The following is a 72,089-nucleotide window of genomic DNA, read 5'->3' as shown; positions in this document are numbered from 1 at the left end:
TTAGCCAAGCCTTGGCCAAGTGCAAGTGATTTGTAGGAATAATTAGGTATGTGAACTTGTTTTACAGTGGGAACCTCGAGCTATCAGAAGTTGAGTAGCCAGTTGATGGATAAACAGACTGGATCCGTCGATGATGATTCAGAATGGGTGGTCTGTCAGGGATTCAGCCAATCTCGAGACAACAGATTTCAGACGGAGTAGAATGTGATCATGTTGCGAGGAATTCGTTCATATGAGGATATTAGGGCTTTGCGAAGATTGGTCACAACTACCCTGGGAAGCCTAGGGTGTGCCCAGGATGGTGACCATGTTACTAGAAGTGGTTGGGTGTGGAAGGAATGGCAAGGAATGATTTCGAGGACGAAATCTAATTTAAGTGGGGGAGAGTTCTAACACCCGTTTATTTATTAGTTAAATAAATAGATTAGTGAACGAATGGTAGCCTAAAATAAATAATTATATGCAAGGTGCTGGGTTCGAGGAGTCAATTGCCACATTTTTAGAAGTCAGGGGTTAAAAGTGTGAGTTTGGGACTCGTTTTATAAATATTTATGAAGGAAGGGACTCCGTGGTAATTATTTGAATTTAATTTAAAAGGAAATGAGGTGGAAGGGTTGATAGTGTCATAATTAAGACATTGGGGGCTGTTTGATAGTTTATGGGACTTAATTTGTAAGGGTTTTCTGAAGGAGGGGTTAGAAATGTAAAATATGGATCTATTTCGAATTAAATTGGAGCTGGAGGGACCATTTTGGTCAGTATGGCAAAATAGTGTGAGGAGCCGGTATATAAGGGTTACAAAACCCTAACCCTAGCCTCATTTGTTCAGCCGCCAACTTCATCTACACCCTCCTTCACCCTCCTCGGCGTCGCACCACTCATCTCCACCGATTCTGTGGCCGCCAAAATCACCGTCGTCTCCAGTCGAAGCCGTTGCTGCCGGTGAGGGTTGTTAACCAACAAGCCGCCGCCATCCCTTCAAACTCGTTTCCCAACCGACGGAACTGTCCGCCGCTGCTGCTACAACTCGCTTCGCCGCTTCCTGCCGCCGTTATTTGTTGTTCCGATCAAGAGTGACCGGTGAGTTCCAGCTGACTGTCACCGCTGCTTTGCCATCTAGACGACACAACAATTGTTGGTGACGTCGTGGGCAGCCGATGGAGAGCCGTCGAAGATCGGGTATGGGATCATAGGTCGCCTCTGCTTCCGTTGAAGACGATGTTGTCTCCGGATGTCACAACTGTTCCTTCCGATGACGTCCTCCGATGGCTATATCGTCACCACACACACAACGTCCGAGGGCTCGTGTGACTCAAATTGAAATATCATCACAATGAATATACATGAAACATAACATAAACATCACCATGCATTAATACATTACATCTGACTTTGTTCACATCAAGTACATTGTCTAAATATTACATATCCATAGCATAATTTGTTCGAGAGTCACAAAACATAACATCCTAACACACTTGGTAATTTTCTTCAGCTTATCTGTTATGTAACACCCGCTTATTTACTAGTTAAATAAATAAATTAGACAATGAATGGTAGCCTAAAATAAATAATTATATGCAGGGTGTTGGGTTTGAGGAGTCAATTGCCACATTTTTAGAAGTCAGGGGTTAAAAGTGTGAGTTTAGGACTCGTTTTATAAATATTTATGAAGGCAGGGACTCCGTGGTAATTATTTGAATTTAATTTAAAAGGAAATGAGGTGGAAGGGCTGATTGTGTCATAATTAAGACATTGGGGGCTGTTTAATAGTTTATGGGACTTAATTTGTAAGGGTTTTCTGAAGGAGGGGTTAGAAATGTAAAATATGGATCTATTTCGAATTAAATTGGAGCTGGAGGGACCATTTTGGTCAGTATGGAAAAATAGTGTGAGGAGCCGGTATATAAGGGTTACGAAACCCTAACCCTAGCCTCATATGTTCAGCCGCCAACTTCATCTACATCCTCCTTCACCCTCCTCGGCGTCGTACCACACATCTCCACCGATTCTGTAGCCGCCAAAATCACCATCGTCTCCAGTCGAAGCCGTTGCCGCCGGAGAGAGCTGTTAACCAACCAGCCGCCGCCACCCCTTCAAACTCGTTTCCCGATCGACGAAACTGTCTGCTGCTGCTGCTACAACTCGCTTTGCCGCTTCCTGCCACCTTTATTTGTTGTTCCGATCAAGAGTGACCGACGAGTTCCAGCCGACTGTCACCGCTGCTTTGCCTTCTAGACGACACAACACTTGTTGGTGACGTCGTGGGCAGCCGATGGAGAGTCATCGAAGACCGGGTATGGGATCGTAGGTCGCTTCTACTTCCGTTGAATACAATGTTGTCGCCGAATGTCATGACTGTTCCTTCCGATGACGTCCTCCGATGGGTATATCGTCACCACACCCACAGCGGTCCCACCTCCATCTTCTTCTGCCGCCGTTTTGTACTTATACAGTTGCCAACCGCCACCAAGAGGGTGGTTGGACCCGTTTGCAAGCAAGAAAAGAGTGTGGGTGTGTTGTGTGTGATCTATTTTGGCCGGAAAGTCTAGGGCCGCCACTGCCACCACCGTGAGGTGGTGGCTGCCCCCATACACCACCGTGTTTGTGTGTATGTGTTAGTAGGTGTGTGTGTTTATTTCAGATTTAGCATTGTAAAGTGTATTTACAAATTTGAATAATGGAAAGAAATTGAAAACCTCCACCTTAGGGTGGTGGCTACCGCCTCCTGCCGTCATCGTCCGCCGTGTCGGGTGGCGGTGTGCTTTGTTGTGCTGGGATTGCTAGTTTGGGGATGTTTGGTCAAGGGACTCAAACCCTAATGGGCCTTGAAACCCTAATGGGCCCAATGAGGCTTAATAGGCATAAAAGCCCAACCATGTGTCTAATGGGCTTAATGGACCCTAATGGATCCAAGGACTTAACTACTGGGTCTATTGGGCTAAGATGGGTTGGAAACCCTAATTAGGGTTTAGAAAACCCTAATATTGGATTTATGGGCTTGGACTTATTGAGACCCACTTGTGGGCCACTGGAATAATGGAATTGTATGATTAAGCCCAATCATACCATATGACTTATTTAGAAGAATGATGGACTTAATGGATTAAGTGCTTAATGGGTTAAGTGAGAAACACTTAACCCTAATCATCATTTCATGTGAAACCCTAATTTAACATGGGTGTATTATTGGGCCTTCTATTGGTCCTTAATGATTGGGTTGTTAAATGGGCCATCCAAGATCAAGCAAATGGTCTAGAATGATTTAATGGGCCTAGGGTAAGGCCTATGTAAGGGATTTAGGCCCAATTTGGAAAATTGCGCCGTAGATGGGCCATAGTTTGGGACTTGATGATTATGTAGTGGAACCCAATTATTAATTAGGTGTTGTTTTGATGTTGATAGTTCGGGAATCTGTCATCCAACAGCTGGGGTTGAGTTTGCGGGACTTCAGCAGTGTGGGGATTGAGTCTACGGGACTTCAGCAGTGTGAGGTGAGTTACCTTCCAGTAGGGGTGGGTCTAAGGCACCAATGCTGGCCCACCAGTAGGTGATTATGTTTGAGATGATTGTCTTTGTGATAATTATCTAGTTGCCATTAGTTGATATGCTTATTGTGCTGGGATGCTATGAGATATGTGTAAGTAGTAGTAGTAGTAGGGGTGCAATAGTCCCCAATTACCGGTTGAAAGATACCAAAGACGATTACCGGTTGAAAGATACCGAAGGGGTGGGCAGAACCCATGCATGCCTAGTAGTATGTTTATGATATGATATTATGTGACCAGTATGGTTATGATATGTTATTATGTGACCTGTATGGTTATGATATGCCACTATGTGAGCAATATGTTTATGATATGATATTATGTGACCAGTATGGTTATGATTGTTGGATAAGGTGTCTAAGTCCATAACTATTTCTGGTATGTACTTGACTCGACCCGACATGGTCCATTTGGGTTGCATGGCACCATGCAATTGGATAGACTAAATGAGAGAAATAACACTAGTGGTTATTAATATATTATAAGTTCTAATATATTAATAATATTATTTAATTAGTTTGATCAAGAATTAATTTCAGAATTAATTAAGTGATCAGTTTTTATAGAAATAAATACCTTATACCCTCATAAAACCGATAATTATCAATTTACACCCAATCTTTGTTATTTTTGCAAAAATTACACTTGTGAAGTTCTTTGGCTTTGATTTTCACTTATTAACTTAAGGACCCTTAGATCTATGATGTATGTTGTTTATTATGTTTTTGTTTATGATTCTTTCACCGTTTTGTCTATAGATCTCGAAATATCTCAAGTATTACATATTATCACAACCAAAAACTAAAGAAATCACACATAACATGCAAACACACATAGATCATCACATAATACTTGTATTCTACCCCAAAACAAGTAAAAACCGAAAACACGGGGGTATGAACTCACCTATCTTAGTTGTTTCGGTTTTGAAGAAGATGTGAAGAAGATTTTTGGTCCTAGCAACACCTTGATGTGGATCTCGAGCTTATGGAGCTTCTAAGGCGTGATCATGGAATAAAACTATGTAAGAAGGAGTTCTTGGTGTTAAAATGAAAGAAGATGTTGGTTTTTGATATTAAATTACCTATAATAGAGATTGTGATGAAAAATCCCCTTGGAAACACTCTAAATGTCGAAATTTTGAGGAAATGAAGGAGTTGTTCTTGAAAACTTGAGTGAGAGTTTGAAGGAAGTGTGAAGGTGTGTGTGTTTTCCTGTTGCTCTCGGCCGAAGAAGAAAAAGACAGGGGAGAGGAAATAAAGAACTAAAGTAATGGATGCATGGGAATGTGAGATTGTATGGATACATGGTGTGTAATCTCCTAATTATCCCTTAAAAGAAATGAGGTGTCAAGGCGTTGTAATCCCCATTATTCTTTCTTTTTTATATGTGTGTTAAATGAGAGAAGTGGTTTGGGCCTTTAGTGCTTGAGTCCAATAATATGAAGCCCAAATTGATGATTTTCGGCTCTTTGGACCCTTATGAGGGTTTACGGCCCAATCTTGCATAAAAGAATGGATTTGTGGCCCATTAAGATTAATTAGCTTTGTTATGGCCCAACAATGCCCATTAAGGTAAACCTATTCATTTGGGGTCCATTATGGCCCAAAATGTTAAGTTTCATGAAAGTGGGTTCAATAAGGGCCCATTTGAGGGTCCTAAGCTGAAAATAGTCAAATTGGAAGCTTATTGATCCATTAGGCCCAATAAGGAAATCCTAGTCCATAATGGACTTAAACCGGGATTTTTAGGGTTTCCAATCTTTTGTTGACCATTTGAAGTGTTCGTATAGAGTGTTTGATGGAATTTTGTTATCATTGAATAAACATCATGCATACTTTCAAGTTTTAGCCACAAATGTTACCCTTGTTAATGTTTACAAAAACCTTAGAATTCCTAGTTGTGACATCATCCCCCCCCCCCCCCCCCCCCCGTTAGAGGGAATTTCGTCCCGAAATTCTTTTTGAAGCTAGATTTGAGAATGCGAGAATAGGTTAGGGTACTTTGGCTTCATGTGGTCTTCGCGTTCCCATGTGAATTCCGGTCCACGTTTTGCGTTCCACCGAACTTTCACAATCGGAATGTGACATTGCTTAGTACGCTTCACTTCCCTGTCCATGATTTCAAATGGTTCCTCAATGAACAAGAGATTCTCATTGATTTTGATTTCTTCCAATGGGATGACAAGAGTTTCATCGGATAAGCACTTCTTCGAATTTCAAACATGGAACACGGAGTGTACACTGATGAGCTCGGCATGTAGCTGCAGTCTATAAGCCACTGGACCGATTCGAGCAAGAATCTCGAATGCTCCAATGTACCGTGGGTTTAGTTTTCCCCGTTTCCCGAAACTAATCACTCCTTTACAGGGAGAGACTTTTAACAACACCCGATCCCCGACTTGAAATTCCAAGGGCGTTCACCGTTTATCAGCATAGCTCTTCTGTCGGTCTCGTGATGCTCTGATTTGAACTATCTTCTCTGTCGTTTCATGTATGATTTCTGGGCCGGTCAAAGCATTTTTCAGTGCTTACCCTTTTGCTAGCTGAGTGTCACCTACCTCAGCCCAGCACAACGGTGATCTACATTTATGAACGTATAACGATTCAAAAGGAGCAACTTTGATGCTTGTGTGATAACTGTTGTAGTACGAAAACTCAATTAAAGGCAAGTGGGTATCCCACGACCTTCTAAAGTCTATCACACATGCTCGAAGCATATCTTCAAGCATTTGAATGGTTCACTCACTTTAATCATCCGTTTGTGGGTAGTAGGCAGTGCTCATGTCAAGTTGTGTTCCCATAGCTTTCTGAAGAGATTGCCAAAAGCGTGAGGTGAATCTACCATCTCGATCTGAGATGATAGACACTGGTACTCCATGGAGTCTCACAATTTCCTTGATGTAGATTCTCGTCAATCGTTCCATCTTGTATGATTCCTTTATTGGCAGGAAATGAGTGGATTTTGTCAACCTATCCACTATTACCCATATGGCATCCAATCCATCAGTTGTCTTTGGTAATTTGGTCACAAAGTCCATGGTAATCCTTTTCCATTTCCACTCAGGTATTACCAGTTGTTGTAATATTCCTGAGGGCTTCTGATATTCTACCTTCACTTTAGCCCAAGTCAGGCACTTGCTCTCATAAGTGGCAATTTTTGCCTTCATGTTAGGCCACCAATAATGTTGCTTGATATCCAGGTACATTTTATCTGAACCCGGATGGATGGAGTATCATGTCTTATGGCCCTCATTCATGACTACCTCTCTGAATCCCCCAAGTTTAGGAACCCAAATTCGGTTCATGAAACAATAGGTTCCATCTTCCTTGACTTCGAAGTTCTTTTCCATTCCATGTAACACTTCGCTTGTTCTGTTTTCTGTCTTCATGGCATCGAACTGGGTTGCTTTGATTTGCGAGGACGGATGGGATTGAATGGTTATTGAAAGAGTCTTCACACGACGATTTGAGTATTCTTTCCGACTCAAGGCATCAGCTACCACGTTAGCCTTGTCTGGGTGGTACTTGATTTCGCACTCATAATCGTTTAGCAGCTCAACCCATCTTCGCTGCCTCATGTTTAACTCCTTTTGATTTAAAATGTGTTGGAGGCTCTTGTGGTCAGTGAAAATGGTGCACTTTGTACCATAAAGGTAGTGCCTCCAAATTTTCAAGGCAAAGACCACCACTCCCAATTTGAGATCATGGTGGTATAATTCACCTCATGTGTCTTTAGTTGTCGGGATGCATAAGCTATCACCTTCCCACGCTGCATGACTACACAGCCTAAAACCTGATTCGAAACATCGCAGTAAACTACGAAGTCCTTAGTTCCCTCTGGTAATGATAGTACTGGTGCACTATAGAGAGCTCGTTTCGGAGTTTGGAAGGCAACCTCCTGCTTTTCTGTCCATTCAAATGGTACGCCCTTTTGTGTAAGCATGGTAAGTGGCTTGGCTGTTCTGGAGATGTTCTAAATAAATCTCCTGTAATAGCCTGCAAGACCCAAAAATTGACGAATTTCTGTAGGTGTCATTGGGACTGCCAATCCTTCCATGGCTTTGATATTAGAAGGGTCCACATGTATCCCTTCTTGACTGACAACATGACCTAAAAAGTTTACGCTACGGAGCCAGAACTCACACTTAGAGAGTTTTGCCTATAACTTTTCGGTTCGTAGGGTTTCCAAGATTTTCTGGAGATGTCAAATATGCTCCTCTTCGCTTCAAGAATAGACCAGGATATCGTCGATGAAAACGATGACAAAGTTGTCGAGGAATGGTCGGCAAACTCGATTCATCACGTCCATAAATACGGCAGGGGCATTCGTTAGACCGAAGGGCATTACAACAAATTCATAATGTCCATAGCGAGTCCGGAAAGCGGCCTTGGGGATATCCTCCTCCCGGACCTTGAGTTGATGATAGCCGAATCGCATATCTATCTTAGAGAACTAGTTCGCCCCTTGAAGCTGGTCGAATAGATCGTCGATTCGTGGAAGTGGGTAGCGATTCTTGATAGTGAGCTTATTCAGCTCTCTATAATCAATACACATCCTAAAGGATCCGTCCTTCTTTTTAACAAAAAGGACCGGAGCTTCCCAGGGTGAGAAGTTAGGTCGGATGAATCCTTTGCTCAAGAGTTCGTTGAGTTGGCTTGATAATTCTTGCATTTCCGCATGAGCCAACCTATAAGGCGATTTGGCAATGGGTGTAGCTCCCAGCGCAAGGTCAATTCGGAACTCGACTTGTCTTTCTGGGGTATCCCCGGAAGATCTTCAGGAAATACATCCGGGAAATCGCAAGACACTGGGATGTCTTGAATATTGACCTCTTCCTTGGAATTATCCACTATGTGAGCCAGAAACGCCAAGTCCTTCTTTTGTAGACACTTCTGTTCCTTAATGCACGAGATAAGACGAAGGTTCGTAATGGGTTTGTCTCCGTATATAATTAGGGTTTTGTGGTTAGGGAGATGAAGGCGAACGGCCTTCTCGCGGCACATAATTTCAGCATGATGGGGGCTTAACCAATCCATGCCGATAATCACATCAAAACTCCTAATAGTTACACGCATCAAGTTTATTTGAAAGGTGTGGTGATTTAAGGTTAGGGTACATCCTACATAGATTTCCCCAGTTGATTTTGTTTTCCCATTAGCCATTTCCAGCATAAAGGTTTCATTAAGCTTCTGGGGTTGTTGTTTTAGCAAATGTTTGAATTTATTACTCACAAAACTCCGCTCCGCTCCGGTATCAAACATGATGCATGCATATGTGTTGTTAAGGAGAAACGTACCAGTGACAACAGCGGGATCCTGAACCGCTTCTCCTTGACCCATGGTTAGCACTCTCCCTACTCCTCCATTCCCTTGGTTGTTGACATTGGGGCAGTTTTGACGGAAATGCCCAGTCCTTCCACATCCATAACAGGTGTGGCTATCCCCAGCGTTGTTGTCGTTGTTGTTATTGGTGTTGTTGTTGTTGTTGTTGAGGTTGTTGTTGTGGTTTCCCTGTTGCTGGTTCTAGGGAGTATAGGTCCTACAGTATCTTGCCATATGACCCTTTCGGTTGCAACTAGTACAATGCATCTCCCTGCATTCACCATTGTGATGGAGATTGCATTTGTTGCACTTTGGGAGATTTCCGGAATACTGCTTAGGGGCACTTGGGGTGGATGAGGCTGGAGCATGTGGTGTGGAGGGAACTTGGGTGGTTACAACATGAACTGTCACTATTTGTTGTTTCTTTGACGACTCTGAGCCTTGTCTTCCCTTCCTCTTGTTATTCTTTCCTTTCTTGTTGTCATTCTCCTTCTTGCTTTCAGTTTTTCCTGCTTTCTCGCCCTTCTTGTTGTTATGGTCATACAACTTTTTGGCTAACCTCTTGGCGCTGTCAAAGGTTTTGGGATTTGCAGCTATCATGTTTCCTTGAATTAGGGAGGTTAATCCCTAAATGAATCATTCGATCTTCTTTCCCTCTGAAGTACTCATTCCAGGGCACAACAGAGATGGCTCACTAAACCTTGATATGTAAGCATCGATTTTGGAGTTTCAGACAGTGAGATTCCATAACTATTGCTCCATTTTCTGAATCTCGCCACACGGGCAGTATTCAATCATCAGCATTTACTTCAATTCCGCCCATGGCATGGCATTAGCTACTAGAAGAGTCATAGCCTCCACATGTCCATTCCATTAGGTGAGAGATTGATGAACAAATGTACATGCTGAAAACTTTACCTTGACTTCTTCCGGACCTCCGCATATCTCGAACACTGATTCCACCTTTTCAATCCACCTCCTCAGGGTTATCACTCCCCCTGTGCCATTAAAGGTTCGTTGTTTGGTATTGGTGAAATCTTTGTAAGAGCGTGCCTTGGTGGGTCCTTGGTTCATCCCGTTGTTTGAACTTCCACCCCCCTATCTGTTGCATCCACCATTGTTCCCATTGTGGATCTGTGCCAGTGCTGCTGTGACTGCAGCAGATACAGCTGCTTGGAATGCAACTGAGTTGATTTCTGGTGGCGGTGGTGGTTGATTATTTCCGCGAGTGGGTCTTTGAGGCATCTTACTGTCATGGAACAAAAAATGTTGAGTACACATCGTGTTAAAGTTGGAAATTTCATGAATCGATTGTGCATCTAAGCGGTTCCACAGATTCACACCAAACAATAAGCATATAAAACACATAGCTGATAACAACATCAGGATAAAACACATAATATTTTTCACTAATAAAATCCGTACTTTGATACATGAAAATTTTCTCGAATGAGCATACATACTGGTACAAAGTTCGACAGCATATCGACTCTATGAGTAGTGTAACCACTTAAACATGGAGTCGGTAGTACATAACATGGTAAGCATAAGTGAACATAGCACTAGTAGGGGACCTACTAATCTGGAGTGCGATAAGATGTGTCGGGTGGTGGGGCTGATGACGTAGATACGCCCTGAAGACGAGCCACCTGTCGTTCTGTGGCTCGTAGTCGGTCCTCCCAAATTAATTGATGTACATGGAAGTTATGGATTACTTCCTGAGTTTCTCATTCTGCTCTTGCCATTACGGCTCACATCTGATTCAGTTGCTCGGCTGTGTCCTGGGCTAGGTCGCCAGTGTTCCGTAACCGTCTCACCATGACAGGGAGTGCTCAGTCAGCCGGTCCTCAATCCCTCAAGTCATAGAACTGACGAGCCATGCCAAACCGGGGTCGCTGTCCCTATTGTTTGTTCCATCTCCAAATGTCGATACCTCAAGGAGGGGTAGGGCCATTAGGGCCCATTTGATAAGCTAGCACCCTCACTGGGTATGGAGGGTTGATGAATACAGACTCGGTGTCCGAATCGTCGTTGCTGTCGTCACCAGACTCCTCTTCTTCAATGCCTGCCACAAGTTCTGCAGGTCCCTCTTCGATTTCCTCTTTCGGTTCCTCTCCTTCTATAGGGTCCTCTTCAGGCTCCTTTCCTTCCATGGGGTCCTCCTCAGGTTCCTCGTCGGATTCCTCTAGCCATCTGTTATTCCCCTGGTTAGGGAAATACGGATCTCCAGGAAGATGGAAGCCAGCCATACTGTCTGCAAGGGGGTATATGATTAAGCCATTATTATTCCTAAGACGTTTTAGTTGTTATTGTAATTGGTTTAATGCTCTCCTCTTGGTTAACAAAATGGGTATGCCTTAGGTTTACTTACCATCGCGATCGCCCCAGGGCATGTGATAGTTGTATTATGAAGAAATGTAGTTGTTCAGGCTACATTCATTCCTAATACAACTGTGAACAGTCCTGGCTTAACCGAGATGTCAGGTTTTCCCAATCATCTTATTTGAACTGTTATTATGTTCATTTTTCTAAGTCGCACAAGTAAGAGTGTTTATTATTATATTTTATTTGTTTTGTTCAGAGTTATTTGGTCCCTCTTTGGGTTTATAGTTGCATATCAATGTGTGGTTAGATATGTCAGTTCACTATAAACAGAGCTCTGATACCAACCTGTCACACCCCCGAACCAGACGGCGGAAACGTCCGAGGTCTCGTGTGACTCAAATTGAACTATCATCACAATGAATATACATGAAACATAACATAAACATCACCATGCATTAATACATTAAAACTAACCTTGTTCACATCAATTACATTGTCTAAATATTACATATCCATAGCATAATTTGTTCGAGAGTCACAAAACATAACATCCTAACACACTTGGTAATTTTCTTCAGCTTATCTGTTACCTGAGAATACAAGTTATTTTGAAAACGGTCAACATATATATAATGTTGGTGAGTTAATAAGCAGGTTTGATATGAAAATGTTCTGTATTGTTTGAAAAAGCCAGAAAATCCGATATTTTCTGAAACGGAAATTGTTTACGAAAAAGGTGTGATGATCCATAAGTATATGGTGAATGATTTCAAAATGTGTAAAAGTGATATGTTTCTAATAATAAATTCTTGTGTTGTAGTTATTGAAAGTAAAAGTGAATAATGTTGTTCCCCCGGAAATACCCGATGTTTTCCAATATAAATAACATGATCGTTTTGTATTATTGTATCGTCACAACGAATGAATATGATTCCCCATGATTACTTAGATGGTATCGGATCTCTATGTGAGTCGTTATAATCACGCATAATAATGACTAATTTGTCTGTCTTGGCATTCTTGTGAATGTCGGTATTGAATTAAGATTTTGTCACCCTAGACTGGCCGAGTCTAACTGTAACGAACAACTTAGGTGTGGGGGAGTCACTCCCGTATAGATCTATACACAAACTCTCGCTCTCCCTCCAGGAGACTTTGATTATAACTAAAGACTACGACCGACACATATTGGTGTCACCCGTTATTACTCACTAAATCCAAATGAAATTGAATAACATTGTTTTACAACCCGAATTATGTTTACTTGAATATAAGGTAAGCCTAACAGACGAAGAGAAGAGGACTACGGAGGCCCACTAATCACATATGTTATTGTAGATTGTCGACCATGCGGCGAACACGTTAGCCCATCACGCATATGATTGATTTGGACCTTACTAGCAATGCAAATGGGCCACTACGGCCCAATAGCATGTAAAAGCCATTGATGGTCCATTAGGCATGTAATTGGGTCACTTAAAGCACAATAAACATGTGTAATTATATTGGGCCCAATAATTATGATATTTGGCCACAAAGTCCCAATAACACGAATAGAAGGTTTTTGAGCCCAACCATTGAATCGCTTATGTTTTATCGAGTTTAAGTTTGTATTGTTGGTATTTGTTGTATGCTAAATCTTTATTCGCAATGTAAAAAAAATATATATCTTAACGTTTGATTTATAACGAAGTTTTCGTTACATACATATATATATATATATATATATATATATATATATATATATATATATATATATATATATATATATATATATATATATATATATATATATATATATATATTGGGGAGCGTTCAATCGAGAACATTTTTCCGACGAGAACATTTGAGAACAAATTTGGACCACACAATTTTTTAATTAAAATTATTAAATAATATTTATATAAATCAAAAAATAGTTGCAAACAATTAAAAAACTCACTAACTAACACCACTCACTTCCCAACCAACACCACCCACCACCACCACCACCAACCACCATCCACCACCTATCACTACCCACCACCAACACCACCACCACCGACCACCACCATCACCACCCACCACTATCACCACCTAACCACCACCACCTGCCACCACCACCCACCTCCACTACCCATCACCACTGTCTGCCACCACCACCAATAACCACTACCTACCACCCATAACTACCCACCACCACCAACCACTACCCACCATAACCACCACACACCACCACCAATCACCACCTGCCACCACCACTCATCACTACCCACCGCCACCCATACTACCCACCACCAACCACCACCCATACTACCCACCACCAACCACCACCCATACTACCCACCACCCACCACCATCACCACCACCACTACCACCCGCCACCACCATCACCACCCACTACAATCACCACCCAACCACCACCACCACCACCACCCACCTCCACCACCCATCACCACCGCCTACCACCACCCACAACCACTACCTACTACCCATTACCACCACCCACCACCACCATCCATCACTACCCACCACCACCAACCATTACTCACCACCACCACCTATCACTAACCACCAACACCAACCACCACCCACCACCACCACCACCAACAACCACCACCCGCCACCACCACCACCACCCACCATCCGCCGCCACCACCCACCTCCACCACTCATCACCACCTCTTGCCACCACCACCAACAACCACTACCTACCACCCACCACCACCAACCACCACCCGCCACCACCACTCATCACTACCCACCACCACCAACCACCACCCATACTACCCACCACCACCACCTACTACCCATAATTACCCACCACAACCAACCACTACCTACCACCCATCACTACCCACCAACACCCACCACTACCACTCATCACTATCCACCACCACCAACCACTACCCACCACCAACCACCAACCACTATCATCACCACCCACCTAGCACCACCCGCCAGCACCATCCACACCCACCCATCACTATAACCACCACTTGCAACAACCCACCCACCCACCACCACCCACCACCACACATCACCACCACGCATCACCACCACCCCGCCTCCACCACCCCATCCCCACCTACAAAGTTTGTTATTGTGTTTTTGATCCATTAGTTTTTCTCGTGTATATAATCACATATGATTATATGTATCGAGTCACATGTGATTATATGTATTGAATCCTATATGATTTATATGTTATTAAATACATATAATCACATGTGATTAAATACACGTGAAAAACTAGTGAATCAAGAATGCAAAAAAGAATATAACCATGTAAATCACATATAATTACACGTGGTTATATGTATTTAATAAAATATTATTTACATGGGCCGTATTTATTTTCATGTTTTCAATTTTATAATTGGCATCGTGTATTAAATCACATGTGATTATATGTATTTAATCATATATGATTTACATGGAAAATATTTGTTATCACGTGTTGATTCAATAGTTGTTCTTGTGTATTTAATCACATGTGATTATATTTATTTAATCACATATGATTCGTATGGAAAATATTTATTCTTGCATCGATTCAATAATTGTTCTAATATATTAAATCACATGTGATTATATGTATTTAGTCACATATGATTTATGTGGACAAGAATTATTTTTTCCTTCTCAATTCAATAGTTGTGCGCATGTACTTAATCACATACGATTATACATATAATCACACTTGATAAAATACACGAGAACAACTATTGAATCGACAAACCAAAAATGAATTATGTCCACATAGATCATATGTGATTAGATGTATATAATAACATGTGATTATATACGTTTAATCACATATGATATATGTGGACAATATTTATCTTTGTGTTCTCGATTCAATAGTTGTACTTGTGTATATAATCATATGTGATTATATGTATCTAATCACATATGATTTATATAGACATTATTATTTTTTGTTCGTATAAATCATATGTGACTAGATACATATAATAACATATGATTATATGTATTTAATCACATATGATTATAGTGGATAAGGAACAATTATGGAATCGAGAATGTGACACTGAATCTCATCCACATAAATCATATATGATTGGATACATATAATCACATGTGATCATATGTATTTAATCACATATGATTTATGCAGACAATATTTATTTTTGCGGTTTCGACTAAATAATTGCTTTTGTGTAATTAATCACATGTGATTATATATATGTATATAATCACATATGATTTGAGGTGGACAAGATTTATTTTTCCCTTTTTGATTCAATATTAATGCTCATGTACTTAATCACATATGATTATACATATAATCACATTTTATAAAATACATGACAACAACTACTGAATCGACAAAGCAAAAATGAATTATGTCCACATAAATCATATGTGATTAGATACATACATACATACATATATATATATATATATATATATATATATATATATATATATATATATATATGTATATATATAATCACATGTGATTATATACATTTAATCACATATGATATTTGCGGACAATATTTATCTTTGTGATCTCGATTCAATAGTTGTTCTCGTGTATATAATCATATGTGATTATATGTATCTAATCACTTATGATTTATATAGACATCATTATTTTTTGTCCATATAAATCATATGTGACTAGATAGATATAATTAAATATGATTATATGTATTTAATCACATATGATTACAGTGGAAAAAGAACAATTATTGAATCGAGAATGTGACAATGAATCACAAGTGATTATATGTATTTAATCACATATGATTTATGTAGATAATATTTATTTTTATGGTTTCAACTGAATAATTGCTTTTGTGTAATTAATCACATATGATTACATGTATACAATCACATATGATTTGAGGTGGACAAGATTTATTTTTTCCTTCTCGATTCAATAGTTGTGCTCATGTACTTAATCGCATATGATTATACATATAATCACATGTGATAATATCCATGAGAACAACTATTGAATCGACAAAGCAAAAATGAATTATGTCACATAAATCATATGTGATTATATATATATATATATATATATATATATATATATATATATATAATCACATATGATTATATGCATTTTATCACATATGATATATATATGGACAATATATATCTTTGTTTTCTCGATTCAATAGTTGTTCTTGTGTATATAATCATATGTGATTATATATATCTAATCACATATGATTTATATAGACATCATTATTTTTTTGTCTGTATAAATCATATGTGACTATATACATATAATCACATATGATTATATATGTATTTAATCACATATGATTAAAGTGGACAAAGAATAATTATTGAATCGAGAATGTGACAATGAATCTCATGCACATAAATCATATATGATTGGATACATATAATCACATGTGATTATATGTATTTAATCAGATATGATTTATGTAGACATCATTTATTTTTGTGGTTTCGACTGAATAATTGCTTTTGTGTAATTAATTAAATGTGATTATATATATGTATATAATCACATATGATTTTAGGTGGACAAGATTCATTTTTCCCTTCTCGATTCAATAGGTGTGCTCATGTACTTAATCACATATGATTATACATATAATCACATGTGATAAAATACATGAGAACAACTATTGACTCGACAAAGCAAAAATGAATTTTGTCCACATAAATCATATGTGATTAGATTCATATAATCACATGTGATGATATGTATTTAATCACATATGATTAATTTGGATAAACATTTGTTTTCGCGTTATAGGTTCAATATTTGTTATCGTGTATATAATTACATGTAATTGTATGTATCTAATCACATATGATTTAAATAGACTAGATTTTTTTTCAAATAAAATCATATGTGATTAGAAACATATAATCACATCTGATTAAATGTATTTAATCAAATATGATTAAAGTGGAAAAAACGATTATTGAATCGAGAACGCGAAAAGAATCTTAGCCACATAAATCATATGTGATTATATACATATAATCACATGTTATTAGGGTATCTATGAACAATAATATAAAACAAGTAATGCCTACATAATAGGAGAGTTAGTACTCACTTCCTTGATCTTGAAGATTCGCTAGCATGAGCAAGATGGATCATTTCCTTTCCGAGAACCTACACAAAAATTATAACATTATTTAGCTTGTGTTTGTTGTATTAATCTTATAAAACTTATGTACATATTTCCTTATTTTCTCTTTTATTGTAGTCCAACTTTTTGGGATATGTTTTCTTACCTTTCAACCCATTATTAAATTCTGAAAAAATTATATTGGTAAATTTCCCCCTTTTATCTTTTCAGAAATATAAATATCTCATTCTAATGATTTTTGGCTTATTTTATATTAAAATTTCCCCCTTTTATCTTTTCAGAAATATAAATATCTCATTCTAGTGATTTTTGGCTTATTTTATATTAAATTTACAAGTTGGTAACTTTTAGCTATCACTTTTTGGAACACTCAACACTATTAGAATAAACTGTATCAATCTACTAAGAATTAAATTAGTCCCTTTGAAATAAATATTTGGGCTATTATTATAAGTTATATTGAGTGTTATTTAACGCTTATTGTAACACTAGTCAAAATAGGTCAATAACAATCACATGTGATTATACCAATCATGTAATGTGATTTTGTTAAACTAGTAATGTAGTAAACTCACTATGTATTTCATTATAATTCTAATATAAATATGAACTTTCATACATACTTTATGGTATAAATCAAAGTATACGTCCATACGATTCCAAAAATATAGAGAACATCTAAATCTGACTTTGCATGAAGAAGTTATGATAAACCGAACACTATAAAATCTCTATAACATAAGGAATTTAAAATAGGATTAGAATTAGCTATTAGAGTCTAAAAGAGAGTTGTAGTACTCATAAATACCTACATGTGGATATAAAGAACGTCAAAAACGGAGTTCGTATGCAAAAGTTACGACCTTCCGAAGTTAAAACTGTCTGAGAGCATGACACATGTCAGAAACCCTAATCTGACTGGAATCATGACGTGAGCCTAGAAACTCACGATGTGAGGAGTCAAAATACCACATTTCGAAGCTAGAAGTCTATGGAATGATAACCCAAAAGCTCACGACGTGAGCAAGGTTTTCTCACCATGTGAGGACGCTGCAGGACACGAATCGGGGCTAGAAAACACGCGTTAAAGCTGCGGGATAACTCTTGGCATAGCTCACGATGTGAATCTATCATTCTCACGTCGTGAGAGGCCAAAAATCAGCCTATAAATAGCAAGTCCAGCCTCCTCTCTCCTTACACCATTTCTTTTCTCTCTCTCTCTCTCTCTCTCTCTCTCTCTCTCTCTCTCTCGTTTGCTGAAGCCGTTTCGCTTCCCGAGCCCTGACGACCTCGTACCGCTGACCGTTTCTGCTTAGATTACATAAAATCACGCTGCAAAGGTGAGTTTCACGGCCCCAGTTTCTAATATTTCAGGGGAAAATGCATGCTAATTAATATTATATATACGTTATTATTATGTCTATATGATAGTATCTTAGTATCATCGTAGATAGTTATAATAACCGGGATATAGTTATTTCATATCTGAAAGTATACAACTATCGTAAAGTTGTTAGCATGTTATTGTTATAGTAGTATACTAATTCAGATCTTGAGTTATACTTAGGATTCTATATATATGTTGTGTGCGATATAGTTCCAGAGTTATACTCGGAAGTTCTATATGTTAATTGATAAGTATGTTATTGTTATTGGTTTTATGTCAAGATAAAACCAGGTATGTTATATGTTCTTGTTATTGGTTTTCTGTCAAGATAAAACCTGGTATTAATTCTAATTATAATTGTTGTACTACCACAAGGTGTAATCCTTGTACTACCGTTAGGTGTAATCCTTGTACTACCTCAATGTGTAATCCTTGTACTACCGCAAGGTGTAATCCTTGTACTACCTCAAGGTGTAATCCTTGTACTACCGCTTTGTGTTATCCTTGTAATAATAATAAGAGGTATAAAACTAAGTCATACAGACGCAGTTACAGACTCATGGTAGCAACTTGTTAGAAACATTATACTTCGTCGCTATACAAGTATTAATGTTAAGTATAAGTTTCCCCTACTTATACCCTAGGTACTACTTGTATATTAAGTAGATAATTATACCTAGCACACATACTTGTATAGAATTGAAATAGATTTATACGTAGTGGTTTTACTCGTATAGAACTGAAATAAGATTTATACATAGCAACTTTCGTTTGTATGAAATTACAAACACTTGTATTCATAGTATACGAGACTTATAGGTATATACTTATTTTGTAAGTAAACTTTTATACCTAGGATATATATAGTAAACGTTGGAGAGTCAAAATTATACTTTCAAAACTATACTTTTGAAACTCGGAATATGTATTATTTTTATATGGAGTCAAAACCCGTGGACTCACCAACTTTATGTTGACGTATTTTAAATGCATGTGTTTTCAGGAAGTTGATAACTATGATACAAGAAATGACGTTACACTACCCGGTGTTTCCGCCGACGGCTGGGATGTGACACTTATATAATAGTAATAATAGCTAGACTATTAATTAGTCACGGTTAACGTCAGACTAAACCCTAGTCATATTGATACTAGGTTTTGTCGAGGAAAATTGTGTTAAGAGTAACGAAGTGTTGTCCAAGCGCCAAGTCACCACCTTCTCAGGTGAGTGCATGGCCCCTTTTATGTGCATATTATCTAAGTACTTGTTGTCTATGCTGGATGAACATTTTTATACATGTTTTAAATGATTTAAACTATGTACGTATTTTATATATACAAATATGTTGGGGATGACATGGGTAGATGAATGATGGGAGAGAAAAGATGATGTGAGTAAACATAAGCAGCTATAGACTTAGTGCCTAATAAATAACATTGGCAGCTATGGACTTAGTGCCTATTGGACAAACACTGGTAGCTATGGATTTAGTACCTGTTAGGAATTGGTAGATATGGACTTAGTAAATATTAGTTAAACACTGGTAGCTATGGACTTAGTACCTATTAGGAATTGGTAGCTATGGACTTAGTACTTGTTAGTTAAACACTGGTAGCTATGGACTTAGTACCTGTTAGGAATTGGTAGCTACGGACTTAGTACCTATTAGATAAACACCGGTAGCTATGGATTTAGTACCCAATGAATAAAATATAGCAGCTATGGAATTAGTGCTTTACGAACGAGCATTGGCAGCTATGGATTTAGTGCCAGTCCTATAACCCTGGAAGCAAGGCACTTCGGAATAAACGAATGCAGGATAGATGACTCTTAGGATAGATCCTTAACAGTAAAGAAGATAATGGGGATGGGTAATTGGGTTGATTGTTTGATTGTTTAAATATAATAATTATATTATTGTGGGTTGAAAACCCTATTTACTCACCAGGTTTCCCAACCTGACCCACTCAGTTTATTTATCACAGGTGTTGATATGAAGCCACATTACACTGAGAGATTAAGGACATATAAATCACTAGTGATACTGAATGTAAGTTCTGTTTATTCTTATGTTTCTGTATTGACGATGACATCCCAAATGTTTTAAATGAATAAAAATACTTTTCTTCAGAAATGCTTTGATAACGTATTTATCATGTTTTACTGGGAACAAATTCCGCAACATTTCTATTAAAAGAGGTACTCTGATTTTTATAAAGCATAAACAAAATCGGTCTTTTCTGGATGTGAAAATGGGGATGTTGCAGTTGGTATCAGAGCATTAGTTTAAGCGAACTAGGAATATGGATTTATTTCTAGAATTAAACTTAGAATGCTAAGCGATGATTGTGAGGTGTGAGCACTAGATTATTTTAGGGATTGTGCCTAAAATGCTTTTATGTGCTAAATGTTTGTGCCCGATATGCTGTTATTTGTTTAGATCTATTGTCTATTGCTGACCGGATCTGGAAACCTTATGTGTTTAGGATTCTAAGCGTTTAACTATGATATTAGAACTAGCATATAAATGTTTCAGAGTGATAAGGATGATTTAAAAATCAATCCTAAATAAAGATCTAGATTCACCTTATTCGGTGTATAGATAAAGATGGCAAGGACCCGTAGTGGAAACGTGAATGAAAATGGGAACCAAGATCAGCCCCCAGTGATTGAGAAAATACCGGTTGTGGTAGCCGATGCTGAGCCAATAACGATGGCCAGAGTGCAAGCAATGATCCAGGCGATGTTGGATCGTCAAATGGAGGAAACCAGAAATTTGCTCCAACAAAATCTAGAGGAAGCGACCATACAGATTGAACACCCGAGTTGAACGAAGGGCAGACTGAGGAGGGGAACTACAGTGGAACCGTTGGTCAATTCAACCCACCAATAGTTCGACAAAACAACCAAGATGACGGAGTCGAGAGGAATGGATGCAAGTACAAGGATTTTCTGACTTGCAAGCCATCGACTTTCACTGGAAAGGAAGATCCGATCGGGGTCATGGATTGGATCTCGGAGATGGAGTTAGCTTTCATGACGTGTGGTTGCAGAGGTAAACTGCAAACCATGTTTCCGGTACGCCAGTTCAGAGGAGGCGCGGTTCGTTGGTGGAACACTCTGAGGAAGACTCTAAGCCCCAATGAGCCCCTACAACTGACGTGGGCAGAGTTTTTGGTGCAGTTCAAATGTAAGTACTGCTCAGCTCAAAATCTGCTCAAGCTAGAAAACTAATTCCTAACCTTGAAGAAAGGAAGCATGGCCATCGATGAATACACCAACAACTTCACGGACAAGATGGAGTTTGCTTTGCACCTTGTCCTGGACGAGCTGACAAAAATTGACAAGTACGCAAAGGGACTTCCTTGGGAGTATGCGGTGCCAGTACGTCTGGCACCTACTTTGGAGGCAGCTATCTGGGCTGCCAAGTCGGTTGAGGAGATGATCAAGAGAAGGGCTGCCAACAAGACCGAGGTTGGCGAAAAGAGGAAGTTTGAGGGGTCTGCGAAGCCCAATGAGAGAAACAAGTCCAGTACAAGGAAGTTTAGAGGAGGAGGGAGTGAAGAAAGATGGTGCAAGAAGTGCAAAAAGAAACACTCTGGAAAATGCGGTGAGGAGGTGACTTGTTTCAAGTGTGGGAAGCATGGGCATTATGCCAACGAGTGTACATTCAACAAAAGGGTGTGTTACAGATGTAACGAGGAAGGGCACTTCAAGCAAGACTGCCCAAAGAGAGAGGGGGCTACAAAGCCAAATGTGTCGCCAAAGCCAAAGGCAAGAGCATTTCAAATGATCCTTGACGAAGCAGATAACAATGCAAGGATTCAGGAGTGAAGGCTTGACATCAAGAGAACGAGTTATGAAGTAGTCGTGTAGATAGTACCACGTGATGTAGCTTGTTTGAGGCATAGTCTAGGGTGAACTTGAACACCTATGTAACCATTTCAAGGAATAATATAAAACCTTCATTTTGATATTTGATGTGTTAAGTTGTTATGTGATTTTCTTGTATGGTGACTTGGGAAACTGCAGGACAATACTTGGGACGAGTATGAGTAGGTGTGAAAGGTAGTAGAGGCCTATACTACCGGAAGCACAGGACTCGCACTTGGATCAGGGAAGGTCACAAGGTTACCAAGAAACTAGTAATTGGTACCGTTTTATTCAAGAATATCATTACCATCGTTTCGATAATGACTAAGAAGGTGATTGTTATAACCCTAGCGGTCATATCAAATTGAATCCGACTATGATAAGTATGTTAAATAGTTCATAGAACCAAATCCGATGTAGTATTTGACTTAAGCTAAAAGCTTGAAGTAAAAGACAATCAAAGCGATCGATAGAGGTATTGCGATAGTTGCTTGTAGCTAGAAATGCTACCTTTTAAGATGAGATTAAAACATGAACGAAAGTATAGTCTGTTCTAGAAGACTCTAAAAGACCTAAGTCTAAGTGTTGCAATATGCGATGATAGGTCATTAGTGTTGGATAAGGTGTCTAAGTCCATAACTATTTCTGGTATGTACTTGACCCGACCCGACATGGTCCATTTTGGTTGCATGGCACCATGCAATTGGATAGACTAAATGAGAGAAATAACACTGGTGGTTATTAATATATTATAAGTTCTAATATATTAATAATATTATTTAATTAGTTTGATCAAGAATTAATTTTAGAATTAATTAAGTGATCAAAAGATAACTAATTAAATATATGGGTTGATTATGTAAATCATCCATAACTTATATAGTGGGCTAAGAGACTCCATGGATAATCAAGTTGGGTTAAACCCATTGGATGCTCCATGGAGGCTCCATGGGAGTTACAAACCCATGGGTCATGGAAATGAAGAGTCATGACACATTAGGGTTTACATGGTGTAACCCTAGATGTGTCAACACTATATAAAGCTCATGTATTCTCCCAAAATCGATTGGACATGAAACAAGAGGGCTAGAGCCGATTTTAGTGTGTTATACTTTCTCTCCAAGTTTACTCCATAGCATTTGGTGTTGTGTGAAGCATTTGAGGCATCACACTTGGGGTGCTAGGCTCACAAGGTTTAAAGGAACATAAGCAACAACAAGGTAAGTTATTCTATCTATTAATTAAGTTAAAATTGTTCTCCATGTATACTAGATAGGATCATAGCCTTGGAAATCAACTTTGCATGATAATTAGACAAAGATAGATCCAAGGTTATTAGGGTTGCATGTACACTTAGGAAGTGTTAGAATGCTCAAAACCCATCAGTGGTATCAGAGCCTAGGCTTGTTTGTTTGTTATTTGTGCTAAAAAGTTGAAACAAGTCAAAAATCTTGTTGTCTGCCTGATGAACTCGCCGAGTCCATGGGGGACTCGCCGAGTTCATGCGTATCTTCAACCTACTCGCCGAGTAGGTTCGTGCACTCAGCGAGTAGGAGCCACAGAATGCAGATTTTCGACTGTTGCTGCTGGAAATGGACTAGAAACATTACCCTAAACTGTTTTGGTGTCATAAAACTTGTTTTAGATGCTGTAATGTTTGTTCTAATCCATTTACAATGGCTAATATCAATTTTTCATGATTATATGTGTTCATATGGTCTTGAAACTTTGATATGGATATTCATGTTCTTGATCTTATGAATTTAGATGATCATAGGAATTACTTGTAACCTACTTGGTAGTTTAATTCTTGATCATAATGTGTTTTAATGGAGTCAATAACTTGTCCTCAAGTTATGGAAATCCAAGAGTCAAACTTGAATTAAAAACCATTAAAAGAACACAAGAGTTAGAAAAATGAAGGGTCTTCATTTTTAATACTCTAATTAACTCATAAGTTACAAGAAATGAAAAGTTTTGAAAGTTTACAAAACTTTCCCTCAAGTTTTGGAACTAGTAAAGTCTTGATTAAAACTTTAGTTCCAACCCTTAGATTTTTAAAAGTTAAAATTCTACCCTTATACTTATAGTATTCTGATTTAATAATTATATATATATATATATATATATATATATATATATATATATATATATATATATGTATAAGAACAAATTCGTCTTACCGCTAGTACGCCTCATTCACGAAGCCGGTCTATAAGGTGGGTATAAGGTTGTTGCCTATAAAATGGCAACTTAATGGGTGTCTACTCTCACCCACCGCTTACTTGACCGGTGGAGGGTCGTTAGCCGAACGGGTAAGACAAGGACTTATAAATTCTCATTAAAAGTATAATGATTATTATTAAGTAACTAAATGTTTTATAAATTCCCAATCTTAGTTACTTTAGGAAAATGTGAATAAGGTGCTAATCCATGAAATTACACTTTGCACCTTGTCTAAGTCGTTGGTGGAGCGTGTGTGGTTTACAGGCACACTAACATGGACATAACAAGGAAGGCAAAGGGTGACTTAAGTTTTTTCATGAGGTCGGAAGGAGCGCGTGTGGTTTACCGGCACAACGATTAAGTGAAAAACATTAAGGGTACCAAGTAATTTGCATGGTTACTTCACACCTTGTTTTGTGATCCTCGGTATCCCAGTCACAAAATATGAAGGGCACACTCGAGATTGAAACATGCCATCGAAAAGTTCAATGAATCTCAAAGAATCCAGGAATTTCTAAAAAGCCATATAAAAACCTAATAATTAATATTTTGTTTCATGGTGGAAATTGGTGAATCGTCATTCACCTACCTTTCAAATATGTTATAACTTGGATTACGACATCCCTCTTCTAGGTTATAATATATTGTGATTGGATCCTAGCCTTAATTCTACATTTGGGTGTTTTATTAAGGACTATCCCAATATCTAAACTAAACCTTTTCCTTCTTTTCAGATGTCTTCCAACAATGCTACTTCTGGCTCAAACCCTACTGGCTCCTTCTCTCTCATGAACCTTTGTGGGAGAGTCATCTTTGATGGATCTAATTTTACTGATTGGATCAGAAACATCAGGATGGTCACTCGTTACGAGAACAAGGAATATGTTCTTGACAAGGAGCTCAAGGTGCCTGAGCCAACTGCTACTCCTGAGGAGTTTGCTGAATATGAGGCACATGAAAGAGATGCTACCAAAGTGGCATGCATCATGATGGCCACCATGACAGTCGAGCTCCAAAAGTCCTATGATGACTACTATCCTTTTGAGATGCACCAGGATTTGATGGACCGCTACCATCAGAGTGCTCGTCAAGAGCGATATGAAATCATCTCCTCTATGATCACAACCCGAATGAAAGATGGTGAACCCATCACAAACCACATGCAGAAAATGCAAAGGTATGTGGATCGTTTGATGAAGTTGAATGTGAACTTCCCTGAGGAGTTAGCAATAGATATTATTTTGCACTCCTTACCTTCGTGTTATGATCAATTCCGCATGACATACCACATGAATAAGGAGGAAGTTACACTTAGCAAACTTCAGGGAATCCTAAAGACCGCAGAATCAGGTCTTAAAGGTAAGTCGGTTGTGACCACTCCTGCTACTACTCCAAACTCAGCACCTGTCCTGGAAATCGGGAAAGGTAGAGGGAAGAAGAGAAAGAACCCTTCGAAGGGTACCAAGGGTAAGACTCTTGATGGCTCATCTTCTAGCGGAACCAAGAAAGGTTTCGTTACACCTTCTTCTGATCCCAAAGAGGTTGAATGCTTCTACTTCCATGAAAAGGCGCACTGGAAGCGTAACTATCCAAAGTACCAGCAAGATTTGAAGGATGGGAAAGTTAACCCAACCATGCAGGTATTTACACTATCTCATATTCAAACTCTTGGGTCCTTGATACCGGTTGCGATATTCATATTTGTTCTGAAATACAGGGACTAAGAAGAAGTGAGAATGTGGAGCATGGAAAGATAAACTTAATCATGGGGAATAGGAAAGTTTCACCTGTCACCAAGATTGGAGTTTATACTTTGTTGCTTAGTAGTGGATTTACTTTAGATTTGAATAAATGTTGTTATTTTCCAGAAATGGCAAGAAATGTTATTTCCTTTCATGCTTTGTATAAACAAGGTTTTACCTTTTCCTTTGATAATGAAATTGGTGGAATAAATGCTTTCTTTAATAATGTGTTTTATTTTAAAGCATTACCTTGTGATGGTGTGTATGAAGTTGTGTCTGTTGTAGATAAATTAGGAAATAATGTAATGTGTATTGATTCTACTAATGATAATAACCTGGATAAAGCATCATTATGGCATTGTCGTCTTGGACATATAAGCAAGAAACGCATAGGCCAACATCAAAAAGATGGAGTCTTGGAGTCATTTTACCTAAAGTCAGATGATAGTTGCGAATCATGCTTACTTGGAAAAATGACAAAGTCACCCTTCACTGGTTCATGTGAGAGGGGTGAAGGTTTGCTGGATCTTGTACACACGGATGTGTGTGGACCCTTCAAACATGCCACAAGGGATGCAAATCGTTATTATGTGACTTTCATGGATGATTACAGTAGATATGGATATGTCTACTTAATCAAGCATAAGTCAGAGACTTTTGAAAGGTTTAAAGAGTTTAAACAGGAAGTCGAGAATCAATTGGGCAGGAACATTAAGATGCTTTGATCCGATCATGGTGGTGAGTATCTTAGTACTGAGTTCCTCGACTATCTAAGGGAATGTGGGATTGTCTCACATTTGACACCTCCCAGGACACCACAGTTGAATGGTGTAGCTGAGAGGCGTAATCGAACCTTGTTGGACATGGTTCGTTCCATGATGAGTCGAGCTACGCTACCAATCTCATTTTGGGGGTATGCCTTAGAGACTGCCACCCATATCCTTAATCTGGTCCCTATAAAGAAGGTTGCCAAAACACCTCACGAGATGTGGACTGGAAAAGTTCCTAGTCTAGCCCACATCAAAGTTTGGGGTTGAGAGGCTTTCGTGAGACGCGAGACTCACGATAAACTCGAACCTCGAAGCGAGAAGTGTATTTTCATCGGCTACCCACAAAAATCCTTTGGTTACCTCTTCTACAGACCTAGTGAGAATGTGGTCTTTGTAGCAAGGAGGGCTATCTTGAGAGAGAGAGAGAGAGAGAGAGAGAGAGAGAGAGAGTTCATAAGCCAAGGAGACAGTGGGAGGCAAATTGACCTTGAAGAACTTCAAGAGTCAAGTGGTGAAGGAACCTCAAAACCTAGCAGTCAACTTGATGAGGAACCTCCTGTTGATCCAATTATACCTCCAGTTGTACCTTTGAGGCGTTCCACAAGGGTTAGGAATGTACCTGAGCATTACTATGGTTTTCATATTACTGCAGAAGGTGAGACACTTATTAGTGATGAGACACTAGTAGGTCTAGATGAACCTAACAGCTATGCGGAAGCCATGGCAAGCCCTGAGTATGCAAAATAGAAAGAGGCAATGGAAAGCGAGATACAATCCAAGTATGACAATCAAGTTTGGAACTTGGTTGACAATGTTCCAGGTCGTAAGACAGTTGGGTGCAAATGGATCTTCAAGAAGAAGACTGACATGGATGGTAATGTACACACTTATAAGGCTAGACTGGTAGCAAAGCGCTTCTCTCAAACTCCTGGAGTGGATTATGATGAGACTTTTTCTCCAGTAGCCAAGATTAAGTCTATTAGGGTATTGTTAGCCATAGCTGCATTTCATGACTATGAAATATGGCAAATGGATGTCAAAACCGCTTTCCTTAATGGAAAGTTGGATGTGGATGTTTACATGAATCAGACAGAGGGTTTTGTCAGCACAGAGTACCCTAATAGAGTGTGTAAGCTTGAGAAATCTATCTATGGATTAAAGTAAGCACCTCGCAGATGGAATCTTTGCTTTGATGAGAAAGTCAAGGAATTTGGCTTTTCTAGGAGTGAAGATGAATCTTCTGTATATGTCAAGGCTAGTGGGAGTATAGTTAGCTTTTTGGTATTCTATGTGGATGACATACTACTCATAGGAAATAACATCCCAACTTTGCAGGAAGTTAAGTCCTGGCTTGGGAAATGTTTTGCTATGAAGGACCTAGGAGAAGCTGCCTATATCCTAGGGATAAGGATCTTGAGAAATCGGAGTAAAAGACTAATTAGACTTAGTCAAAGTACCTACTTGGACAAGGTGTTGAAGAGATTCAACATGAAAGATTCCAAGAAAGGAGAGTTACCAATCCAGAGTAACACTAGACTAAGTAAGACTCAGAGCCCGAGTACTGAGGTTGAGATAGCATAAATGAGTCGGATACCTTATGCTTCGGCAGTAGGCTCGATCATGTATGCTATGACTTGTACTCGTCCCGATGTAGCCTTTGCTTTAAGCATGGTTAGCAGGTATCAGGGGAACCCTGGTAAGGCTCACTGGACAGCAGTAAAGAACATTCTCAAGTGCTTGCGGAGGACTAAGGACTGGGTCCTTACCCTCGGTGGGAGTGATGACTTGAGAGTTGTAGGGTATAGTGATGCTAGCTTCCAGACTGATAGGGATAATTTCCGCTCTCAGTCAGGCTGTGTCTTTACCTTAAACGGAGGAGCAATCTCTTGGAAAACTTCCAAGCAGGAGACAGTGGCTGATTCAACTTGCGAATCAGAGTATATAGCGGCAAGCGAAGCGGAAAAAGAGGCTATGTGGCTAAAGAACTTCATTGGAGACCTTGGAGTTGTACCAGCTATATCGAAGCCTGTAGAGATTTTCTGTGACAGTGAAAGTGCAGTTGCCTTAGCAAAGGAACCAAGGGATCACGGGAGATCTAGGCACATCGACAGAAAATATCATTTTATCAAACATCGCATAGAAGAAGGAATCCTCATGGCAAAGAGGGTATCATCGTATGAGAACCCAACAGATCCCCTCACGAAGGGACTGGGTAGTGTTAAGCATCTCCAGCATGCTAGGAGCATAGGGCTGAAGGATGATATTAGTTTTAGTAGTTAGATAATTTTGAAATTTGTAAAATGTAATTGACATTTGATGATGAATAAAAGTTGTGTTTATTTATGAGTAAAGTGTTACTATCTTTTGTTAATCGTTTACTATTATTTCTTTTGCATGTGTTGACTTCCAGAATATTTATGTTGTTTTACATATTATTCAAATTATCCACAGTCAGTCATATGTTGGAAGTAGATATGAAGTAAGACTGTCATGAGTTGGTTGTAGAGGTCTAAGATGTTGGACATGGCCTCAACACTCATGAGTGCTCATAATTTCTGAGTATTGGATTCAACCCACACTCACTGGTATCACTTCATGGAATTTATCTCGAGTGATCGTGAGACGGTAATATCATATAAGTCTTCAAACCTAGAGATATGGCTTGTTAACTATGAGTTAGTTATGCGTTGAACGTGCGAAACCGCATTGGTAACTCAATGTTATAAAACGTGCGTTTGTGTGTAATTTAGCAAGTAGTAGAACAAGCATATGAGTCGAAGTTTATCTATTCCTTCTTGGTTTAGAAGCTGATATATGGGCCCCTCGATGATTTTGTTTTGACCCACGTACCTAGCCCGGTCAGAACTAAGTTGATGAGTTCAATTAAGTTCTTTGTCAAACAAATCGGAAATCGGGAAACAAACTGCTGGAAAATAAGTAAGACATTGTTCCATGTATTTGTCCGGCTGATATCTAGAACAGAGGATTATATGATCCCTTATCTGAAATGGCGTACCATCATCTTCTCAGTTCCGAGAAACCTTGAAAAGAGCTACGATTACCGATCAGTTCCTGAAGTCATGCTTGCAGTTATAGTTATTAGACTTATCCAAGTGGAAGACTGTTGGATAAGGTGTCTAAGTCCATAACTATTTCTGGTATGTACTTGACCCGACCTGGCATGGTCCATTTGGGTTGCACGGCACCATGCAATTGGATAGACTAAATGAGAGAAATAACACTGGTGGTTATTAATATATTATAAGTTCTAATATATTAATAATATTATTTAATTAGTTTGATCAAGAATTAATTTCAGAATTAATTAAGTGATCAAAAGATAACTAATTAAATATATGGGTTGATTATGTAAATCATCCATAACTTATATAGTGGGCTAAGAGGCTCCATGGATAATCAAGTTGGGTTAAACCCATTGGATGCTCCATGGAGGCTCCATGGGAGTTACAAACCCATGGGTCATGGAAATGAAGATTCATGACACATTAGGGTTTACATGGTGTAACCCTAGATGTGTCAACACTATATAAAGCTCATGTATTCTCCCAAAATCGGTTGGACATGAAACAAGAGGGCTAGAGCCGATTTTAGTGTGTTATACTTTCTCTCCAAGTTTACTCTATAGCATTTGGTGTTGTGTGAAGCATTTGAGGCATTACACTTGGGGTGCTAGGCTCACAAGGTTTCAAGGAACATAAGCAACAACAAGGTAAGTTATTATATCTTTTATTTAAGTTAAAATTGTTCCCCATGTATACTAGATAGGATCATAGCCTTGGAAATCAACTTTGCATGATAATTAGACAAACATAGATCCAAGGTTATTAGGGTTGCATGTACACTTAGGAAGTGTTAGAATGCTCAAAACCCATTAATTAGAATATGACACACCGTTCCCTTGTGGTAATAAAAGAACTTATGTTTAGTTCGTATCCAGTGAGGATCGAGATTGTGACTTGAAGGTCATAATTTTGAGTCTAACGTGAGATAGGGAGCAAGTGCAAGATCGAGCACCGCCTGCAGTCAAGGAGTCCAACAGTTAGATACTCATTCAAAGAAACATGAAAGTTACGTTTATTACTTAGGATGAAGAGATAGCGTATGGAGTCATCATGTGAGCCCTGTATTGTTGATGATTCCGGGACGTAATCATCCTAAGGGGGAGATAATTGTAACGTCCGTAGATCTGGGCTAGTCAATTTAGAGATAATAGGGGTCGAAAATGACTTTTCGACAAAATATTATTAAGAATAAATAATCTCAACCAATTTGTAGTATATGTTACAAGGTTTCCGTACATATAAAGAGTGTCGAAATCCGAGTTATAACGAAGAAGTTATGACCCGTCGAAGTTTCGCGACGAAACCGACACGATACCGGGAAGCGTAAATAGTGAATTTACGATAGAGCGAAATTTATCCTAAGCGATCTAAACGAATGTCGTAGAATACGTTAAACCGAGAGTGTCCACAGAAAGAACGCCCAAATCTGACTTCATATGAGGAAGTTATGATTTTTCGAAGTTTCGGCTTAGCAGTGTACAGCCCGAAATTCGAATATTAGAGCGAGCGGATTTTAGCCGACACGACCTAAACGAGAATCGAAGATCTCGTTAAGAGTAGCGTAACAAGAAAAATATGGGTGAAAACGGACGTCGGATGAAGAAGTTATGAATTTTTAACGGTCTAATCCTGTCTCGGCCTGTTAATAATATAACTTTTAAAATAATATCAAAATTAGCCGACGGAGTCTAAACAAAAGTTTTAGAGTACGTTCCTACCTTTGTGTGGATATAAAGAACGTCGAAAACGGAGCTCGTATGCAAAAGTTATGATTTTTAGAAACCGGGAAAGAAAAATGCAAAACTGCGAGGATGGTGATGATGTGGCGCATTCCCAACCCTCCATTGATGATCAGGGTACTCGCTTCGGATTCGGAAACCTGGCCCTTGGTTCGCGCAGCATCCGAGCTCGGAACGCACAGCGTATAGTTGTGCTCTGCAAACCCAAATGAGCCACGCACCACCATCCGAAGTATGACGCATGTTGTACGATGCGAGAGTATGCCCATCGTACCTCAGAATTATGCCCAGCGTACCCGAGGTTCCAGGGCTATAAAAGGGTGCGAGGTGCAGCCTTCTTTCCACACAAATTCAAGTCGTCTCTCTCTCTCTCTCTCTCTCTCTCTACACACTCTCTCTAGCTCCTTAAGCCCCATAAACCATAGATAAACCCCGTAGCACCCGAGGGAAGCCCCGAGGCTCCCGAAGTCCCGAGAAAAAGGGTCTTTCGGTTTCGGAAACGCTGCTCCGAGCAAAGCCCGATTTTCCCTAAAATCCGCTGTAAGTGAGCTACGCTTACGCAACTTTTAATATAGGTTTCAAATAATTATAGTAATGTTATTAGGTGCTTAAAATAATTATTTGGGTTATTATTATGAGTTATATTGAGTGTTATTGAACGCTTATATAATAGTAATAATAGCTAGACTATTAATTAGTCGCGGTTAACGTCAGACTAAACCCTAGTCATATTGATACTAGGTTTTGTCGAGGAAAATTGTGTTAAGAGTAACGAAGTGTTATCCAAGCGCCGAGTCACCACCTTCTTAGGTGAGTGCATGGTCCCTTTCATCTTACACATAGATATGAAGTATTTTATATAAACTACATGCTATGTGTGCATATTATCTGAGTACTTGCTGTCTATGATGGATGAACGTTTTTATACATGTTTTAAATGATTTAAACTGTATACGTATTTTATATATACAAATATATTGGGGATGACATGGGTAGATGAATGATGGGAGAGAAAAGATGATGTGAGTAAACATAAGCAGCTATAGACTTAGTGCCTAATAAATAACACTGGCAGCTATGCACTTAGTGCCTATTGGACAAACACTGGTAGCTATGGATTTAGTACCTGTTAGGAATTGGTAGATATGGACTTAGTACCTGTTAGTTAAACACTGGTAGCTATGGACTTAGTACCTGTTAGGAATTGGTAGCTATGGACTTAGTACCTATTAGTTAAACACTAGTAGCTATGCACTTAGTACCTGTTAGGAATTGGTAGCTATGGACTTAGTACCTATTAGATAAACAATGGTAGCTATGGATTTAGTACCCAATGAATAAACTATAGCACCTATGGAATTAGTGCTTTACGAACGAGCATTGGCAGCTATGGATTTAGTGCTACTCCTATAACCCTGGAAGCAAGACACTTCAGAATAAACAAATGCAGGATAGATGACTCTTACGATAGATCCTTAAGAGTCAAGAAGATAATAGGGATGGGTAATTGGGTTGAATGTTTGATTGTTTAAACATAATAATTATATTATTATGGGTTGAAAACTCTATATACTCACCAGGTTTCCCAACCTGACCCACTCAGTTTATTTATATCACAGGTGTTGATATGAAGTCACATTACACTGAGAGATTAAGGACATATAAATCACTAGTGATACTCAATGTAAGTTCTCTTTATGCTTATTTTTCTATATTGATGATGACATCCCAAATGTTTTAAATGGATAAAAATGCTTTTCTTCGGAAATGCTTTGATAACGTATTTATAATGTTTTACTAGGAACAAATTCCACAACGTTTTTATTAAAAGAGGTACTCTGATTTTTATAAAGCATAAACAAAATCGGTCTTTTCTGGCCGTGAAAATGGGGATGTCACATCCGTTGATAGTGACGGTGGTCTCAAAAGATATGTAGTGAGAGAATGATGAGATAGATATGTAGAGAGAGAAAGATAAGAAAGGGATGTAGAAAAGAGAAAGATAAGAAAGATATATACTGAGAGTCTAAAAAATGTTCTCAAATGTTCTCACGGGAGAAATGTTCTCATTGAAACATAACTCTCTCTCTCTCACTCTCTCTCTCTCTCTCTCTCTCTCTCTCTCTCTCTATATATATATATATATATATATATATATATATATATATATATATATATATATATAGCCATGCGTTATAAACTTGATATTTTTAACCCAAATATTTATAATTGTTTATTTGGCCCAAAAACATTTAGATTGACCATTTTGGCCCCTTTTTCTATAAAAATGGCATTTCTAGTCTCTTTTTATGCAAATTGACATTTTTGGTCCTTAAACCATTTTTCTTGACATTTTCCACCCAAACTTTATTTGAATAGTAATTACAGTCCAAAACTATTGCATTTGTCATTTCCAACCTTTATTTATAAAAACTTTACATTTTTAACCCAATTTCCGTAAGTTTTACAATTTTGACCCCAAAATCATGAACTTTGCATTTTTAGTCCAATTTGGTAATAAAATCATTTTCAACCCATGAAAAAGTTTATTTACGTTTTAGACTCATAGTTTGTTGATTTTTCCATTTAAGCCCCTCAAAACTTCATTTTTTTCGCAACCTTGGGCCCAAAAACTCGTGAGGCCCAATTTAAAGCCCAGTAAGCTAAAATTTATGTTTTTGACCCTTTGGAAAGTATTATTTTCCTAAAAATAAGCTCTTATACAAATAAATACCTTATACCCTCATAAAATCGATAATTATCAATTTACACCCAATCTTTGTTATTTTTGCAAAAATGACACTTGTGAAGTTCTTTGGCTTTGTTTTTCACTTATTAACTTAAGGACCCTTAGATCTATGATGTATGTTGTTTATTATGTTTTTGTTTATGATTCTTTCACCGTTTTTGCTATAGATCTCGAAATATCTCAAGTATTACATATTATCACAACCAAAAACTAAAGAAATCACACATAACATGCAAACACACATATATCATCACATAGTACTTGTATTCTAGCCCAAAAACAAGTAAAACCAAAAACACGGGGGTATGAACTCACCTTGCTTAGATGTTTCGATTTTGAAGAAGATGTGAAGAAGATTTTTGGTACTAGCAACACCTTGATGTGGATCTCGAGCTTATGGAGCTTCTAAGGTGCGATCATGGAATAAAACTATGTAAGAAGGAGTTCTTGCTATTAAAATGAAAGAAGATATTGGTGTTTGATATTAAGTTACCAATAACAGTGATTGTGGTGAAAAATCCCCTTGGAAACACTCTAAATCTCGAAATTTTGAGGAAATTAAGAAGGAGTTGTTCTTGAAAACTTAAGAGAGAGTTTGAAGGAAGTGTGAAGGTGTGTGTGTGTGTGTGTGTGTGTGTTTTCCTCTTGCTCTCGACCGAAGAAGAAAAATAAAGGGGAGAGGAGAGAAAGAAGTGAAGTGATGGATGCATGAGAATGTGAGATTGTATGGATACATGGTGTGTAATCTCCTAATTATCCCTTAAAAGAAATGAGGTGTCAAGGCATTATAATCCCCATTATTCTCTTTTTTTTATATGTGTGTTGGGCTGAGAGGGAGAAAGGAGAGAAGTGGTTTGGGCCTTTAGTGCATGAGTCCGATAATATGAAGCCCAAATTGATGATTTTCAGCTCTTTGGGCCCTTATGAGGGTTTACGGCCCAATCTTTCATACAAGAATGGATTTGTGACCCATTAAGATTAATTAGATATGTTATGGCCCAACAATGCCCATTAAGGTAAGCCAATTCATTTGGGGTCCATTATGGCCCAAAATGTTAAGTTTCATGAAAGTGGGTTCAATTAGGGCCCATTTAAGGGTCCTAAGCCCAAAATAGTCAAATTGGAAGCTTATTGATCCATTAGGCCCAATAAGGAAATCCTAGTCCATATTGGACTTAAACCGGGATTTTTAGGGTTTCCAATCTTTTGTTGACCATTTGAAGTGTTCTTATAGAGTGTTTGATGTAATTTTGTTGTCATTGAATAAACATCATGCATATTGCCAAGTTTTAGCCACAAATGTTACCCGTGTTAATGTTTACAAAAATCTTAGAATTCCCAGTTGTGACATCATCCCCCCGTTAGAGGGAATTTCATCCCGAAATTCTTTTTGAAGCTAGATTTGAGAATGCGAGAATAGGTGAGGGTACTTTGGCTTCATCTGGTCTTCGCGTTCCCATGTGAATTCCAGTCCACGCTTTGCATTCCACCGAACTTTCACAATCGGAATGCGAAATTGCTTAGTACGCTTCACTTCCTTGTCCATGATTTCAACTGGTTCCTCGATGAACAAGATATTCTCGTTGATTTCGATTTCTTCCAATGGGATGACAAGTGTTTCATCGGATAAGCACTTCTTCAAATTGCAAACATGGAACACAGTGTGTACACTGCTGAGCTCGGGATGTATCTGCAGTCTATAAGCCACTGGACCGATTCGGGCAAGAATCTAGAATGCTCCAATGTACCGTGGGTTTAGTTTTCCCCGTTTCCTGAAACGAATCACTCCTTTATAGGGAGAGACTTTCCAGGGAGTCACCCTTCAACTTGGCGAGTTCCCATAAATCACAGAATCGTGATATCGCGATCTAACTTGTCGACTTTTCCCCCAACTCGCCGAGTTCTTCCTTTTTCAACATAATCGGGACATTTCCAATCAACTCGTCAAGTTCCTCCTTGAACTCATCGAGTTCCTTAGTCTGTTAACCCCTTCTTAACTCATTAAGCCATTATTGTTCAGATCTAAGCCCTATACTTTAGATCTAGACTGGACATGCCTCTAGAAGGGTAAAGTTTCCAACTTTACCCATTGATACCCTTCCTAGAGAGATTAAGCTCAAACCTTAACTCCAAAAGGCTTAAATCTAAATCCAAAAGTCCTCAAAACTTCAAGATAGGGCATAAGAGCAGAGATCTGGACCTTAGAGAATTGAAGGACATGTAAAGTCTTAAACTTTATCCACATACATAACCATTTGGAGCTTGAAAGGTCAGAAAAAGTACTTAGAGGATGCATGGGGCTTCTAAGGCCACAAAGTTGGCACCTTTATGCCATGAGAACCCCTCATGACCCTAGATATGAAGTGTTTTCCGTAAGGGATGTCCAACCCATCAATAACCATCTCATTTGGATAAAACAAGCCAAAGAACCCAAAAATGGAGATCTAGATGACTAAAAGACAAGGTTTAAGCTTTATACCAGAAAAGTGTTGTGGATGAGGCAAGGATTTTGTACCTATATGCTCCTACTTGTGTCTCCAAGTTCTTCCTTCTCACGATAGCTTCAACACTCACCAAAAACACTCAAAATGACTCACAAACTCTCAAAATAGCTTTAGGGTTTCGAGATTCAGGGTTAGGAACTTGGAGGCTGGAAATGAGGCCAAACCCTAGGGATTATGTTTTTTAAATAGGGTGCAAAGTCCCGATTTTTAGGGTTTCCCAAACCTTGTCCAACTCGTCGAGTTGATCCTCCCCAACTCGTCGAGTTGGTCTTCCAAAAACATGCGGTCTGACTTTCCAACACGTCGAGTTTCTTGCCCAAACTCGACAAGTTGACCTTTAGAAATGAAGATTATCTTTCCTTAATTGGCCTTCTAGATTCCGAGCGTTACAACTCTCCCCCAATTAAACTAGATTTCTTCCTCTACCCCAAAAACAGCTCACGTGCTAGGCGTGCGGCTCCCACTATTTGTCATGACCCAACTGATGTTTCCCACGAGTACTGACAACAGCCATCCTGAGGGTACAACCATCACCCCACGCAATCAATGGCCTTCCCAAGGCAACTGAAACTTCTATCCTAGAATAACACCCGAACCTTCAACCCTTACAAGCCACTTCTACGTTCTGAGACTTGAAATCTATAATAACCTGACTTCCTAACAGCTCGCCTATACTGAAACAACTCTCTGTCAATATCTAAACTGATGGAAAACCAGTCATAACCCTTCCAACTCTGATTATGCAATGCCCTATCCCGATCTACTAAAACCGTCCTTAGAATAATTCTTCAAGCTCGGTGAAGAACGACTCCTCAATCTCTCAAATAAAACCAATCCTACTTCACATGGAATCCGAAACCTAAAGTCTCAGTGGTCTGACTCCCTGTTAGACCTCTCACACTGAACTGCCACCAATCAAACTGCTGCTAAAAAAAGGAAACAAAGTCACTGTCCATAAATAGGTATAGAACACTTATACTTGACAGAAGGCTCAGATAATCCTTCGAGTAGCAGATTCATTCCTTCAACGGTTAGACTCGGACGAGAGCTGCGCAACAGGGTCAAATCAACCACTCTGAGATTATTTAATCCCAATGCGAGTGCCTTAGCATTTCCCAATCAATCCGTTACTCCATCCATACATAAATTTCCAAAATACTATTACTGCCCGAAACACTAAAAAGGTCGAAATACTGAAACTGCTTGAAACAACATGTTGCCTCCTGGCTGTTTTCCAAAATCCATTAAGACCTCCCTTGTACCAATTCGTCTGCTAATAATCGGAGATATCGGGTTCCAACCCGGTTGCTGAGCTAAAAGACTCCCCCACCGTTGCCCCACACGACTTTCGGACGAAATCCTCATTTGTGGATAGTTGCCATTAGTTATCTTGCCACTATGGCTCTAACAACCTTCTAATACAACCGATCGAGTCCATACGTCGAATCCTGACGTCACCAAATCCAAGGCTAAAAGTGAATGCTACATGACCAAAAGTAGCCTTATGTCACAAACGACCTTATATGGTCCATCGCTTCCTGGATCTCATGACTGCAGTGGTGTTCCTTTGGTCTTATTAGTGGCTCATACAGGTCCAATTCATCTAGGGAAATACGTAAACCACTCCGTGGACTGGCCACACTCTTACTGCTGCACCAAAATTGGTGGGTGCTATTGTTCTTTCCGCGATCTAACAACACTCCCATGCTATCTACCAACCTAGTGAATGCTACGGCTACTCCCACAGTCTTACAACACTCTCACACTATCTGCCAACCTTGTGAATGCTACGGCTACACCCACAGTCTTACAACACTCTAGCACTATCTACTAACATTGTGAATGCTATGGCTACACCCGCAGTCTTACAACACTCTAGCACTATCTGCCAACCTAGTGAATGCTACCGCTACACCTACAGTCTCACAACACTCTAGAACTATCTACCACCCTTATGAATGCTAGGGCTACATCCACAGTCTTACAACACTCTAGCACTATCTGCCAACCTTGGTCCTACCACCAATCCAACTATACCTAGTCTGACTCGGACACACACCATACCATGCTCTCAATCAGGTGTTTGGGTTAGGTTTCGAACCCCAAAGCCTTTATCATACAAGAACAGGCAGCGAGGCTCTGACACAACCCTCGACTTGAATCCTTCCACAAAACTACTATGCCTTACACGAATGCGTCAACCAGCTGCTGGAAGTTTCCTAATCTCCCACTTAAACAACTGCAACCCTAACAACCACTTGGGTCGTCTCTCTTCCTGGCCAGGGTGTGGAACTTACCGTAGTTCCCCTTCTGATCCAACTCCCGGAATTTATGATCGGTTCACCACCACTTGGGTTAGACAAAGTTCTCTTTATCTTTCTCATCCCATCAATCTAATGGATCCCCGACCCAAAAATTCCTCATATAGCATGAACCACCCATGACTCGTGCTTAACTATACTAGCATTCCACTACTAGCCAATCTCAATGATTGCCCAACTCCTGGAATCCTGAGAAATACCCTTGAAGTCTTAACCTGTCTGATAATCCAAATCGCCTCCTATAATACTACACAAATTCCTTATGTTCTTATGCTGGGCTAAAACCATAGCCCTGCTCTAAACTGACGAATCTTTACAACACATAAGAATTGAAGGATTCCTAATCCCCTTTTTCTTTCCAACAATGATCTGATGTCCATCAGCGCTTACCAATGCTAGTTATCCATCCCTAGCCGATCCCCAAACGACCACACAACTTCTAAAGACCAAATGGATACTTCCTGAATCCCAATGAAACCGACAACCCTTGATGCTTGAAATGATATTGCACTCAAATGTTGAAGACCAAAAGATAGATTCTCCAACCAATACCTCAGCAACGAGCCACTTCCCTTGGCGCTTCCAACAATCACTCCATGAACAACTACTAAACCACCGAATCCTAATGGTGTTGAATAACCATCCTGCAGACCCTGACCACAGACCTTCCCATAATGCCCCTGACCGATCTCTACTACGAACCGAGAGAACACTAAGCACCCCGAACCAGCAAAAGGGAAACGACCTTACACTAACCAGTAATAATTCGTGGTATGCAACTGGCATATGACAATATTTGAAGATATAACCCAACATGAGCAAAGAAATCAACCAGGGATACACTTACCCAACCCGCTACAATATTCCAAACCAAAGCAAAATTCCCACAACAATGTGCAAATAAAACTGAAAGAAGGAAAAAGATATATACCCGCAACATCTCTTGCTGGAGTCCTGACTTCTCCTGTCTGACACCGTAAGGCTTGACTCCTATCTGCTGGGGCTCCTACCCCACCCTTTCAACCATCAAAGATTTGCAAAATAGCCAAATCAGGCACATTCACTGCTCCCCCCTCCTCGGATAGTCAGTCTTCTTGTAACTCACCTGATCGCAGTGAAAACATAATGGGATCTCCCTTGAGAACAATCTCTACTGACTTGACCAACCCTGCCACACTTGTAGTAGCACAAACCCCTGGAACGACAAACTCCATCATGCAGTTTTTCGCACATGGCGTACTGTCTCCGGCCCTGCTGGCCTCTCAAACGCTGGTCAGAAGTCTTGGGTCTCTTCCTGGGACCCTCCACTATACGCACCTGGTATGACCCTATCTCATCAAGGTTCTCCAAATGGATCTCCCGCCCTCGGACTCTGGAAGTCATATCCTTCAGCGTCTGACACGCTCACCAGCTCACTCGCCAACGACTGAACCGGGTCACAAACTCCTCCCAAGACATTTCCTCCAATTCAGAAAGCGCAATAAATCGCACAATCAATTCCCAACAGCTCATTGCCGCCCGATACAAGAGATCCAAGGTGAACCAAACCTTGGCTCCTATGGGGAAATGACTAGTGCGGAATACAACTTCCATTTCCTCAATCTAACGTGAACTCAGAACCCTGGCAGTCCTTCGACTAACTAGCTCACCACTCGAACCGGGACCACGCCCTGAACCTTCCTCATGCGTGCTCATCACTAATTTGAAAGGCAACTATACCCACGATAAAAAAATAACCAATAATTCTCCTCCTTTAAGCTTCTTAGATTCTCTAGGACTCTTACTGTTTCGAGTATGAATCCTGTGCTTTCGGTAGTACAGGCCCAATACTACCTTCCGCACATATCCATACTTTTCTCAACAATCCTCCAGAATCCTCTAAATCACTTTCTCAAACCGATGCACCTAAGACTCACTAAACCGCACTACTAACCAACTGAAGCATATCCTATGCTTTCCTAGGTTCCCGAACCCACCCAGTCCTCAGTTGCTGAAGGATTCCCATTAATGTCAACTAGCTACCTCATGAATATAGCCACATGCAATGGAGATCAGATAATCCTTCGAGTAAAAGACTCAATCGTAGAACGGTTGGACTCATACGAGAGCTACGTAATACGGTCAAGTCCATCACTCCAAGATTATCTAGCATGTGCCACATGTGACTTAGCATATTCACTTATTAGCTAGCTCACATTGCTGAGAGTCCCACATAGCACAAATCAAGCAGCATTTGGACAATTTAAAAACTAACCAACATTCTCCAATCAACCTATTCTATCCTGTTATTAGGCATCTGTACTAGCATGAAATTCTAAGGCTCATACAATCAGGCATAACCTAAACAGACCATCCTACCACTAGTTGGTCAGTTCTAGCATGCAAATCTACAAGCTCATACAAACATACAAAGGCATCTCTCCTAGATCCTTAACTCTAATCTAGCAAGCGAATCATATCATATAATCATAACAAACATGTGTGATATCTTGGGAAAACTTACTTGAGCTCGGCCGATTGCACGCATCACACTCATTGTTCTTTATCTAAACCCTTAATTTTAAATTTTAGAAAAATTATTTTTCTTTTAAAAACTTCTCAAACCCTCGATTTTAGTCTAGACACCCCCGAAAGTGCATCTGAATCCCTCAAACCAAGGCTAAGATACCAACTTGTAACATCCCAAAATTCATGACCAAAAATTTCATTTTTAATTACGTAATTATAAAAACCAGTAGTCTAAAACAACAGTAGTGTCATCCCATTTCATAAGCATAACCAATACGTCAACAACCAAAATATGTCATAAGAAAACAACATCAGAGTACAACTCCCAAAGATCTCATAACGTGGAAAATCATAGTGTAATGCGCTGCGATCATGTCGGCTCCTTTCCTTTCGAAGAAGAAGTACCTGAAACCAAAAATGAAAACCATAAGCACGAAGCTTAGTGAGTTCGCCCATCATACCACATAATCACATACTATCAGGCATATCTAGGTGCCCGACCTACCCTGTCAGGCATATATGGGTGCCCGACCTACCCGGATGAGCATACCTGGGTGCTCAAACTACCCATGTCAGGCATACCAGGGTGCCCAACCTACCCATGCCAAGGATATATGGGTGCTCAACCTACCCATGTCAGGCATACCTGTGTGTTCGACCTACCCATGCCAAGCATATATGGGTGCTCGACCTACCCTGTCAGCCATATCTTGGTGCCCAACCTACCCTCTGGTTTCTTTCAACCGGTTACGGGGTCCCTCTACCACTATCACAAAATAACATATCATAAACATACTGTCAGCCATATATGGGTGTCCGACCTACCCTCAGGTTTATTTCAACCGGTTACGGGGTCTATCTCACCCTCTTACCATTACCACATAATAACATAGCATACAAGCACATAAACCTCTACAGATAGTGCCATACCATACAATTATCACAAAGACAATCATCTCTACTATAAACAACTACTAGTGGGCCGACATTGATGCCTTCGACCCACTCATACCGAGAAGGTAACTCACCTCATACTGCTGAAGTTCCGTGCAAGAAATCCTTAGCTGCTGCCTTGGCAACTCCTTGAGCTATCAATACCATAATATCACCCAATTAGCAATTTGGTCACAACCCGAGATCCAAAATCCATAGTTGGGGTAAAATAACCATTTTACCCCTGTCCCAACAAGATTCATAGATGAGGCCCAAGCCCAAGACTAAAGAGGCCAATAACTATAAAATCCATAAAAGCCTTCTAATGGTCCGATTTTCCAAATTGGGCCCAATCTCATATGGGTCTTACCCTAAGCCCATACTTTCCTTGAACACACTTCATATTATCTCAAACACCCCCTTGGGACATGCTTGGTCAAAAGCAAGGTCAAGGTCAAAGTCGAAAGTCAACATTCCAAGTTGACTCAACTCATCGAGTTACGCTTCAACTCGGCGAGTTCCCATAAATCACAGAATCGTGATATCATGATCCAACTTGTCGAGTTTTCCCCCAACTCATAGAGTTCTTCCCATTTAACAGAATCATGACATTTTCCAATCAACTCGTTGAGTTCCTCCATGAACTCGTCGAGTTCCTTAGTTTATTAACACCTTCTTAACTTATTAAGCCATTACTCTTCAGATCTAAGCCCTATACTTCGAATCTAGACTGGAAATGCCTCTAGAAGGGTAAAGTTTCCAAGTTTACCCATTAATACCCATCTTAGAGAGATTAAGCTCAAACCTGAACTCCAAAAGGCTTAAATCTAAATCTAAAAGTCCTCAAAACTTCAAGATAGGGCATTGGAGCATAAATATGGACCTTAGAGACTTGAAGGACACATAAATTCTTAAAATTTATCCACATGCATGACCATTTGGAGCTTGAAAGGTCAAAACAAGAACTTAGAGGTTGCATGGGGCTTCTAAGGCCATAAAGTTGGCACATTTATGACATGAGAGCCCCTCAAGACCCTAGATCTGAAGTGTTTTCCGTAAGGGACGTCCAACCCATCAATGACCATCTCATTTGGACAAAACAATCCAAAGAACCCAAAAATGGAGATCTAGATGACTACAAGACATGGTTTATGCTTTATAACAGAAAAGTGTTGTGGATGAGGCAAGGATTCTGGATCTATATGCTCCTTCTTGTGTCTCCAAGTTCTTCCTTCTTCCAATTGCTTCAACACTCTCCAAAAACACTCAAAATGAATCACAAACTCTCAAAATAGCTTTAGGGTTTCGGGATTTAGGGTTAGGAACTTGGAGGCTGGAAATGTGGCCAACCCTTGGGCTTAAGTTGTTTAAATAGGGTGCAAAGTCCCGATTTTTGGGTTTCCCAAACCCCGTCCAACTCGTCGAGTTGATCGTCCCCAACTCGTCAAGTTGGTCTTCCAAAAATGCGCAGCCCAACTTTCCAAAACGTCAAGTTTCTTGCCCAAACTCGATGAATTGACCTTTAGAAATGAAGATTATCTTTCCTTAATTGGCCTTCTAGATTCTGGGTGTTACTTATAGTCTTTTACCCTTTGAACCACCCAAACACTTCATATTAATCCTTTGTCTTCAAAAAGTACACCTAGTTGTTCCTTGGGTAATCAACGATATAAGTCACAAAGTATTGACATCTACCATGAGACTTTATAGGAAAGGTGCCCCATAAATTTGACTGAATGTACTCAAGGATATCCTTGCTCGATCGTTGAACCAAATTGAGCTTCACCCTGCATTGTATCTCTTGAACATAAGCTTTACGAGGTTTAAAATTTTCAGTTGAATATCTACCAAACAACCCTTCTCGCTTATATTTCCTAACTTATGATGTCACAACTTTCTTTTATCATCATACTCATCCAAGGATTGGGATACAATCATCGTTCCCATAACCGGCCTTCCTTCCAGGATATAAATCCCATGAGGATTCATATTTCCCTTCATAACTACAAGAGAACCCTTGGAGACTCTTACTTAGTCACCCTCTCCATAATACTTCAATCCATCCTTTGCCAAAGTGCCAAGAGAGATCATGTTCTTTCGAAGATCTATGACAAACCAACAATCCAATTTCCTAACCATACCATCGTGCATCTTGGTCTGCACCATGCCACTGTCATTTACCCTGCTCATCCAATCATCACTCTTCTTAACTATTCCATTCACTCTTTAAAGTAGTCCAACCAGTTGTGATTGTACGTCATTCCATAGGATGCTCCAGTGTCTAAGATCCAATAATCAACATAAACTGGTAGTACATACAGTCACAATTTCACCACCATCCCCTTCATCATAATTTCCTTGAACCACAACAACATTGTTGTTTCTTAATTCAACACCATTATTTTCTTTTCTCAGCAATTGAAAATTTCTTCTGAAGTGCCCTTTTTCCTTGCCGTTATAACATTTGATGTTGGCTTTAGATTCAGAACTTGACTTCCTTTTGTTACATCCACCTCTATCTGATATTCTTCTTCTATATGTGAACAAACTGGGACTAGAAGTTCCTTCTCCAGCTGAAACTTTATTTTTAGTTCCTTGGACATCAAATAATCCTTCACATCATTGACATCGATCATTGTTCTACCATACAACATGGTATCAATTAAATTCTCATAAGAATTTGGTAGTGAATAGAAGATGATAAGAGCTTCATATTCATTTTCAATATTTTCATTCACACCTTGTAAATCCAAGATTATTATATTGAAATTATCCAGATGATCCTTCACTAAGGTGATTTCTAACATCCTAAGAGTATACAAACGTTGCTTCTGATACAATTTGTGTCGTCAAAGAAATGTTCTAATACATGGCACAAAATTTCTCCTAAAGCCTAGATGCACTTGTTTGATCCATGACTTATTATATTACTTCATCAGTGAAACTCAACAGAATAGTGCTATTTTCTCTTCCTAGAATATCCACCTTCCTTTTCAGCCGCCATATCCTTTGGCGGTTTTGATTCTCTTTCCAATTCCGTTGCACATCCTTATTGAAGCAGAAAAGCCTTCATCTTAACCTTCCAAATAGTAAAGTCATCGGTACCATTGAAAATTTCAAATCTAAATTGTGAGACTCCATCTTTAATCAATAGAAAACCAACCATAACGATGACACCACTTATTAGTAAGTAATGTGAAAAACAAGTAAAAATTAAAAACACACAAGACATAATATTGACGTGGTTTGGTCAAGGTGACCTACATCCACGGGTAGGAGGGGAGTATTATTTATTTATGATCTCTCAAACAAAGGTTAGAAGTATAACTCAACAGACATGTCACTCCAGAATACAAGACACTTTCAAATGACTAGCAAGCATCCATATTTATAGTGAATGGATCAGACCTAAAACCCCAATATACCAAGCCTATTTTCCTATAGGCCCATGAAAGGTGTCAACCAATCATATTCCCCCATGAAGCAGCTTCTAGAACATTTATCCTTGATATATATCGCATGAGTTGTAAAATTCTTCATCCAGGTAGTTTACAATTTTAATCCTTAGTATGAATTTTATTTGCAAAATTAATCCTATGGCTCTTTAAGTGGAAAAAAAATGTGTTTGCCTTATACGTTGGACGAACTCCTTGTACGTTGGGCGTACGTGGCCGGTGACCAAACCCTAATCAACCTCCACCCTCATTTCATCCATGGCAAACCCTAATCTTTTGTATGTGCATTTTAAGCTTGAAAGTGTGTGTTTTGGTGTCACTGAAGCAAGGAGAATACTAAAGAACCACCTTGGAAGATCAAGACCACTTAGATCTAGGAACACCTCACCCTCAAGCATCATTTAGAGGTATAAAGTTTGAATGTTGATAAGTTAGTTGCTTAGATCTTACTAGATATGAAGTTTTATGCTTTTTAGTCCCATATTCTTGGTCTAAGTGAGTATGGATTACTCCAGACCAAATGAGTTGTCCTTTTGGACGATTTAGAGTGTTTAAACTTATTAAAACATAATATTGGCCCTTTATTTCCTTCCATGCAAGAGTTGTAATGTCTAAATGGATCATGGAGTTAGGGTTTTAGTTTTTGGGCCTTGTCTAGTCATGGAAAGTCATAAAGGTGGAAACTTTATGACTCAGAACAATGTTTTGAGTCTAGATCTATGTTTGGGTGGAATGTATTAATGGTAATTGTTTGTCTATTAACTGATTATATGATTATCTGTTTGTTGGATATATGTTATTTGTTATGTATATGTTGACATTGTATGGTTGGGTTAAGGAAATGTTGCTTTGTGCGGAAGCCAACAAACCTAGGAGCAAGCCAGACGTAAGTTATGGGCCCGAAAATCAAGCTAGAATTATGTTGTGGGCTCGGGAGTAAGCCAAACATGAGTTGTCAGCTAGAAGGCAAGCCAGTCACATGTTGTGGACTCAGGGGTAATCTAGTATGTTAGATATGGATCAAGTATGCATGATATTATATGTTTGTGTGGTGGTACTTTGGGGGAACTCACTAAGCTTTGTCTTACAATTTCAATTTATTGTTTAGGGTACTTCAGATGATCGTGGCGAGGCAAATGCGTGATCGTACACATCCTTCAATGACATGTTTTTTGTAGATTTATGATACACTGATTTTGGGATATTTCTATTTGATACTTGGTGTTGATATGGGTTTTGTTTGAAAAAAACGATTTCTCTTGATTTAAAATGAAAAATTTTATCGTTATTCTGGAATGTTAGAAGTTGGTATCAGAGCCCTGATTTGATAGAATTGGATAAGCATTCGTGTAAATCCAGACTTAAACTAAGGATTTAAAAATGGTTTTCAAAATTAACCAAGGAATGACGAGATGTGTACGATTAGTCATAGCAAGCAAGTTTCCCCAAGTTACCGACACTGTTATTTTTTATTGATGATTATGATATAATTCCATGCTAGTGGTAGGCAAGGGGTATTCATGAATTTCCTAATAGAATTTCCTGATATATGATGCCTAATAGCCTACGAGGACTTCCTGTATGTTAGATGAAATTGACATCACTACTGTAGTTCCTTAGTGTGTGCATGATAATTGTATATAACTAAGATTCTATAGCTTGAGAATGTTTGATTTAGCCTTATTTCTTATTCCTTGTTTGGTTGTGGGCTTAGGGTAGAATAATGTATTCGACTTTCTATTGGATCCAGTGATATGTATGATTAGAATGCGTGAGCGCTTACATGTTTGGTTGAAGTTTCATGTGTGAGTACGTGGGCGTAGCAGGCCAGTTAAGGAATAATTAGCCACTCTTCAGAGAGTGAGGATAAGATATATGTGTATCGTAGTTCTAGGTTTGTTTTTGGGCAGTTTATGATGATCCATTAAGACAAATACGGGTAGGTGTGGAAAGTAGTATAGGCCAGTACTACTGGAAGCACAAGAACCGTACTTGTAGCAAGGAAGTCACAAACTCTGAGGGTTTAGTCTATCTGTGATGGTATGAATTGTGGCCATTCTAATATATTTTGGTTCATTTTGTAGTATGGCGTTCATGATAGGATCTGGTTCTGGATCTGGAGCAGGTGACTAGGATAGGTTGGGGTTGATAGAAGACCAGATACAAGAGATGATTGTTGTGAGCCATAAGCCAAGCCAAACACATGTTGTAGACTTAGGGGTAATCCAGTCTGTTAGTTGTGGACCGAGTATGTGTTCTATTATATGTTTGTGTAGTGGTACTTTAGGGGAACTTACTAAGCTTTGTCTTACAGTTTCAATTAATTGTTTTCGGTACTTCATGTGATCGTGGCAAGGCAAAGGCGTGATCGTACACATCCTTCGATGACATGTTTTTAGAGATTTATGATACACTGATCTTGGGATATTTGTATTTGATACTTGGTCTTGATATGAGTTTTGTTTGAAAAAATTGATTTCTCTAAATTTAAAAATGAAAAAAATTTATCGTGCTTTTTGGAATATTACATGAGCAGGAACAACACACATGATGGAGCATCAGGATCCATAGTAGCGCATCATGATCCCAGAGAGCCAGATCAAGACCACCATGGCTCATCAACCATCATGGTGGCGCATCAACCAATAGTTCTTAAGCATCCTTAAACAATCTTGAGCATCATAGGGAACTTCACAACATAAGTGGCTCATCAGGGATAACATGGCTCTTCAAGGAACACATGTGGCTCTCCAAGGATCACATGGATCTCCAAGGACGGCACATCCTTTTTCATGGCTCTCCAAGGAATGCATGCGGCTCTATAAGGATTACATGGCTCACCAAGGATGGTGCATCCTCCTTCATGGCTCTCCAAGAAATGCATGTGACTCTCCAAGGATGGCACATCCTCCTTCATGAATCTATAAGGAATGCATGTGGCTCTTTAAGGATAGCATATCTTGATTATAGATGGCACATCTATATACCAGGATGCTCCATATATTCCACTTCCAGATGCTTCATACCCCCTTATAGAATATCCATTCCCTTTTTCACTATATCCATTTATTTTTTAAGGGATCCATTCCTTTCTCATATAATTTGTTCCTTTATTACAAGCTTTATGAATCCTAAGTGCTCCATTGAGTTCCAAGTTCTCCATTGAACTCCCCTGTTCCATGTGAATGCTACAAATGCTCAAGTTGCATTTAAAAGATTCAAATGGAAGATTTTCTATTTAGTGGTAACTTTGGATGTTGCCTTGTGTTTTCAAAGAAAAAAAATCATTCTCAAAGGTTTTTGTTGATGCTGACTTGGGGAGTTATGTAGATTTTGTTAAAAATAACACATATTTTATTTATAATTTGAGGAACATTAACCAATTAAATGTTAATCCTAAAAAAGAGTGTTTTTCTCTCAAACACCAAGATGAGTGTATGATTATATTAGAATCTAACAATGAGCTTATTTAGTTGAAAAACTTCCTATCATATTTTGGATTGAATTAAGAACAATGTGTCCTACATTGTAATAATCAGATTGCAATACACCCGACAAAGAGTTTGGTGTTTCATAGTATGAAGAAACACATCAAGATGAGGCACATACTAGATAAGATTCGTGTTACATCTTGGATGGTATCAGATTATGATGATTATCCATCAAGTAGAAGATTGTTAGGATGTGGAATCTAAGTTCATATGAAAAATAATTCTAAAGGTTGAAGAATTTTATAAGGAAAAGTGTTCTAAAGGAGCACTGTCACGAATTCATCATTGAGTGTAGCATTCACTTCAGAATGTAATAAAGTCTAAGTAGAAGTGTTGTCTCGATCGGAAGTTTCGGAGCACCGTAACTACTTTGGTATTTTATAGGGTCATATTTATACATATATTTATGCATTATTTTAATACATTTGAGCTATATTTTGGCTAAATGCAAATATATTTGGTAATTATATAGTTTAAATTCTATTTTGTAGCTGAAATGGACATTCTCAAGGAAAATGGACTAAAACTAATGAAAGTTGGAAACTTGGAGGTTGGAGCATACATTAAGAGGAAGAAATAGAAGAAAATCAAGCATAATAAAGTTTCCTACGTCTTGGAAAATCACATTCCACGATGTGGTGATGAGAATCTTCTCGAACTCATGCATGAAGAGTTTCCCACGTTGTGGACGTATATTCCCCACGACATGTGACGCGTCCATTATAGTACATTCTCTAGACCTACATGAAATCCTTGGCATATACATATCAAAACCTTTTCCCATGACGTGGTGACCCTACAAGGTCACACCTTATGATGTGATGAGTCAACCACTCTATACGTTGACCACCAGCAACAACATCGCAAGACATTATCAATGTCAACGTGTAATTAAGTAATCTAATGTAATCTTTGTATATTATGTAATTATATAGATATGTATATAATAGATAGCAAATCTGATATCTTTGTGGTATGGATCAGTTCTTAGTATAAATTAGATACAATCCATTGATTGAAGGGGGTATACTAATATACTTTAATATACATTCAACATTAGGGTGAAACCCTAATGTAATTGTCTTGGTGACCATCTTTATGACAACATGTTTTCTTGGTGAAAACAAACCCTTTCTTGGTGAAAGACAACTTGGTGAATATGCGATCTGAAAAAGAAACTCACAAAAATTTGAATTTCAAATGAACAAAATGAGATTTTTGGAGAATTTCAACCATGAAAACATGATTTCGTTACCGTAAAGATGTTGTAGAAGTAAAACGGAAGAGATTGATACCTTATTTGTTTGATTAGGAAGAAAAATGAGCAATTTGGGTGTTTGTTGGTGAAAGAATTCGAAATATAGTGGATTTCAGAGAGAATTTTTGTAGTGTAGTGGTTACAAATGAGACTGCGATAGATATTTATAGCAAAAACACAACCTGTGACCGCAATGAGGGAACCTGCGATCGCATGTTTTAAAAAATTGACCGATGGGAACTTTTTTCGAGGCAAGCTAACGTCTAGATGATAAGATATCGATACATGCGATCGCATGTAGGGTGCCTGCGATCCCAGGTTTTACGAATTATGCTTCAATTGATCTACAGTTGTTCAAAAGTGTTCCAGGCATAAAAAAGTAATACATGTGATTGCATGTACCGGACCTGCGATCACATGTTTTTCTTTTTGGTGAAAAAATGTTCCAAAAAAAACTCAATGACGTGCTGCGACCACAAAATGTATAACCTGCAATCGCAAAGACTGGACTTGCGGTTGTAGGTTCCACCAAAACTGTATTTTTCAAGTTTTTTCTAATTCTCTCTGTTACTTCTTATTTTAAAAACACAATTCAGTTAAAAAGGGACGACCTAAGTACCTAAAAACACACAAAAATTAGAAAGAAGCTTCAAAATAAAACGAAACCAAAACAAACGCCCGAGTTGCCTCCCAGTAAGTTGCCCATTTTTACTGTCGTTGGCTCGACGTTGTGACTTGGGTTCCTCAATTGCGGTAAGTCGGGACCTCGACTACCTCCACTTCTTCATTTGTAACTTGAAACCCTTCGTAAAATGGGTTGAGACGGTTACCATTTACCTTAAAAATATTTCCTGTTTGTTCACTCTTAATTTCTATAGCACCATGATCAAACACGTTAGTAACAACAAAAGGTTCCACCCAACGAGACCTCAATTTACTGGAAATACGTTTGAAACAAGAGTGATATAAGAGTACCTTTTGACCGGTAGTGAATACCTTTTGCGAGATCATGTTGTCGTGAAAAGCTTTTGTCTTCTCCTTATAGATTGCTTCGTTCTCGTACGCATCGTTCCAGATTTCTTCTAACTCTTGGATATCCAATTTTCTTTTCTTGCCAGCTTTATCCGTGCTCATATTCAAATTTTTGACAGCCCAACATATGCTCGATGCTCCAGTTCAACCGGTAATCGACATGGTTTGCCAAAAACTATTCGATATGGTGACATACCAATAGAAGTATCGTATGCTATCCGGTGAGCCCATAACACATCATCCAATTGAATACTCTAATATTTCTTAATTGGATTGATGGTTTTCTCTATAATACCATTGATCTTTCTGTTTGAAGCTTCAGCCTGCCCGTTGGTTTGTGGGTGATATGCTGTGGATACTCGATGTGTTACACCATATTTCTTGAGTACTGCTTCGAGGGTGCGGTTGCATAAATGCGTACCCCGATCACTAATAATGTCTTTTGGTGTCCCAAACCTAGCAAATATATTTGTCTTGAAAAAATCAACTACAACCTTGGAATCGTTTGTTCGTGTAGCTTTAGCCTCGACCGATTTAGACACGTAATCCACAGCAAGTAAGATGTACAAAAACCTGAAAGAAGGCGGAAATGGACCCATGAAATCTATACCCCAAACGTCAAAGATTTCACATATTAAGATTGGAGTAAGTGGCATCTGATTACGAGATGTCAAATACCCAGTCATTTGACACCTTTCACAGGTTTTGCAAAATAGAAAAGAGTCACGAAAAATATGAGGCCAATAAAGACCGCTCTCCAAGACCTTGCGTGCGGTTCGTTGTGGACCATAATGCCCTCCACAAGCTTCTGAATGGCAGAAATTCAGAATTGACTTGACTTCATCTTAAGGCACACATCTTCTAATCACCTGATCAGCACAGTGTTTCCATAGATACGACTCGTCTCAAACATATCTTTTCGCCTCCTTCTTTATTTTATCTTTCTGGGCTCGGGTGAGATTTGAAGGGAGTTCTCTAGAAACCAAGTAGTTTACTATATCAGCAAACCAAGGAGGGTTCTGAACAGCGACTGGATGCTCGTCATGAAATGTTTCGCGAATCGGTGTTGGGTCTTCAGGTGGGGTGAGTCGACTCAAATGATCATCTACCAAATTTTCTCTCCCACTTTTGTCCCTAATCTCTATATCAAATTCATGTATCAGCAAAATCCATCTAATCAACCTTGGCTTTGAGTCCTTTTTGGCAAGAAGGTACCGAATGGCTAAGTGATCTGAAAAGATTATAACTTTTGTGCCCAACAAATGTTGTATGGATTTCTCCAATGCAACAGTTGACAGCAACTCTTTTTCTGTGGTTGAGTAATTTGCTTGGGCGCTGTCCAAAGTTTTTGATGCATAATATATAACGTGGGGAACCTAACCTTTTCTCTGTCGTAGAACAGCTCCAACAGCAGTGTTACTGGCATCACACGTTATCTCAAATGGTAGACTCCAATCTGGGGGCTGAATGATGGGGGCAGAAGTAAGAAGATTTTTCAGCACATCAAAAGCCTTCTTGCAATCTTCATTGAAGTCAAATTCAACGTCTTTTTGCAATAACTGGCACATGGGAACTGATATCTTTGAAAAATCTTTTATAAACCTCCTGTAAAACCCTGCATGACCAAGAAAGGAACGCACTTCCCGAACATTCTTCGGGTAGGGTAAGCTCTTTATAACATCTATTTTTGCTTTATCGACTTCCAAACCTCTTTTTGAAACAACATGTCCAAGAATCAGACCTTGGTCAACCATAAAGTCACATTTTTCAAAATTTAAGACCAGATCTGTTTCTATACATCTTTGTAAAATTTTTGTGAGGTTTCTCAAACAAATATCAAAGGAGTCTCCATAGACGATAAAATCATCCATGAAGACTTCTATGGTATTTTCGACATATCTAGAGAAAATACTAACAATACACCTTTGAAAGGTAGCGGGTCCGTTGTAGATTCCAAAGGGCATACGCCTATATGCGAATGTCCCGAAAGGGCAGGTGAAAGTCGTTTTCTCCTGGTCTTCGGGAGCAACTGGAATCTGATGGAAACCTAAAAATCTATCCAAGCAGCAGTAGTGGGATTTTCTAGCAAGTCTCTCAAGCATCTGATCTTGGGAGAGGAAAATGATCTTTCCGGGTGACTGCATTTAATTTTCTGAAGTCAATACAAACACGCCATCCGTTCTGAACCTGAGTTGGAACCAACTCTCCTTGTTTGTTCTCTACCACTGTCACTCCAGCCTTCTTGGGAACAACTTGAACTGGGATGACCCACTTACTGTCAGAAATTGGGTATATCATCCCAGCATCCAGTAACTTCATAACTTCTTTTTTAACCACCTCCATCATTGGTGGGTTTAATCTGCGTTGGGCTTCTCGCGATGGCTTATAATCTTCTTCCATCAAAATTTTGTGCATGAAAAGAGATGGTATGAGTCCTTTAATGTCTGCAATAGTCCACCCAATTGTGCTTTTATACTCCTTCAAAATTCTGATCAGCTCTAACTCTTCTTTTTCTGACAGCTTGTTGGATATGATAACCAGTAATATTTCTTTTTCTCCAAGATATGCATATTCCAGGTGTTCTGGAAGTGTCTTTAGCTCCAAGATGGGAGCTTGCACTACATAAGGAAAAAGCTTGGAGTTAGAATTTGGTAATTTAAGAGTTTGGGTACCATACCTCAACTTTCTCTGCTGGTCCATATGAGCTACCATCTCTTGAACTTCTCTATCAACCACATAATTTTCTGATATAACCTGAGCTGCATTAATAGACAAATTTATGTGGAGCACTAATGCTAGTAACTCACGGTTAGCAATCTTAAAATATTATGTAGTTAGTGGTTCAATTATATCAATAAAATTAAGGGCTGAAACATCATCAAGATAACGCATGACATCATAAATATTGAAGTTTATAAGTTCACCATCAAATTCCATTGAAAGGGTACCATCATAAACATCTATTTTGGTTCTGGCAGTTTTTAAAAATGGTCTCCCCAAAAGAATGGAACTTGAGTTTGGTGAGTCGTCATCTCCCATATCCAAAACATAGAAATCAGCTAGGAATATGAGTTCATTCACTTGAGCCAAAACATCTTCTAGCACACCTTTTGGGTGCACCAGAGAATGATCAGCTAACTAAATAATGACTCCTGTTCTTTTTAAAGGCCCTACCCCGATAGTTTTAAAAAGTGAATATGGCAAAACATTTATAGAAGCTCGTAAATCCAACATAGCTCGCGAAACTGAAAGGTTCCCCAACTTGCAAGGAACAGTAAATACTCCTGGATCCTTACACTTTGGGGGTAGCCTTTTCTGTAAAACAGCTAAAACATTCTCGCTTACTTTAACTATTTCGTTTCCTTTTAATTTTCTTTTTGAAGTACATAACTCTTTTAAAAATTTAGCATATCGGGGTAGTTGTTTAATTGCATCAAGAAGGGGAATATTTACCTCAACTTTTCTGAAGAAATCCATAATCTCTTTATCCTCCTTTTCTTTTTTCATGTTTTTCAGTCTTGAGGGAAAAGGAGGATGGGTAATTTTCACTTCAGCTTCAGCAGGTCTATCTTTTTTCTTCACCTCTTCAGTTGCCTTAGATTCTTGCTCAACCACAATCTCTTCTTCCTCATCTTCTTGTTGATCTGGTCCTTTGTAGTTTTTACCACTTCTAAGGGTGACAGCACACGAATTGTGCTTCGGATTCTTCTCAGTATGAGATGGGAATTTCCCTTGAGTTTGTGCTTTTAGTTTGCTCATGGAGTTTGTGAGTTGTGATACCTGCTGCTCTAGATTTTTGATGCTGGACTTTGTTTCATTCTGGAAAGCTTGGGTACTGGTAGCAAGACTTTTAACTATTTCTTCCAAAGACATGCTGGAACTACTAGCTTGTGACTGGACAGGTGGTTGCTGAAAATTGCTTTGGTGCAGATTTTGCTGAAAAGGTTGATGAAAGCCAGGTTGAGCTTGATATTGGTTTCTTTGCTGAAAGTTTTGTCGAGGTCTTGGCTGAAAATTGTTATTTTGAGGCCTTCCCCATGCTTGGTTGTTGCGATGTTGATCAAATGGCCTTTGCAGAAATCCTCCCATAGCTTGCACAAATTCATTATTTTCTTGAAGTAGTGGGCACATATCAGTTGGGTGCCTGGTTTTGCAGCAGATCCCACAAGGTTTGACCTTTGGCTCTATACCTTTTTCTTTTGCCAAAAAAAGTACAACTTTAGTCAATTCTGAAATCTGGGATTCCAAGTGGGCGTTGCTCATCTCCTTGACTCCTCTTGGATGGTTTGGGTACCACTCATCCTCAGTTGCTGAATGTTTTGATTCATTGGCCAGCTTCTCTATTAATGCCCTGATCACTGTTGGTGTCATGTCTTAAAGTGACCCTCCACTAGATGCATTTATTAGTCGCCTCTCCATAGGTATCAATCCTTCACAGAAACATTGATATAGATGATAATCATTAATGCCATGTTATGGGTATCAGACTAACAACTTCTTGAATCGCTCCTAATAAGTGTGGAGAGCTTCTCTTTTGCCTTGCTTTATATCCAAAATCTCTCTTCGTAGATTTGACACTTTCGCCTCGGGAAAATATTTTTCTAAGAAGAGTTTAGCGAGTTCATTCCAGTTTGTTATTGAACCAGATGGAAGGTCATATAACCACTCCTTTGCTGCATCTTGAACTGAGAAGGGAAACACCCTGAGTTTTATCTGGTCTTCAGTAACTCCATGGGTTTCATCCCAGAGCAGACAACATGGAATTCCTTGAGAAATTTATGAGGATCTTCATTCTCAAGGCCTCGAAATGAGGGCAGCAAATGGATTAAACCGGATTTGAGCTCAAAATTCCAAGCTTCTGGAAAGGTGATACACAATGGTTGTTGGGTAACCTCTTATGTTGCCCATTCACAGAGAGTCTTTTCAGCTTCGTCTCTGTTATCGCTCATGATGGATTATGTTTCAGTTATAGAAGAATCTGTGAGTTTGGGTTTGTCTGAAGATGATGAGGAGTAGGTTTTGAACGGGCTATTAACGGGTGAGGTAGGTGGTGCTTTTGGAAAAAGTTGAAATGAGTGTTCAGGTTCGTTCCACAAGGGAGTGCCTTGTGGTGTGGATGAGGTTAAGGTTCCTATTTGTTTCTTTCGAAGTTTTGCCTCCTTCTTTAGCTTCCTAGCAGTCTTGTCAATCCCTAGATCAAAAATTAGATTACCTGTACGTGAAGATCTTGGCATAAAACTATTAATGTTTTACTGTGTCCCCGACAACGGCGCCAATTTGTTAAGACCGTTGTCGTACACGATTTAAACAAATAAAAATATAAAATAAACTGCTTTATTGCACTAACAGGTAATACAGGTAAGCAGGGTCAGATCCTCAGGGAGACGTCCTAACGTTTACACCTCTTTGTGTAAAGTATGAACTAATTCTTGATGAATTCAATAAACATAAAGGGGGGGGGGGGTTTATTTCTGAAAATTAAACTAATAGAAATTGAAAATGACAAGAAAATGACTAAATTTAAAGTGATGAAAATTCAAATAAGAGAAACCAATTCCGGTTTCACGGTGACTCCCCTAATCGTATAATTAACCTTCAACACAATATTTGATTATGTACTTGTTTAAACTGGTACCGAGGTTCATTAACAAGCTCTAATGACCTCAATTACAAAAATCATTTAATCAAAATAAGTTCTTTGAATTAAATCTAACTTTTTACTAAATTAACCAAACAAGCTCTTGATTAACAAAGAAAAGTTGCATTAGACACAATGTAATTTCCCAGTAAAGTTCAATACCTCTCATAAGCTCGGAGGCGTTAAAACTTGTTTGATCAGTTCATATTAGACTTAACCCTAATCTCAGAATTAATCCAATATATGTCACTTTTTACTAATTAATCTAGAAAATTACGGATCTAAACAATTAGATGATTAGAATGATTCACAAACAATTTAAGTGGCCAACAGAAACTGAAATCAAAATCAAACACTCAATTTAACACATAATTAATCAAACTAAACGATAATCAGTGGCTAATTATTAATCATACGAAAAGGTTACGTCTTGCGAAACTGATGAATTTTTTGCTCAACAAAACCTCGAAGGCAACCTGCAACCAAACCTGCGATCGCAAAGGCATACCTGCGATCGCATGTGTGCAAGGTTCGATCGCATGTTACTTTTTTTGGCCCTTGTGATCGTCGTTCCTCATTCCAAGAAGTTCTTGATCATTTCCCGGCATCCTTCCTTGGTTTAGACTCCAATTAAGCTCCAAAGCATCTACAAACACATCCCGAACTTGCGCAATCATCCATGTGCTCCAAATGGCCCTGAAAAGACATAACAAACGTGAGCGATACGATCATTCTACAAAATAATCATGAAACACGAAATACATAAGAATAATCGGGGATTAGTTAGCTTTGTATAGTGAAATACGTAGGAAATTGTGCTAAAAGACGCATATAAAATGCATCTAACAATCATGCTAGACACATTCAACTTATTTAAAAAAATAGGCATCTTCTCAATTTAATATCAAAAGAATTATTAATGCTCAGATTCCGAAACAGTGTGAGAAAGTTCTTGGAGGTGATATAGAAGGTGTTGTTTCCTTAAAAAAAATTGTTGAGACTAAACAAACCTTCTATAACACTGATTCTTTAGAAAAAGACTTTAAGATTAGATTTGCAAGTAGACATTTTATAAATCTGATTTTAACGGATACTAATTACTCCGTTGACTCTAATGGTAACACCAAATATGTTTCTCAATTGTCTGCTCTTGATCCATTCCACCAACCTTCTCATCGTAAGTATATTTTACCATCTACTAAGATTTTGCAAAAATTTCCTATATCTAATGGTGAAGTTCATTCGGTAAACGAAATTCTTAGCATTTTTCCTTAGTGCTCCGTTAGTAGCTCTGAACCTGAAGATCTATCAAAGTCTTTTATTTCAGATGACTCTTTAATGTCTCATAAGCCTCATGACAAGGTATCATCTGAGCATACCATCCATGACATTCCTTGTTCTAGAACAAAAACAAGAACTCGTAAATCAAATAATCAAAGCTCTTCAAATTCAACAGCTGAAAAGATATCAAAATCTGATGTTAAAGGAAAGAATCCTAGAATCAAAGTTTGTTCTCGATGTGGTGATGCTTCTAAAAAAGTCAGCAGGTGCACTTTTGAAAAGAGCTTCATTCGCGCTGACAACATCATGAATCAAAGTGATAAGTGGATCAAAAGGGAAACTCTTTACATTGTCTCCCTAATGATTGTTAAAATATCTTTTCATAAGTGACCCATTGCAAGATCGGTCAGTGTGTGACATCCCCAAAATCTCGGCCAGAAAAGACCGATTTTCATTTATGCTTTTAAAATAATTTCAGAGTAAATCCTTGTGATTTGAAAGAGTTGCGGAATTTGTTCCCAAAAACAAAACGTGATAAAACAATGTTTACCAAAGCATTTCATAAAAGAAATGTATTTTCGTTATATAATCAAAACTCAGGATGTCATGTTCCGATACAGACCATAAAGCATAAACGATAACATTTCAAGTCATTAAACAAATATATACATATACAGACTTGTAAACAAAACAACTTGATGGTTCATCCATCTTATGCCCTTGCGCCACTTCCTGTAATACAAATAAAACTGAGTGGGTCAGGCTTGGGAGCCTGGTGAGCATATAGGGTTTTCAACCCACAATAAATAATTATATTTAATTCCACCAACCAACAATAACCCAATTACCCATTCTCGTTATTCTCACTTTACATCCCAAAGACAACTGACATAAGGGACCTAGTCTAAGAATATTTCATCGGGGCGACAACACATGCTTCGGGGATTCCTCAGCAATATAAGTCAAATAAGGCAACCATGAGGGGGATGGAGTACAGCGAATGAACACCCAAGTTCATTAACACCTACAGGTGGCGAACCTGCTAGTGTTCCACATGACTGTCTAGAAAAGTCTGTGGTCGTCATCTAAACTCCGCTAGATGACTGAATCAAAACAACAACGAGGCCTCTCATTTGTTTATTACACACCAACTATCTACCCATGTTCTACCCAACATATTAGTAGATAAAAATATACATTTTTATACATAGTTTAAAAACCTGTATAGCATGCTCTAATCAATACATATTCCACATAACAGATGAGGCACACACACATAACACGTATTTCATAGAAAACAAACCAGATCCATGAGATAGAAGAGTGTGAATATACATTCACACATATAACACAAAATATACACATAACACGTATTTCGTATAAAATACTTTATAATTATGCGTTAGAAGAAAGTAACCACACACTCACTTGATCAGAAGATGATCGGACAACACTACGGCTTATAGAAGTAGTAGTCTTTGGCAGATCTGGAAGATCTTCACAAAAAACCGGACTCCTCGCGGGAAGAGCTTCGGCTCAGGAATCGCACTTCTCGGGATCTTCGGGGCTTCGGGACTTGCTTCGGGGCTCGAGATTGATACCGGGGCTTCGGGATAATTCTTGCATGAAAAACTGAGCCGGCTGCCCTCGCATCCTATTTATAGGAGGCTGGAGCCTCGGAGTACGCTGGGCGTACAGCAGTACGCGGGGCGTACGCGTCCGAATCGTCATGGCATGCGTCATCCGAAGAACTCGAGTGTGAGGGACGTTACGCTTTGCTGTACGATGGGCGTACAACAGTACGTTGGGCGTACTTCGGATGAGTCCGATGACTCCCCTTCGGATAATACCGGATTTTATAATTAATTTTAAATATTAATTATTTAATAAACTTTGAAAATTCATATCTCCTTCATACGAACTCCGTTTTCGACGTTCTTTATATCCACGCGTAGGTGAGACTACGCTATACAACTTTCGTTTAGACTCCGTCGGCTAATTTTGACTTTATTTTTATTATTTATTTTTAGTAGGCCGGGACAGGAAAACTCCGTTATAAAATCATAACTTCTTCATCCGACGTCCGTTTTCGCCTATCTTTTTATCGTTTTACTCCTATTAACGAGATCTTCGATTCTCATTTAGATTGTTTCGGCTAAAAACCGCTCGATCTCAAATCGAGTATTCGGGCTGCATACCGCTAAGTCGAAACTTCATAAAATCATAACTTCTTCATACGAAGTCAGATTTGGGCGTTCTTTATATATTCGGAAACCTCGTTTCAACTACTACAACATTATCCAAAGATATCAAGTTTATTTTACACTTAAATTTTGACGCTCATTTTATTCTTAACTAATCAAATCACATAATTATGTAATTAAGCACAAAACACATAATACTCAAATAATATACTTCTATTATTTCAAAACGGGTTACAAAGGTTAACCTAGACTATTACATCAACGAAAATGCCTAGCTTGGAAACGCGGGCGTTACACAATGTAAAGTGTATATGTTAGTTTCAGGGAAAAGAACATATTTGGTATCTAGATAGCGGTTGCTTAAGACATATGACCAGATTCCAGTCTCTTCTAGAAGATTCATATAGAAGGATGGTCCTACTGTTACATATAGACATAATGGAAAGGGAGCTACAAAGGGATTTGGATCAATCAAGTGAAATTATGTTGTATTCAAGAATGCCTCTTATGTGAAAGGTCTTCAACATAATCTCATTTTGATAAGCCAATTATGTGATGATGGCTGTGAAGTTCTCTTCAGCAAGAGAGAATGAAAGGTTGTTGACAAAATGAATGTCACTGTTCTGACTACAAATCGACAGAATGGCATTTATGTTTTTGATATGTTTTTTACTGACAACTCTCTTCGTCGATGCTTCTTGTTTTGTGCTCAGTCACATCTAAATTGGTTGTGGCACAAGAGGTTATCTCATTTAAATTTCAAGAACATATAAAAGATTTTGGGGAATTAGTTTGTAAGAAGAATTCCTAAGATGCAATTTGTCAAAGATAAGCTATGCTCAAGATGTGAAAAGGGAAAGGAAACCAAGTCTTCCTTCAAGCTAAAGTCATGTTCTTCCATTATTAAACCACTTCGTCTCCTGTACATGGATCTTTTTGAACCAGTCTTGATTAAGTCAAGAGCTGGGGAGAATTACGCTTTTGTTATTATGGATGAATTTTCAATATTTACGTGGGTAGTCTTTTTAAGAAAGAAGAGTCATGTCGCTGATGAAATCATTTCTATCATTAAGAAATGGGAGGTTCTTTATGATAATAAAGTCAGGAAATTACGTAGTCATCATGGAACTGAATTTAGAAACTCCTCCTTGGAAGAATTTTGCTTAATCTTAGGAATTTCTCAAAAGTTCTATATTGCTATAACTCCGCAACAAAATGGCATAGCTGAAAGAAAAAAAACAGAACTCTTATTAAAGCTAGAAGAACTATGGTTGTTGAACCTGGTCTTCCTTTATCATTTTAGGCTGAAGCTACCAACACAACATGCCATACCTAAATTCGGTCCATCATTGTTAAGCGTCATGGTAAAACTGTCTATGAGCTGCTTAAGGAAAGGAAACCAGACATCTTTTACTTTCATGTGTTTGGGTGCATTTGTTACATTTGGAATCAAAGAGCTAAGCACTCTAAGTTTGAAGCTAAATCTAATGAAGGAGTGTTTCTAGGTTACTTTAGTGTATCCAAGGCTTTGTGGGTATTCAATCTTTCAAGGAAAACTGTTGAGGAAACCGCTCATGTCACGTTCAATGAAGACGCATTCATTTATGAACAGATTGATCATCCTTCATCAATTCTAAATGAACTTACCTACAGTCCTTCATACCATTTTCCTGATATCTAGCCAAATGACACTGACCCTGTTGTTCCCAATGTTGATCAAATTATCAGCTCCTAACCTATCTTTGAAGATTAGTCTGTCATCTTTGAAGAAGCTGAGCCATCTAATCAAGAAGATTCTTTTCCAAATAATATAAATGAATTTTATAATCCTAGAATTCTACGGGATCATCCAGAATCTAACATCATTATAGATGTAAATTCTGGGATTCTCATTCGTAGTAGAATCGATAACAACTTCTATATGTTTATGAACTTTGTCTCACTTATTGAACCAAAGAATGTTGCTAATGCCCTAAAAGAAGCTATTTTGATCAAGGCTATGCAGGACAAGCTAAATGAATTTGAATGTCACCGTATGTGAACTCTTGTTCCCAAGCCTCAAGGAAAAACTATCATTGATACTCGTTGGTTATTTAGAAACAAGCTGGATGAAGATGAGATTGTCATAAGAAACAAAGAAAGACTTGTGGCTCAAGGTTATTGTCAACTAGAAGGCTTAGACTATGACAAAACATTTCCTCTTGTCGCTTGACTTAAAGCAATTCGTCTGTTTCTTTCTTTTGCTTCATTCAAGAACTTCAAAGTATTTCAAATGGGCATTAAGATTGCCTTCTTATATGGAGATCTTAAAGAAGAAGTCTTTCTAAATTAACCTCCAGGGTTTGAAAGTGAAGAGTTTTTAGGTCATGTATATTGTCTTGATAAAGTTATCTATGCGTTAAAGCATGCACCTAGAGCATGGTATGTCACATTGGTGAGCTATCTTCTTGTAAGTGGATAAAAACAAGGAAAGATTGATAACACTTTGTTCAAAAAGCATTTAGGATCTCACATCATTATTGCTCAAGTGTATGTTGATGATATCATTTTCGGATCCACTGATGAGAAACCGAGTTTTGAATTCAGTGAGATCATGGCTAAAAAGTTTAAGACGAGCATGATGGGTGAACTAACTTTCTTTTTAGCTCTGCAAGTTAAACAACTAACTGATCGAATTTTTGTTTGTGAAGATAAATAGATTTCAGACATTCTGAAGAAGTTTGGTTTTTCTAACTGCAAGTTGGCAAAGACTCTAATATCCTAATCAATATCTATTGGCATTGATCCAACTGGCACTGATGTGAATGCAATTTCTGTATCGAGGAATGATAGCTTCACTGCTCTATCTTACTGCCCGTCATCCTGACATTATGCTTTCTACCATATTGTGGATCCGTTATCAAGCCAGTCCTAAGGAATCTCATATGCTCGCTGTAAAAAGATTTTTTTTCATTACTTAAAGCATACATCCAATCATGGGTTATGGTACCCTCTCGATTCCGAGTTCAAGCTGGTGGGATACCCTGATTTCAATCATGGTGGATGTGGTATTAATCGTAAAAGTACTTCAGGAGGGGCTCAAATGCTTGGAGATATATTGGTGAGATGGTCCAGTAAAAAGAAGACATAAGTGGCTTCCTCTACTGCTGAAGCTGAATATGTAGCCGCTGGAAGGTGTTATGTCCAGATTCTATGGATTTAAAATCAGATCTTAGATTATGGTCTAAACTTCTCAAAGACTCCCATCTGCTGTCACAACACCAGTTCCATTCAGATGATACATAATCTAGTGTAGCATTCCAAAACCAAGCACATTGATATTTTTATTATCACTTCATCAGGGACATCATTCAAAAGGAAAAAGTAGAGTTGTTCTATATCCCATCCAATAATCAATTGGCTGACATTTTCACTAAGGCATTAGATGAGAAGACTCTAGACAAATTGATTGCAGATATTGACATGCTTTCAATGACTTTATTGTTTTCTATCTCTCTTTTAGTTACTTTCTCAAAAACACAAAACAAGTGCTACTTTTATTATGTTTTTAGACCTTTACATACTTTTCTTAAGCTTTGTTTCTAATATTTAAATGTATTCTAGTTTCTTTCAATTATCTATACTTTAGGCCTATTTAAGGTTTACTTACACTTTTTCTTATTAGAAGTTAGAAAGAGTTGGAGTCATCCAGAATGTTGTGAATTCTCTTGTTGTTGAGAAGAATATGGGCATCATGTCCTGTTATTGTTGATAACACCCTCTTTCTCCTCCACTCACTGTTATGGATGCAAGCATCCACCATCAATGCAATAAGTCTTGTTTTCATCTACTGGCTCATAATCCGATAAAACCTTGAATGCTCTCGTGTTGATCTTGTCAACATGATGGTTTCATGGATTTGAGACAGTTAATTCGTTGGTTACAAAGACTATTTTCTGCTCCTCTTTTGCTCTTGACGAACATGAAGCTTGGAATCCATTTGCAACATTTCATCAATCAATGGCCTTGTCATTCTTGGTTTGTAGTAAGTTGTATTGTAATGTATTTTCTCTTTTGTGTGTTTTCTTTTATAGCCATTATTGAAGGATAGATTTCTTGAAAAAAGGAAGTTCATATATGGCACTTCAATTCAAAATATTTGATGAATCGGGTCTTTATCTTATTTATGAAATAACTGCACAAATATCGCTTTTAGAATATTTCCTCGTTTGACTAACTATTTTTTTTTGTATTCTTATATTATTTATTATTTTATCTTGTACCATTTTTAATGTTTTAACGGTGGCATTTCATAAGCCAAGTATGTAACTGTTGACCAATCATCGTCCCTAGAAGCATGCTGACGTATGTGCCTAAATCTCTCTAAGTAGCTCATCAGCGAGACCATCTGCTGAGATGATATTGAATCACCCCTTCACGTTGATTGTCTAACATCGTCTAAACTTTCTAACTGAGATTTCCTGGTCCAAATAAAAAAATTATTATAAAATGGATTGGGTGTTTATTTTTCGTTAATTGTATCTTACCTGACTCTCGTCCGTGGAAGCATGCTTGTCGTATGCATCAAGTCTCATGTTCTGTTGAAACGTCAAGCATAACCCAGTGGCTTATGTTGATTGCATAGTCATCAGCATAAGAGATATTTGTCTAGTCCTTAAATGACAAAGGGTTATTTATGTCCTTGACCTCTTAGTCTGAGGTATGGCATGGTACCATCGAACGAATTAACGGTGGAATTCAAAGCTTTTGAATGTAACTCAACTCTATGATACAGAAGTTGAAACACATCATGTTGATAAGCTGACATTTCTGATGAATTCATGCCGATTCCACCACAACATTACTAAAACACTCTATTCTCTCCTTGACTTCATCTAAAAAAAATAGCTTTATGATTCAGTGTAATCTACCATACATTGATAAGAGCTTGAAAATTCTATGTCGGTGGTTAAGCTAAAACACCACAGCTTATCACACACTTCATTCCAATCTTTCCTTTTTTCTTATAATAAAAGTGATTAATGAGTCAGTGTATGAAACCACACGCTGATGAAATCTCGCAATGCTATGTCAGTGAATGGTAGTTCAAACTTATACCATTAGGAGACATCATGAACTTACTAGGTTACAAGTTGCAACTTTGATACACTGATCGCTTCCTCTAGTCCCACATTTGTTGTTGGTGTCAAAGAGGGAGAGAAACTTGCAAAATATGAGAAACTACTAAGTGTTATTGATCTGAAGAGAAGAAAAATCTAAGGGGCAGCGAAACTGATAGTTGATATCAACATTCTATCAACTCATCATCTATCTGTTCACTGCAACTCATAAATGATGCTTCTACGACTGATAATAAAAAATAGGAAGAATCATACACTTTCTAAGGGAGAGCATTCATTAAAGATGAAGAATTTAAAGTTTCAATATTACTCTCAGGGGGAGCACGAGCTGAAGAATTTTCAAGATTAGTTTTTGACATCATCAGATAGAGGGCGATTGTAAGGTCACACCTTATATCTGAAGAGTAAAACACTTTATACGCTGACCGTCAGCGCCAGTGCCAACATCAATATTACTGCCAGTGTCTCATGAAATTATCAGCGCCAGCGTTTACGTAAGTAATCTAATGTAATCTTTGTATCTTAGGTAATTATACAAATATGTATAGAACAGATAGCATATTCGATATCTTTGTGATAAGGATCGGTTCTTAGTATAGATTAGATACAATGCCTTATTTGAAGAGATATACTAGTATAGTATAGCATATATTCAACATTAGGGTAAAACCCTAATGTAATTGTATTGGTGACCATTTTTGTGACAACCCGTTTTCTTGGTAAAAACAAACCCTTTCTTGGTGAAAGACAACTTGGTGAATATTTTGTGCTCTTTACTGTAACACTGGTAAAAATTCATAAAAATTTAAACTTTTTCAACCAACCAAAAATCATAATTGTTTACATTCTAGTTTTCAAAATATTTTACTCATCAGAGTTTTTCCCAAAATCATAAAACATAATATGAGGAGGTGCACGATCACTCCTTCGCCTTTCCGCGATCATATGAGGTACCTGAAACATAATCCAAAACTATAAGCCCAAAGCTTAGTGAGTTCCCTCAAAATACCAATACGTAACAAATAGCACAAATACAATAACAACATGCAATGGGTCCACAACTAACACACTGGATTACCCCTTAGCCCACAACATAAGTCTGGCTTGCCTCTTAGGCCCACAACTTATATCTGGCTTGCTCCCCGGCCTGATCAGTCCTTGAACTGAATACCACTAAGCCCTTAGTACGAGTGTGGAATGCCCTTCCCAGCGCTCAGCTCGGATCTGGAATGCTCATGATCCCTCGGTATGAGTTTGGCTTACCCTTCCGGGACCTCAGCTCATATATGGCTTGCTCCTGGGTTTGTTGGCTACAATACGGAGTAGTAGAACCTCAACCCAACCCAACACAATATGTCAACATATAATAGATAATAACATATTCAGATAAACAAACAGTATCACAGGAAGGTCCTATAGATCTACCAGACTAGCATATCAAGACTAGCATATCAAGACTAGCATACCAAGACTAACTTATCAAGACTAGCATGAATATCAATTCCATACCCGACATATAAAAAAAATCAGGTTGTCAAACCAAAGGGTCGGCCTTGGTGCCTTCGACCCGACAGTACAGTGAGGAAAACTCACCTCACAAGCGGCGCAGACCTGATAAGGCCTGACTTTGAATCCCAACTCATAACTCAAATGCCTACAACCATCAAATAACCAATTCCATCAAAACCCAGAATACCCAAAATACCTTCAAGGTCAAATTGGTCAAATTCAAATTCAAGGTCAATGGCCTGGGTTGACCCAACACGTTGTGTTCTCTTTTTATCATGTTGTGTTCCACGAACAGTTCTACAGATGGGAGATCTTCATCCAACACACCGTGTTCGCCAGATCCCCAACAACTTAAGATATTCAGCTGCCTTTACGACCCCAAGAGCACCAAGGCTCAGATCTTGACTAGGAATGCGGTTAGGAAGGATAAAGTTTCCAACTTTATCCTTTGGGACCACAACGCGGTCCAAAAATCTAAACTACATGCTTAACCATGCAAGGGCTCAACCATAAAGTCCTCAATCCTTAAGATCCAAAGTCCCCTCCTTCCAGAAGCGGTTCAACCACCTAAAACATTCCAAATATTCGTGCTTTATAAGACATACATGTCCAATGTATGTCTTGAACCCATATTGTTGGGTTTTGAGCAATACATCATTCCTATGGTGTACATGCAAACCCTAATAGCTTTTGGATATAGTTTGTCTAATGAACATGCAATTGAATATCCAAAGCTATAAACCCTAGATCTATCATATAAGAACTGAAATAAGGGTTTAGTAATTACCTTTGATTGTTATATTGCAATAACAATCAATTCCTTGCTTTGATTGGCTTCAGAAAGCTTAGTGCCTCAAGTGTTGCACCTCTAATGGAGTCACAAACACCACTAAGAAACAAGATGAAGAAGAGAAGAGAGGGGAGGCACCAAAAACGGCTGGAAACCCTAATCCAAGTGTTCACCCCGTTTTTGGTGCCTAAGGGCTCCTTATATACTTAGGCAATTAGGGTTATCTAACAAGGAAACCCTAATTTGACTGCTTAAGCCCTAAGCAGCCCATGGACTCCTTCTTTAGAAGCCTTGGACGGCTTCTAATGGGTTTCCCCCATAGAATTCGTCCACTCCACCTTCTATGGAGTCCATAAGCCCATATATGTAATTATCTTATAATTACACAATAAGTCCTTTAAGTTTACTTAATCTCTTATAGCCACAAAATTAATTCTTAATTAATTCTTGACTAATATTAATTAAACATTATGATTTCTCCTTTAATATATTATTCTTATAATATATTAATAAATCATAATTAAACCTTTCTCTCCTTAATTCATCCTACATATTGCTATGGTGAAGGCAACCCAAAAGGACCATGCTCATAATCGAGTCAAGTACATACCAAGATAAGTCTAATAACTATTTTCCGTATGACTTCAGAACCCGATCAACAGCCGTAGCTTTCAAAAGCCGCTGTCAACTCTGATCTTATCAGATATGCGTGTCCTTAAAATAAGGGATCATATATTCCTCCATTCTCAAGATATCGTATAAACATAAGACATGAATTTTAATCATTCTCTCTATACTGTTTCCCGACTTCCGATTTATGACGACTGACAACATACTACAATTGAACAAACCAACTTAGTCCCGGCTTGGCGAAGCGCTTAGGTTTCATCACTAAATCATCGAGGGGCCCAGAGATATCGCTTTTATCCCACTTTGGGTAAAAGGAATGGATAAACTTCGACTCAAATTCTCACTTGCATTCACTGATCGAATCACACACAACAATAAGTTTTATAACACCAAGTTACTGGCGCATTTTCTTAATATCAATGTGCAACCAACCAACAAATAACAACTCACATGTCTCGGTTTTAAGAATATACAATATTATCGACTCACAATCACTCGAGATAAAATCCATGAAGTGATTCTCGTGAGCGTGGGTTCAATCCAATACTCTAATCTTATTAAAGCACTCATGAACTCTACAACAAACTTGTGCTATGTCTAAACTCTTCAGACAATCTACAAACTCTTCATGACAGTCTTGCTTTATACCTACTTCCAAAGTATGACCGACTTTGGAGGTTTGAATACCCAGTTATTCTGGAAGTCAAAACATGCAAACTGAAACACAACAATAATACTTAATCCTATATGGCCCCCAAACTTGTGAGAGTAAATAAAACACTTCTATTTAACCACCATATTGATTACTCATTATTTATCATTTAATGTTTCGGATAATCAACTCATTACTTGAATTACAACAATAGTTGTCCCATGCACACAGCATGCACACTATGTTTCCTATGGTCCTTACTTTGTGAAATAGATCAATTGAAAAACTTTTCCAATGATGCTCATTTCACAATTCCTAATCCTTATCATTAGTGTTAGAACATAAGGTTCTTTCCACTACTAGAATATGCTAGATTCTAATATTTTATGCAACAATCCTTTCGCAAAGTCATAGCACAAAAGTCACCAAGACCTAGCCAATGAAATTACAAAGTACTCTACCAGAAATTGTTACAAGACAATTCCATAGACGCAAAGTCTCACATTCAAAGTACATTCCTTTGAACATCCTTCTTGCATAAAATTTTCCAATCTACACATAGACTTTTAATATCCAACTCACAATATGGAAACATTTCCATATTTTCCATATGACAACTCATTCTTAATAGAATCTTATCTATTCATAATAATGTCGATATGGTCCATCCAATACCATACTTCCAACTACTCACAAGCGACCAATCCTCAGCGAACTTTGGATTGCCCTTTGATAGTTGTTTAATTATTTTAGTCAAAACCGATTCTAGTTCTTTTTCCCACTTAATGCGCTAGACATTTGGAAAATTTTAGAATGGTCAAATATTATAGCATTTGCAATCGATCATAAACCCGAAGCGTATGGGACACGATGCATAATGTCTTACATAAAGATATGATACTTTATCAATCTTCTGCCATAATATTTTATGTGTTACGTTCTCACAATTCAAATCATAATCGAAATTTGAGAACAGACTATGTATCCTTTGACTAAATTTATTAAAAAATTTCAATCTAAGTTTTAAATTTTGAAATGAAGTATAATATTCTCTCCTTTAATTATAGCAAAACAACCTTTCAAACCATGCAACTTTGCAAATTGAATCTTTGTTTTTCTATAATTAATATTGCTAACTTGCAATACTTGCCATAATAATCATACAAGCATAACACTTATGCCCCCACTATCATGATGATTATTATCATATAAGCATAACACTTATGCTCCCACTAGCTTTGACATGTATTCAACAAACAGCCGAACTTCCAGAAAACAATGCTAATTGAATTCCACAAAATTCATATTTCTAATACCAGATGCTTCGATAATTCTTTATCTAAGCTTCTCAAACTTATACACCTTTGCCTTAGATGGTTCATATGTGTGTCTAAATAATTCAGAACTTATGTTACTAAGTTCCAAATGTTCAAACTAATTGCCAAATCTCATAATTCGAACTATGGAAAGGGATGCCGCAACCATAATCGAATTTGAGAATACAATTTTCACAATTGCTATCTTCTTAAAATCTCTCTTAGTGAAAGCATTTCCTCACAGTCATTTTCATGAAGGAGGGAATCTTATGACACTTAGAATTTATGGTGTATGAGTTCCTATCCATGTGAATTTGCCAAAATCAAAGTTGGCGACAAATCCAAACTCATATGGACTGAACTTTCTTAATCTTGATTTCTTGCCTTATGGTAACACGAGTGCCCACCATGTCTTCCAAGTAGTTTAGCAACTTATCCTTACATATCAATGTACTTTCCATTGATCAAGGTTCTTTGTATATATTCATTCAAATGAGAACTCATAGAACTCACAGGCATAATTAACTCAATTGGAATGGCACAGAAACAAAATAATGTCAACACAATAGGTTGTAAACCTCAAGT

General features: G+C 38.4%; 1 protein-coding gene across 1 annotated transcript; it reads right to left on the bottom strand.

Annotated features, from left to right (window-relative positions):
* Positions 1 to 52,618: 52,618 nt before the first annotated feature.
* Positions 52,619 to 54,235, bottom strand: LOC128127697 (uncharacterized). Its single transcript, XM_052766370.1, has 3 exons — positions 53,746 to 54,235; positions 53,373 to 53,505; positions 52,619 to 53,057 (listed from the first exon to the last, which is right to left on the bottom strand). Exons 1-3 carry the CDS (start codon positions 54,233 to 54,235, stop codon positions 52,619 to 52,621), a joined length of 1,062 nt encoding a protein of 353 aa, XP_052622330.1.
* Between the last annotated feature and the right edge of the window lie 17,854 nt (positions 54,236 to 72,089).

Source organism: Lactuca sativa, chromosome 8, assembly GCF_002870075.4.
Source record: "Lactuca sativa cultivar Salinas chromosome 8, Lsat_Salinas_v11, whole genome shotgun sequence".
Classification (NCBI taxonomy): Eukaryota; Viridiplantae; Streptophyta; class Magnoliopsida; order Asterales; family Asteraceae; genus Lactuca; species Lactuca sativa.
This window is presented reverse-complemented; position numbering and strand designations above follow the sequence as displayed.

Bases quoted from the DNA above. Each gene is read 5' to 3' on its own strand.
- LOC128127697 (XM_052766370.1), bottom strand. From the start codon at position 54,235: ATGGATGATTTTATCGTCTATGGAGACTCCTTTGATATTTGTTTGAGA. The intron at 53,506-53,745 runs GTTAGGTTCCCC...AATTTGATATAG, and splicing joins TGTTCTACGACAGAGAAAAG to AGATTAGGGACAAAAGTGGG. The intron at 53,058-53,372 runs GTTTGCTGATAT...AACCTGTGAAAG, and splicing joins GCTGTTCAGAACCCTCCTTG to GTGTCAAATGACTGGGTATT.